General features: G+C 34.8%; 2 protein-coding genes and 1 long non-coding RNA gene across 3 annotated transcripts; 2 read left to right on the top strand and 1 right to left on the bottom strand.

Moving 5' to 3' along the window:
• The first annotated feature begins 23797 nt into the window (after positions 1–23797).
• LOC139855795 (uncharacterized) lies at positions 23798–24826 on the top strand. Its single transcript, XR_011761567.1, has 3 exons — positions 23798–23935; positions 24018–24313; positions 24809–24826. It is a non-coding gene; the product is annotated as an uncharacterized lncRNA (long non-coding RNA).
• A 14452-nt stretch (positions 24827–39278) lies between these two features.
• On the top strand, positions 39279–42568 carry LOC139851588 (vesicle-associated protein 1-3). The gene is made up of 8 exons (XM_071840665.1): positions 39279–39435; positions 40287–40357; positions 40446–40527; positions 40641–40756; positions 41487–41639; positions 41729–41770; positions 42049–42126; positions 42242–42568. Exons 1-8 carry the CDS (start codon positions 39384–39386, stop codon positions 42356–42358), a joined length of 711 nt encoding a protein of 236 aa, XP_071696766.1. The 5' UTR covers positions 39279–39383; the 3' UTR covers positions 42359–42568.
• Positions 42569–43433: 865 nt separating this feature from the next.
• Positions 43434–48713, bottom strand: LOC139851587 (flavin-containing monooxygenase FMO GS-OX5-like). The gene is made up of 7 exons (XM_071840664.1): positions 48188–48713; positions 47886–47956; positions 45262–45411; positions 45076–45158; positions 44792–44927; positions 44521–44691; positions 43434–43585 (listed from the first exon to the last, which is right to left on the bottom strand). Exons 1-7 carry the CDS (start codon positions 48711–48713, stop codon positions 43442–43444), a joined length of 1281 nt encoding a protein of 426 aa, XP_071696765.1. The 3' UTR covers positions 43434–43441.
• Positions 48714–72089: the final 23376 nt, after the last annotated feature.

Raw genomic sequence — 72089 nt, 5'->3', positions numbered from 1 at the left:
AAGTAAGTAAACAACTATAACTAACAAGTAATCAAACAACAAAGATGATGATGATTTAAGGTGTATAAATTCAGTTTTGTAAGAAAAGAAAAGGAAGAAAAGAAGTTCATAATGCTTACAATCTAGAGAGAAAAAGAGAGGAAAAGTTGAGAGGATTTTGTGTGTGTTTGAATGAGAGTAACAAGTGAGCAAGTAGTAAGTAAAAAAAATATTTGAATCCCTTCTATCCCCCTTGAAAGTCACGGCTGCAGCAGAAAGGAAGGGAGGGGAGCATGTAACGACCCTACTTTTTCCGTTATCTTTTGCCGTTAATTATTTAACGACCGTTAATTATTTTTCGTGCCACGTCATTTCTATGACCTATATTATTATTTTTGTAATAATATATTAATTATTATGTGTTATATGAATATTTGTATTCATATCTTTAATTGTACGTTTCTACGTGTCGCGGATTTCTATCCGGCGAATCTTTTCGGTTTTCAAACCAACGGTCGAACTTTTGAAATTTTTAAGTCCTAATTATTTTAAATATGATATTTTGATGTCATATGATTATATATAGTGTTTATATATTCTATTCGTCGCGTATTTATTATCTCTTCGAAAAATCAATCGCGTAGCGGCGTTTTCGCGTTTCGGGTTTCGTTCGGGCGTTCGGGCCACTAGGATTTTGTCATTTATCAAATTGGGCCACTATAGGGCCCACCCCATTCAGTTCTTGGCCGAAATTGTCAAGGAGGGGGGTATACCCCATTCATTTTTGCAATACTCCTCATTTTTACATTTTATTCCTAATTTTATCAAACCTAATTTTAGATATTTGCTCTCTTCCTCCCCTTTTGCTCCCTTGAGCCGTCGCCACTTCCACCACCAACATCATCATCATCAATTAATTTTAAAGCTTGGATCAAGGATTGATTAACACCAACGCGTTCCTCTCAATCTCCTCTACGCGATAACATCCATTGATTATTGATTAGGGTATAAACCCTAACCCTAGAACTTTTTATTTTTCATTTATTTTCTGTATTTTTATGATTATTTAGTAGTATGATGTTTGTGGATTATTGTAATGGTGTTTGTATGCATAGATGTACTCATAATCACATGTTTTCGGTTTGTAAAATTCTGGACAGCAGCTTTTTCGTGTGTTTCTGATATGATGACTGATATAAATGTTAAAATAAAGTATCTAGATGAGTTCCTCTCATCAAGACGTTAATTTTAGACTCCGGATTCATGTCGTTTCGATTCCCGGAACCCTAATTATGATCAAAGTGGTTTTTTGTTAAGATTGAAATGTGATTTTGGTATGAACCAGGTTTGGTCAGACTTTGTGACCATATTTGGTGACTTTAGGGTGTGTTAGTGTGTTAGAACTGATGGTGGGGCGAACTTTCATGTTCGGGTCATCTCAATCCAAGCCACGAATCACCCGTTACGTCTAAAACACGTTTTTGATTGAATTAAAGTTCCAAGTAGTGTATTGGCTGTATATCACGACTTTTGGGCTGTTCTTGGTGTGTTCTTGAGTGTACCAAAGTGTCGGGTGGTTTGCTTAGGCGGAGATATATGTAAGGCTCGCCGAAAACCGACACCCGGGGCTCAAGATACGACCCGATGAACTTTTGATTAAAACTTATGGTTAAATATTAAAACTTATGAGAAAAATAATGATTTTCATTATTGATTAATTACTTATGATATAAGAAGTAATTATTATTATTTAAGACTTATGATATATATTTATTATATCATTTAATTATGACTTATGATTTAATTAACATTTTAATTAAACTTATGATTAATAATACTTTTATTATTAATGAAAAATACTTATGATAAGTATTAAACTTATATTATGAGATTATTATTATTATAGGACTTATAATAAGGATTAAATAATTATTTAATTATTATAAGACTTAGTTATTATTTAATTATTAAATACTTATGATTTAATAAGTATAATTAGAAATTTATGATATGATTAATAATTCATTATTAATTAATAATACTTATGATATGATTTAAAATTTATTATTAATTAATAATACTTATATTATGACTAATATTTAATTAATTAATTAAATACTTATGTTATATTAATTATATCATTTAAACTTATCTAAACTTTAATAATTCATTTTTATTTAATTAAACTTATGTTAAGACATAATTATACACTTTTGACTTTAATAAACATTATAACCTATGTTATTATTATAACTTGCACTTTTCAAATTAATGTTGACTATGTTTGACCAAGGTTGACTTTTGAGTTGACTTTCGGTTGACTTTGACTTTCAGTTGACTTCTGTTGACTTTCTAAATAAAGAAACTTTCCTAACTTCAAAACTTTCTAAAAATAGAACTTTCTAAATTTGGAAACTTTCCAAAAATAGAAACTTTCCAAAAATAGAAACTTTTCAAAAATAGAAACTTTCCAAAAATAGAAACTTTCCTAAAATAGAAAACTTTCCAAAAATGGAAACCTGCTAAAAATAGAAACTTTCTAAAAATAGAAAGTGTGTGTCCGTATGCTGTTCCAGTCAAACCGATGCTTGCCGAGTGTTATTCTATGTCTACTTGCAACATGTACAATAGCTATCATACTAAGACTTGACCTAAGTTAGTTATTTATATCGGCCTGCTTTATTTATAGGTCGGCGTTGTGATCTTTCTTGATCACTTTACTTTATTTGCTGTTCGCTTGTTTGTGAGATTTCTTCAGTTGCTATTAAGGTGAGTTATAGTCCCATTTTTCTATCTTAAATCTTTTGGGATGAGAATACATGCAATTTATTTTATATTTTGGACACAAGTGGAAGTTGGTTTAAATTATTCATTGTGAGTTGAACAAAAATATTCCCTAGTCTGGTAACTGTAATCACTGGTTTCTACTGGTGAACGCGAATCCTACGGATAGATCTATCGGGTTTGACAACCCCATTTCGAGCTAGTCGCGCTAGCAATTTGTTATCGGAATGTTTAGTACTTCGTATTTTGTTGTAGATACACTTGTTCGGTGTATATTATTTATTGTGTTTGGCAAGGGTAAATAAATGGTTAAGTGGTTACCAGGTGGCTCACGGAAAATGGAATAATGTTTTATTATATGTTTTCTAGCATATAATTTGGTGGTTCAAAAAGGAGTTTTTATGTTTTCAAACATAAATTTTTATTGTTTAAATTAAATATTGTTTGCAATATTAAACCTATAATTCACTCAACATTTTTGTTGACAGTTACTCGCATGTTTTATTCTCAGGTTCATGATTGATTGCTTCCGCTGTGCTTAGAGAGTCTGCATATTTATGATGGCAGCTTTTGTTAAACATTAACTTGCATTCTATTTTGTTACATTAAAAAGTGGTTGTTTGTTGACTTTATTTTGGTCAACTCTTGGTTAAAGTATTATTGTATAGTTTTTTTCTAAACTTATACATTTTAGTAGATTTCCTTTATAGGAAATCATTTTTAAATAAAGAATGCAAGGTTGTTTTATTAAATTCATATAGAGTTTCGATCAAGCTGTGGGACCAAGTGACGGAGCCGTTAAGTATTTTTACGGAGTCGTCACAGTTGGTATCAGAGCGTTGGTTGTAGGGATTTAGGCTGCATTGATGTCGTTACCCGAGTCAATAGGGTGCATTAGTGAGTCTAGTCTACAGCCCGGCCTATTATATATTATTATATGGGATTATTTGTATCGTGTTGGTATGTATATTGTTATTATACATACATTTTTATTATGTTCTGAATCCGGTAGGAACTCCCATTCCGATTTAAACGTATTCTCCGACTCATGCGAGTTCATCTTTTAAAGGAACACCTCGGTTAGTGAAACCGAGGGGGTGTCATTCTTGACTTCTGAAATTCTCGACATTTCTATGTCATAATTTGTGCTTATTGATATAACGTTTGAGTTACATTACGTGTTCTAGAATTCTAGGCATTTCTATGTCATCTATTATGGTTATGTATATGACTTTTGAGTTATATTGCGCGAGATGTCATTCTTGACTTCTAAAGGCTCGGCATTTCAATGTCAGCTATTGTGTTTGGGTATATAACATTTTTGTTATATTACGTGCCTTTGTGCCGTTGTGCCTATGTACTTTGGTTTTTGAAACGGAAAACGTCATTCTTGACTTTTAGAGATTCTTGGTACTTCGAAGACATTTTTATGACATCGTTACTCCTATTCATTACTTACGATGTCTTTGTCTCTTGTGCTATCCTTAGCACATTGTTAAGAAATTGTTTTAGGGAAATTGTGTTGAAATTCGAGGTTGACCACGTGTCCTGACCTTATGTAGTGATATTGGAATGGAACTATGAGTTAGTGAAATATAATGGCATCAGGCCAACGTGATTATATTACGTTAATTCATAAGAAGTCCCAATATTGTGACATGAGGAATAGAAAGCGAGTCAAAGAAAATTTGTACACCACTCATTCGGAAATTCTAACGTTATTACATGAGTAAGGAAGATACTCATTATCTTATTTGTTGATATGCGAGAGACTCGTCTTAACCGAACTACCTACCCCATGTTTTATCATTTATAACTCGCTTGTTAGTGACAGTTTCGCACGTGAATAGTTTTGACCCAAGGACTTGTGTTCTGATAAAAGTCAAGACAATATTTAACTCATTGGTTTTCATGACCTCGTAGCATTTATTGATTAGATGTCGCAAGACGATTCAAGTCCATCACCCGAGCTTTAACGATCTTACTTCAACTCATAACCTCTGTAATACGGATACCCTGCTTTTCATTAAAATTTTTACACATTTGTGTAATTGGGCGGTTCTCACGAGATTTATGGGCGAATAGAAGTAATGAAATATTTTGTCATGTATACTATTTATAAAATCATATATGTACGTATGAATTCAAATGGACTAATTTACCCTTACCTATTTTGGCTAGTATACACTAAATTATACCTTCAAAATTATTTTAAAAACCACTCTTGTTGAGTTGTCTAGTTAACTCAAATTGATTTACGTAAAATGGTACACGTTGTACATACTTCTAAATTTACTAAGAGCTTCGTTCCATTTATGGGGTTACATCAGACGTTTAAAGTTTTTTTTTTCAAAACTTCTTTGATTGATTACATTAGAATTTTCGCATTACTCTACAGAGTGTTTGGATCACATTTCTTCTCATCCTCCGTTTAAGGATGAAAATTTACCATTAAGTCCATTGATAGAAATTCTTACACCAGTTTGGATGCCGGTTTTATAAAATTTGTTGGAAAGTCTTTGCGCTCATAGAATTTTCCCTCTTATGGTTGGACATGGCCGAAACGCAGACCGATAAATCAAGTTTCTGGGGTACACTCGATGGTCACCTTATTGTAGAAAAGGCGCTAGGTGGGTTTCTACCCCAACTGTTGTTATAATGGGTATCATGGATATATATTACTCTAGACCGTTTGAGGAGTTTCTACTCTCAATTTTCGCTGTCAACCGCAACACCCTCGTAAACATCAATCCTAGGATTCAATACTTTGAGGTACACGAAATTATTTTTGGAGATTCATCTCACTTGGAGTCGACCATTCTTTATAACCCATGATTCGCGTTCTTTTCATCCGCACATAAATTTAAGAATATGGATGAATCCTAGACTTCCTCGCTCATTGTACAAGGAAGTTCACTCTCGTTGAATTATCACACCTTTCATACGTCTTCCTTTCGGAAATATAATGAAAATTTACTTTGGAGTCCATGATCCTCGTTAACTCCTTTGAGAGAATTGCCTTAAATATCTATGCCACCGATGTGACTACTCCATATTTATTTCTTCCTTCATTATTGCAACTTTATTTCATCCGTCCCAGTTCGTCCCCTTGGGGAGCTCCCGTTTTGTTCGTTGAGAAGAAAGATGGTTCATTTCGTTTGTGTATTGATTATCGTGAATTGAACGAGCTTACTGTTAAAAACCGTTACCCTCTTCCGAGAGTTGATGATCTGTTCGATCAACTTCAAGGTTCGTCCGTTTATTATAAGATTGATCTTCGTTCCGGTTATCACCAATTACGCGCTAAAGAAACTGATATTCTAAAAACCGCTTTCTGTACCCGTTATAGTCACTTTGAATTTCTTGTTATGCCGTTCAGATTGACAAATGCACCTGTTGTGTTCATGGACCTCATGAACCGTGGGTGTAGACCCTATCTGGACAAATTCGTTACTGTTTTCATCGACCACATCCTTATTTATTCTAAGAGTGATGAAGGGCGAAGAACATTTGAAGTTAGTGCTTGATCTGTTGAGGAAAGGAGAGTTGTACGCTAAGTTCTCTAAGCGTGCTTTCTGGTTAAGAGAAGTTCAATTTCCTCGGACATATTGTTAGTAAATAGGGAATACAAGTTGATTCTGCTAAGATTGAGGCGATTGAAAAGTGGGAAGTTCCGAAAACTCCTACTCAGATTTGCCAGTTTCTAGGATTAGCAGGCTATTATAGAAGGTTCATTCAAGATTTTTCACGAGTAGCGAAACCTCTGACTGCTTTAACGCATAAGGGGAAGAAGTACGAGTGGAAGAGTGAACAAGAGTCTGCTTTCCAAACTCTGAAGAAGAAGTTAACTTCTGCACCGATATTATCACTACCTGAGGGTAATGATGATTTTGTTATCTATTGTGATGCTTCGTGTCAAGACTTTGGTTGTGTTTTGATGCAACGAACGAAAGTTATTGCGTACGCGTCACGTCAGTTGAAGATTCACGAGCAGAATTACGTAACCCATGATTTAGAGTTGAGAGCTGTTGTGTTTGCGCTTAAGATTTGCAGACATTATCTATATGGGGTCAAAGGTACATTGTACACTGATCACAAAAGTCTTCAACATATTCTTGATCAGAAACAGTTAAACATGAGACAACGCAGATGGATTGAGACATTGAATGATTATGATTGTGAACTTTTATATCATCCAGGAAAGGCCAATGTTGTGGCCGATGCGTTAAGTTGCAAAGAGAGGGCTGAACCTCGCAGGTTTAGAGCCTTGAGCATGACCATTCGAACAAACCTCGCAAGGCAGATTCTTGCAGCTCAACAAGAAGCCTTGAAGGATGGGAATTTTGTAACGGGAAGGTCCGAGGCTTGAGTAAACAGTTAGATGTACGAACCGATGGTACTCGGTATTTTGCGGGACATCTTTGGGTTCCGGAGTTTGGTGACCTACGACAACTTGTTTTAGATAAGGCTCATAAGTCTAGGTACTCTATTCATCCTGGTTCAGGAAAGATGCATCATGATCTTAAGGAGCTGTATTGGTGGACTCATTTGAAGGCTGATGTGGCTACGTATGTGGCTAAGTGTTTGACCAGTGCTAAGATTATAGCTGAACATCAGAAACCGTTTGGACTTTTGGTGCAACCTGAAATTCCCGAGTGGAAGTGGGAAGGTATTACGATGGACTTCATTACGAAATTACCAAGAGTTGTGGGTGGTTATGATACTATTTAGGTGATTGTTGACCGACTCGCTAAGTCAACTCATTTCTTGCCAATTAAGGAAACAGATTCGATAGAGAAGCTTACCCGTTTGTATTTGAAGGAGATTGTTTCTAGACATGGTGTTCCCGTATCTATTATTTCGGACCGAGACAGTCGATTTACATCGAGGTTTTGGCGATCCTTACAGGAAGCTTTGGGAACTAAGTTGGATGTGAGCACCGCTTATCATCCTCAGATGAAAGGTCATAGTGAAAGGACCATTCAAATGTTGGAAGACATGTTACGAGCATGCATCATTGATTTTGGTAATGGTTGGGATAAGTACTTGCCACTGGCTGAATTTTCTTATAATAATAGTTATCATGGAAGTATTAAAGCCGCACCGTTTGAAGCTCTGTATGGTAGAAAGTGTAGGTCTCCTATCTTTTGGAATGAGGTTGGGGATGCTCATCTCACAGGTCCAGAAATTATTCATGAGACTACCGAGAAGATTGCACAGATTAAGGAAAGATTGAGAACTGCCAGGAGTAGGCAAAAGAGTTATGCTGATAAGAGAAGGAACGATATCGACTTTCAGGTCGGTGATCGTGTTATGTTGAAAGTTTCACCTTGGAAGGGTGTGGTACGTTTTGGTAAAAGGGGAAAGTTGAATCCTCGATTTGTTGGACCTTTTGGGATTATTGAGAGAGTTGGACCAGTGGCTTATCGTTTGAAATTGCCACAAGAACTCAGTGCTATTCGTGACGTTTTTCATGTATCGAATTTAAAGAAGTGTTTGGCCGAGGCCAATGAAACTATTCTTTTTGATGAACTTCATGTTGATAAGCAACTTTATTTTATTGAAGAACCTGTTGAAATTATGGACCGAGAGGTAAAGACTCTTAAGCAGAGTAAAATTCCTATTGTTCGAGTTAGATGGAACACCGGACGCGGTCCCGAGTTCACTTGGGAGCGTGAAGGTCAGATGAAGCAGAAGTAACCGCATTTGTTCCCAGATGCCGAGGAAACCCCTGCACCTGCTTAAATTTCGGGACGAAATTTCCGTAACGGGAAGGTACTGTAACGACCCTACTTTTTCCGTTATCTTTTGCCGTTAATTATTTAACGACCGTTAATTATTTTTCGTGCCACGTCATTTCTATGACCTATATTATTATTTTTGTAATAATATATTAATTATTATGTGTTATATGAATATTTGTATTCATATCTTTAATTGTACGTTTCTACGTGTCGCGGATTTCTATCCGGCGAATCTTTTCGGTTTTCAAACCAACGGTCGAACTTTTGAAATTTTTAAGTCCTAATTATTTTAAATATGATATTTTGATGTCATATGATTATATATAGTGTTTATATATTCTATTCGTCGCGTATTTATTATCTCTTCGAAAAATCAATCGCGTAGCGGCGTTTTCGCGTTTCGGGTTTCGTTCGGGCGTTCGGGCCACTAGGATTTTGTCATTTATCAAATTGGGCCACTATGGGGCCCACCCCATTCAGTTCTTGGCCGAAATTGTCAAGGAGGGGGGTATACCCCATTCATTTTTGCAATACTCCTCATTTTTACATTTTATTCCTAATTTTATCAAACCTAATTTTAGATATTTGCTCTCTTCCTCCCCTTTTGCTCCCTTGAGCCGTCGCCACTTCCACCACCAACATCATCATCATCAATTAATTTTAAAGCTTGGATCAAGGATTGATTAACACCAACGCGTTCCTCTCAATCTCCTCTACGCGATAACATCCATTGATTATTGATTAGGGTATAAACCCTAACCCTAGAACTTTTGATTTTTCATTTATTTTCTGTATTTTTATGATTATTTAGTAGTATGATGTTTGTGGATTATTGTAATGGTGTTTGTATGCATAGATGTACTCATAATCACATGTTTTCGGTTTGTAAAATTCTGGACAGCAGCTTTTTCGTGTGTTTCTGATATGATGACTGATATAAATGTTAAAATAAAGTATCTAGATGAGTTCCTCTCATCAAGACGTTAATTTTAGACTCCGAATTCATGTCGTTTCGATTCCCGGAACCCTAATTATGATCAAAGTGGTTTTTTGTTAAGATTGAAATGTGATTTTGGTATGAACCAGGTTTGGTCCGACTTTGTGCCCATATTTGGTGACTTTAGGGTGTGTTAGTGTGTTAGAACTGATGGTGGGGCGAACTTTCATGTTCGGGTCATCTCAATCCAAGCCACGAATCACCCGTTACGTCTAAAACACGTTTTTGATTGAATTAAAGTTCCAAGTAGTGTATTGGCTGTATATCACGACTTGTGGGCTGTTCTTGGTGTGTTCTTGAGTGTACCAAAGTGTCGGGTGGTTTGCTTAGGCGGAGATATATGTAAGGCTCGTCGAAAACCGACACCCGGGGCTCAAGATACGACCCGATGAACTTTTGATTAAAACTTATGGTTAAATATTAAAACTTATGAGAAAAATAATGATTTTCATTATTGATTAATTACTTATGATATAAGAAGTAATTATTATTATTTAAGACTTATGATATATATTTATTATATCATTTAATTATGACTTATGATTTAATTAACATTTTAATTAAACTTATGATTAATAATACTTTTATTATTAATGAAAAATACTTATGATAAGTATTAAACTTATATTATGAGATTATTATTATTATAGGACTTATAATAAGGATTAAATAATTATTTAATTATTATAAGACTTAGTTATTATTTAATTATTAAATACTTATGATTTAATAAGTATAATTAGAAATTTATGATATGATTAATAATTCATTATTAATTAATAATACTTATGATATGATTTAAAATTTATTATTAATTAATAATACTTATATTATGACTAATATTTAATTAATTAATTAAATACTTATGTTATATTAATTATATCATTTAAACTTATCTAAACTTTAATAATTCATTTTTATTTAATTAAACTTATGTTAAGACATAATTATACACTTTTGACTTTAATAAACATTATAACCTATGTTATTATTATAACTTGCACTTTTCAAATTAATGTTGACTATGTTTGACCAAGGTTGACTTTTGAGTTGACTTTCGGTTGACTTTGAGTTTCAGTTGACTTCTGTTGACTTTCTAAATAAAGAAACTTTCCTAACTTCAAAACTTTCTAAAAATAGAACTTTCTAAATTTGGAAACTTTCCAAAAATAGAAACTTTCCAAAAATAGAAACTTTCCTAAAATAGAAAACTTTCCAAAAATGGAAACCTGCTAAAAATAGAAACTTTCTAAAAATAGAAAGTGTGTGTCCGTATGCTGTTCCAGTCAAACCGATGCTTGCCGAGTGTTATTCTATGTCTACTTGCAACATGTACAATAGCTATCATACTAAGACTTGACCTAAGTTAGTTATTTATATCGGCCTGCTTTATTTATAGGTCGGCGTTGTGATCTTTCTTGATCACTTTACTTTATTTGCTGTTCGCTTGTTTGTGAGATTTCTTCAGTTGCTATTAAGGTGAGTTATAGTCCCATTTTTCTATCTTAAATCTTTTGGGATGAGAATACATGCAATTTATTTTATATTTTGGACACAAGTGGAAGTTGGTTTAAATTATTCATTGTGAGTTGAACAAAAATATTCCCTAGTCTGGTAACTGTAATCACTGGTTTCTACTGGTGAACGCGAATCCTACGGATAGATCTATCTGGTTTGACAACCCCATTTCGAGCTAGTCGCGCTAGCAATTTGTTATCGGAATGTTTAGTACTTCGTATTTTGTTGTAGATACACTTGTTCGGTGTATATTATTTATTGTGTTTGGCAAGGGTAAATAAATGGTTAAGTGGTTACCAGGTGGCTCACGGAAAATGGAATAATGTTTTATTATATGTTTTCTAGCATATAATTTGGTGGTTCAAAAAGGAGTTTTTATGTTTTCAAACATAAATTTTTATTGTTTAAATTAAATATTGTTTGCAATATTAAACCTATAATTCACTCAACATTTTTGTTGACAGTTACTCGCATGTTTTATTCTCAGGTTCATGATTGATTGCTTCCGCTGTGCTTAGAGAGTCTGCATATTTATGATGGCAGCTTTTGTTAAACATTAACTTGCATTCTATTTTGTTACATTAAAAAGTGGTTGTTTGTTGACTTTATTTTGGTCAACTCTTGGTTAAAGTATTATTGTATAGTTTTTTTCTAAACTTATACATTTTAGTAGATTTCCTTTATAGGAAATCATTTTTAAATAAAGAATGCAAGGTTGTTTTATTAAATTCATATAGAGTTTCGATCAAGCTGTGGGACCAAGTGACGGAGCCGTTAAGTGTTTTGACGGAGTCGTCACAGATCAAGTGTTTGATGGTTACAAGCATGTAGTTGTCCTTAAAGGTGGTTAAAATGGGTGCATGCATGGGAAGAACAACTAACTAGATTCTAATTGTTAAAACTAACTAGTTAATGTTTCAAGTAATACTTACAAGTGGAAGAGTGGGCTAACTAAGTCCACTAATAATGTAGGGTGGGCTTGGAAGCCCAAAGTCATAAGTCCATTTCACTACTAAAGCCCAAGTTCACTTAATTAACAAATTAATCCATTTAAAGCCCAAGTAATTAACCAACAACTTTAGTTAATTAAAATGATTAATAAAACTAATCATGAATGTAAATAATACTTGAAAATATTATTCGTGCAAGTTTCGTGTGTCACAAAGACGTTTCGGGCACTTAAAAGTCAAGTTCGGGAAATCATGGCAACATGTAAATGTAATGACATACATTCGTTTTATCACACGTATTAATAATAATAATTATTAATAAATAAACGTTGGAAATTCCAGGGTCGTTACATTACCCGCCTGTTAAAGAAAATTTCGTCCCGAAATTTAAGCTGAGGTAGATGGAGGAGTCGGGAAAAGGTGAGGATACTTTCGCATCATTTGATCCTCTCGCTCCCAAGTAAACTCAGGTCCTCGTTTGGCATTCCATCGCACTCGGACGATCGGAATCTTATTGCATTTCAAAGTTTTGATCTCACGATCCATAATTTCAACAGGTTCCTCCACAAAGTGGAGTTTGTCATCAATTGTAAGTTCTTCCAATGGTATGATAAGTTCTGGTGCAGCAAGACACTTCTTCAAGTTAGACACATGGAAGGTAGGATGAACTGAGCTCAATTGTGCTGGTAGATCCAAACGGTAAGCAACGGGTCCAACACGTTCCAAGATTTCAAAAGGACCAATGTATCGTGGGTTCAACTTTCCACGTTTTCCAAAACGGATCACACCTTTCCAAGGTGCAACCTTTAACATTACACGATCACCAACGTTGAATTCAAAGTCTTTACGTTTAAGATCGGCATAACTCTTTTGGCGATCACGGGCAGTCTTAAGTCTAGCTTGAACCCACGATTTGCTTTTCGCCTACTTCGGCCCAACAAATAGGAGATCGGCACTTACGGCCATACAATGCTTCAAAAGGTGCAGCATTAATGCTCGAGTGATAACTGTTGTTGTACGAGAATTCGGCGAGTGGCAAATGCCTTTCCCAGGCCTTTCTAAAATCAATGACACATGCACGCAGCATGTCCTCCAAGGTCTGAATCGTTCGTTCACTTTGCCCGTCAGTCTGAGGATGATAAGCAGTACTCATGTCGAGACGAGTTCCCATGGCTTCTTGCAAAGAACGCCAAAATCTAGAAGCAAAACGGAGATCGCGATCGGAGATGATCGATAAAGGTACACCATGACGAGATACTACCTCCTTAATGTATAATTGAGCAAGTCTTTCCATCGTATCTGTTTCCTTCATCGCTAGAAAGTGTGCAGATTTGGTAAGTCAGTCAACGATAACCCAAATAGTATCGTATCCGCCCACCGTCTTCGGCAGCTTGGTAATGAAATCCATTGTGATCCTTTCCCACTTCCATTGTGGGATCTCCGGCTGTTGGAGTAAACCAGAAGGTCTCTGATGCTCGGCTTTAACCTTTGAGCAAGTCAAACACTTACCAACATAAGTCGCAACGTCCTTCTTAAGATTCGGCCACCAATACTGTTCTTTAAGGTCGTGGTACATCTTGCCCGCACCGGGGTGAATCGAATATCTCGATTTGTGTGCTTCATCAAGTATCAGGTTTCGTAGATCTCCATAATAAGGTACCCAAATTCTTCCGGCATAACATCGGAGTCCAGACTCCCTAACCTCGAATCGAGAGACAAGTATGTTCAAATGTTCGTGAGATATGTTCTTCTCTTTGAGAGCCTCATCTTGGGCTACTCTGATCTGGCTGTTGAGGTTCGAATGGATGGTGATGTTCAGAGCCCTAACACGAAGAGGTGCCGTCCTCTCCTTTCGGCTTAAAGCGTCAGCTACAACATTGGCCTTGCTAGGGTGATAACGGAGTTCACAATCATAGTCGTTGAGCGTCTCGATCCATCGACGTTGTCTCATATTCAGTTTCTTCTGATCAAAGATGTGCTGGAGACTCTTGTGATCGGTGAAGATAGTGCTCTTAGTTCCATACAAATAGTGTCTCCACAATTTAAGCGCAAAGACAACGGCTCCAAGTTCAAGATCATGTGTAGTGTAGTTCCGCTCGTGAATCTTCAATTGGCGGGAGGCATAGGCAATAACCTTTGATCGTTGCATCAGTACACAACCAAAACCACTCTTCGATGCATCACAATAAACAACAAAGTCGTCACTGCCTTCAGGAAGTGATAGTATAGGTGCGGTGGTTTACTTCTTCTTTAAAGTTTGAAATGCTGATTCGTGTGCGGGTTCCCAAATGAACTTCTTGCCCTTGTGAGTCAGTACGGTCAAAGGACGCGCAATCATAGAAAATCCTTCGATGAATCTTCGGTAATAACTGGCGAGACCTAGGAATTGGCGAATATGCGTCAGAGTAGTGGGGGTCTCCCACTTGTTGATGGCTTCAATCTTGGCGGGATCAACTTTGATACCCTGGTCGCTTACAACATGACCCAAAAATTGTACTTCCTTCAACCAAAATTCACACTTGGAGAATTTGGCGTAAAGTTGCTCTTGTCTTAAGAGTTCAAGCACTAATCGGAGGTGTTGCTCATGTTCTTCTTCGCTCTTAGAGTAGATGAGGATATCATCTATGAAGACGATAACAAACTTGTCCAAGTAAGGCTTGCAGACACGATTCATGAGGTCCATGAACACGACAGGTGCATTTGTCAAACCGAATGGCATCACGAGAAACTCATAATGACCATAACGGGTCCTGAATGCAGTTTTCATCACGTCACTTTCCTTCACCCTCAGCTGGTGATATCTGGATCGCAAATCGATCTTTGAATAAACGCTCGATCCTTGTAGTTGATCAAAAAGATTGTCAATTCGTGGAAGAGGATACCGATTCTTGATAGTCAATTTGTTGAGTTCACGGTAGTCGATACACATACGGAAGGATCCATCCTTCTTCTTCACAAACAACACAGGTGCGCCCCAAGGCGAGAAACTTGGTTGGATAAATCCACGGTCTAACAGCTCTTGTAGTTGACTCTGTAATTCTTGCATCTCGGAAGGTGCGAGTCTATAAGGTGCGCGAGCTACAGGTGCAGCTCCTGGCACTAAGTCAATCTGAAACTCTACTGCTCTCTGCGGCGGTAATACAGGCAATTCCTCTGGGAAGACATCATAAAATTCGTTCACAATTCGAACGTCATTCACGCTCTTCACCTCAGTTTCTACCGCTTTCACATGTGCTAGGACAGCAAAACGTCCCTTCTTCATAATCTTTTGCGCTTTCACGCAACTAATGAGGTTCAACTTCGAGGTACATCTTTCTCCATAGATAACCAGTGGTTCGCCATCTCCTTGTGGTATGCGAAGTGCTTTATCTTCGCAGACTATATCGGCCTTTATCTTGCTCAACCAATCCATACCGACGATCACGTCAAAACTTCCCAGTTTGATAGGTATCAAATCAATTTCGAAATCTGCACCAGCTATGTTGATAATAGCTCCACGACTAATATGGTCAACCTTTTCAAGTTTTCCATTTGCGACCTCGACAAGCATACTTTCTTTTAATGGGACTAATGACCAATTAATCTTATCGCAAAAATGTCTACATACATAACTTCTATCCGCACCAGTATCAAACAAGACAGAAGCTAAAAGATTGTTGATTGTGAATATACCTGTCACCAAGTCGGGGTTATCGCGTGCATCCCTTGCATTAACATTAAAATCTCGTCCACGGGGTGGTCCGCCATCTTTTCGCTTGTTGGGGCATGCGTTTCTGAAATGGCCCGTCTGCCCGCATTCGTAGCACTTCTTCGGCCCATTGGTGTTTGGCTTCCCATTCAAAGTAGTGACCTTGCAGTCCTTCCCGATGTGCCCAGCCCGTTGGCACTTCTCACAGACAACATTGCAATACCCAGTGTGGTGTTTGTAACATCGCTTGCATTGAGGTAAGGTTCCTTTGTAGTTCGGGTTGGTGTTGGTGTTGTTGTTGGGATTAGGGTTTCCACCGTTGTTGTGCCTCTTGGCGGGGGTTTGATTCTAGTTTCTCCCACTGTTGTTGTTGTTGTTGTTGTTGTGGTTGTTGTGGTTGTTGTCCCATTTCCTCTTTTCGCTACTACCAGCCTCAAACTTAGCCTTCTCCGGCTCATCAATAAGAATCTGATTCATGAGAGTATGCGCCATGCGCATTGCTTCGGGAACAGTCGGTGGTTTAGACGAGGTGACATTTCCCTTGATGGACTTAGGAAGTCCCCAAAAGTATCGCTCCATTCGTTTGAATTCGGGGGTGACCATAGTTGGACACATCAGCGCTAACTCCAAAAACCTACGGTTGTAGCTGTCAAGATCGTTTCCTACGGCCTTATGTTGCATGAATTCAATCTCCATCTTTTAAACCTCGGTTCTCGGACAGTATTCCTCAATCATAGCACATTTAAACTCTTCCCAAGGCGTAGCATACGCCTCATCGATTCCTTGCGCTTGGGCCATGGTATTCCACCATGTAAGCACGCCATCAGAAAGCGTGCAAGAAGCAAACTTGGTTTTATTATCCTCCGAATAGTTGCTAACTCGGAATACTGATTCAAGTTTCTCGAACCATCTGGTGAGACCAACCGGTCCCTCGGTGCCGCTGAAGTTATGCGGTTTGCAGCTCTGGAATTCCTTGTAAGTACACCCATTTCGAACGGGTGGGATAACTGGTGGTGGTGGCGGTGGAACTTGAAGATTTCTTTCTGCTAGGGCTGCAGCGACCCGTTCGTTGATCATGTCCTCAATCTGGGCGGCGGTAGGTGTGGATCTTCCGTTAGCCATGGTATTCTAAACAAAAATTTTGACTCAAGTCAAAATCCAGTATGCAAGTAGTAATAATACAGTATATAGTGACCAACATGGAATCAAAACATCACATGTTATTAAATAATGCATCTAGGTACAAATACCACAGAATCATCGTACAGCAATGTAAATAGAACATCGTGCAAGAATTAAATAACGCAAAGTTCCATTCATTAATAATAATAAGTTTCATACATCTGAATAAGTTCGTACAATACATATGAAATACATGAAACTATATCTAGATTACATCATGAAATCTAAATACAAGGTCCTACGGTGAAGGCGGGTGAACTGCCCCTCGAGCCAACTGCTCCTCGAGCTCAGTGACTCGAGCTCGGAGAGTCTCAATCTCCCTCATCAGTTCCTCGTTAGAGGGAGCTGGTGGGGCAGGCGGTGCAGGTGGGGCGGGTGGTGCCGGTGGTGCCGGTGGTGCTGATGTAGATGGTCCGGCTCTGGATGTAGACGGTACGTCCCTAGATGTAAGTGGTCCGTATCTAAATCTAGGTGGTACGGTTCCAGGAATAGTCAATACGTAACGGGGAACCTTACGTATCTGTGGGTCGGCAGGGTATGGCACAACTCGTTTGCGAGCAGTAACCCTACGACGATGGCCAAATGCGTCAGTAAAAGCACGACCTCCATTCACCCCTGGAATGACGGTGCCGTCGAAACGGTACCGCTTCTTCGGCGGGGTGGAGGGTGCCTGAATAGGTCTATCAGCAGGATCCTCATCATCGCTGGAGTCGTCTGATGATGAAGAATCAGCGGATGATGAGTCATCCGAATCGTGTAGTGGTGACACTGGTGGCTGAGCTGGTAATCCGAAGCGTCCGAAGGCGGCCAACATCTGTCTGTGTCTGCCTGGCAGAATCACGACTAAACGTCCGTCGGGAGTGCGTCGGCAAGGCGTGTGCATGTGGTTACGAAACGGACCTTCCCCGAACTCCGCGGGGATCTCAATACCACCAATGCGGGGCTGTGACCTCGAGGGTCCGGGAGCAGACACTGGGGCAGGTGCACTAGTACCAGCTCCGGAAGTAGAAGCGCCGGGATCACTAGTGGGTGTCGGGGCCGGTGTATCGGCAGTAGCAGCAGCAGGTGTAGCAGTAGGTAGGGCGACGGGGTCTGAGTCTGTACTTCCCGAAATGCCAGTAGGTGGAACATCCGACATCTGAACAAGGAAAAATAAATTTTCCATGTCAGTATGTCATAAAGCAAGCAATTAATAGGCCAACAGTTTAAATCATGTATAACAGTAACTAACATGGCAATAACAGCAATTCGTATGAAAGTAGCATGCAATCAAAAGCAAGTAGCATCATGCAGTAGTGATATCATGTAGTAGCATACGGCATATAGCAGAAAAAGTAAGCATTAGCATGTAGTAAGCTCAGCGGAAACAAGTAAACTAGCAAGTTGTAGATTAGTCCTATTAGTGAATCCTACTCGGGTCGGTCTTAGACTCACTAATGCAACCTAATTCCCTACAACCAATGCTCTGATACCAAATGTGATGCCCCGTACAAAACCATCGTGTACGAGTCATCAACAACAGGATCATTACAAGGTTAAGTACTATATGCTGTAACAAAAGAAGTTGCATTCACGATAAAAAGGTGATGTCATAACCGACATCAAATGTTTTACATTTAAAAAACATGCTCCACTAAGTAGAAGCAATTAATAAGTGTATGTGACCACAATGGTCGTTACAAGTCATAGTTCAAAAGTACGAATGTTTGAATGCAAAATAAAGTAGTTCATGCGATAGCAACTCTAAGCAGCGGGTGTCTACAGCACGACTAGTACACAGCAGAAGCTAACCTCAAGCACCTGAGAAAAACATGCTTAAAAACGTCAACACAAAGGTTGGTGAGCTATAGTTTAAGTATAACAGTAAGTAAGGTAGGCCACGAGATTTCAGTGCTACAAAAAGCGTTTCAAAACAGTATGATAAAGTATATGTTAACCGTGGGCACTTGGTAACTAACTTAACGTTTATACCCCCTGAAAGTACACTTGGCAAGTGCGTATGTTTAAGAAGTATTAAACACTCGTTAAATGCTAGCGCGACTAGCCCGAGTGGGGATGTCAAACCCTATGGATCCATATCTAATATTCGCGTTCACCGGTTCAAAAACCAATGACTAAACGTTACCGAGCTAAAGGGAATGTTTCTGCCGTTATATAACTCACACATATATAAAGTTTAAGTACTCGTGCCTAGTATGTAAAACATAAAATCCGCATGTATTCTCAGTTCCCAAAATAAGTTAAAGCAAAAAGGGAATGCTATAACTCACAATGATATGTAGCGGTAAAGTAGTAGTCGGGAAAGGTGTGCAAGTAAACGGTCCGAAGTCCTCAACCTAAGTCAAATAGTACTAAGTCAGTAAATCGTCTTAATAGATTCAAAATTATGTAATTAAGGTCTTAAGGGTCATCATCATTCATCATTAAACAAAAGGCGTAAAGTAGGTTTCGTTTATGAAAGTAGTTTAAAACAAAGGCTGACTTCGATCAGTCACCACGGCCTCTACCCTTACTGAATTAAGGTGAGACCAGTGGCCATGGCTCCGTATATGAGTCCCTTAAGTGTGGTAAAATTTACAGAAGCAAACTCGTCTTTGTTTAACCGTGGTGACGGTTTAAGTGCGAGTAGGTCTGAAATTTCTGCACAACGTTAAAAGACATAGTGACGCTCTGAGGGCCATAAATCCTAAACCGTAACTCGGATTAAGACAAGTCCTATATGAAAAGTTATCTACTAGAAAAGATCTATCTAAAAATCATGGTTAGAACAGCCCAGGTCTGCTGGTCTGTTACAGAAACAGCAGGTCAGTAGGTTTTGGACAGAAACAGTAAGTTTAAGTGAGTTCCGGTGGTCTTGGTGCTTGATGTTCATCATGGTTCTCGTCCTTGATGCATATAGCTTCAAGTGTACAACTCATTGATGTGTCTACATAATCTTAACCAAGTCTTGACCATCATAACCCTAGTGCAAGTCTAAGACATGAAGCACAACTCACTTAAGAGTTGTATGAAGTTTGATGAACCAAAGTTACATCAATGTCTTAGATCTAACACCTACATGAACTTTAAAGCTAATAACAAGTTACAAACTTGAAAGTAAACTAACTAATCAAGATCTTAAGATGTAGAACATAGTTCCTTAGTTAGATCTTGAAGATCCAAGACCCAAAAGTCTAGATCAAGCATAAGTATACAAAGTTATTTTTAAAGAAAACTTATTTGTGTGTTCTTGAACTTTCAAAGTTAACTTTTAGTTCAAGATTAATGAGATCAAGGTTAACTAGTAACACTTGACCAATAATAACCAACAAACATCAAATTAAAGTGCAAGTAACTAAATAAACAAGTAAATTATTCATGGTTGTTCATACTTTAAAGATTCAAACCAAAGTTTGATCTTTAGAAAGTAAACTTTAAAGTTTACTTCATGAACTTCAAGTATGAGTTTAATCAACACATGAACTTGCAATCTTTTAAGAAAGTATATGTAGAATCATAACTAGTATGCTATGTTCTTGTGTGTTCTTGTAATTACAAGATAAAAGAAGAATCTAACTAGAAAGTTGATTCTTGTAACAAGTATGTAACAACAACAAGTAAGTAAACAACTATAACTAACAAGTAATCAAACAACAAAGATGATGATGATTTAAGGTGTATAAATTCAGTTTTGTAAGAAAATAAAAGGAAGAAAAGAAGTTCATAATGCTTACAATCTAGAGAGAAAAAGAGAGGAAAAGTTGAGAGGATTTTGTGTGTGTTTGAATGAGAGTAACAAGTGAGCAAGTAGTAAGTAAAAAAAGAGATTTGAATCCCTTCTATCCCCCTTGGAAGTCACGGCTGCAGTAGAAAGGAAGGGAGGGGAGCAAGTGTTTGATGGTTACAAGCATGTAGTTGTCCTTAAAGGTGGTTAAAATGGGTGCATGCATGGAAAGAACAACTAACTAGATTCTAATTGTTAAAACTAAGTAGTTAATGTTTCAAGTAATACTTACAAGTGGAAGAGTGGGCTAACTAAGTCCACTAATAATGTAGGGTGGGCTTGGAAGCCCAAAGTCATAAGTCCATTTCACTACTAAAGCCCAAGTTCACTTAATTAACAAATTAATCCATTTAAAGCCCAAGTAATTAACCAACAACTTTAGTTAATTAAAATGATTAATAAAACTAATCATGAATGTAAATAATACTTGAAAATATTATTCGTGCAAGTTTCGTGTGTCACAAAGACGTTTCGGGCACTTAAAAGTCAAGTTCGGGCAATCATGGCAACATGTAAATGTAATGACATACATTCGTTTTATCACACGTATTAATAATAATAATTATTAATAAATAAACGTTGGAAATTCCAGGGTCGTTACACATACACAAAAGTAAACAAGTACATATGGATTTAAGAAAAGATTCGAAATCACATAACTCTCAGTTCTTCAATTTGAACTAAATCCCACATAGACATCAAACCCCAACTCTCAATTTTCTCAAGTTTTCTCCACCACTGCCGTCACCATAACCGCCACCGCCACAGCCGCTGCCATAACACTACCAATAAGAATGACGCCGGAGAGAGAACCGTTGAAAGGATGGCGAAAGGTTCAGATCCGATTTAAGCACCTACCTGCAATTTCGAATTCAAACAGTACATATCTGATAAACATATAGATCTAAACATCAAAACCCCATTTCTTCAACACATCAGATGTAAGATGATGACAAATTGATACTTCGCACTCCAAACGATATAATTTCCCTGCAACTCCGGCTCCGGCGAAACACCTCCGCTTGTCAAAGTCCTCGTCGGTGTCGGCTGTTTTTTTGTCTGAAGTTAGATTTATGTTCTTCACTTCTGGGTAATTTCACATTCATCATCATCATCATCATCCTCTATTTTGTTATCAGCAACAGTTTTTTAATTAAAAGTATTGAAGTGTTTTGTGATCATAGATCTACTGATGATGTATATTGAATGGATATGTAGCCCGTTAATTGCCCCATATTGTTGTATTTTTGCCCCATGTGTTGTTGATATTGTAAGTATCCATGTAAGTTTGTGGGTTTTGTTGAAAATGAATCTAAAATGGTTGAAGCTTCACTAGAGCTTCATGGGTTTATTAAATGTGTTTGTTTATGATTTTGAAATTAAATTTAATGGCAATGTATAATGTCCAAAGATCCAAGGATATTGGGTGATTCAAATGCCATAACTTAGAATTTTTAGATGAGTTTTGTTATAAGATGTTGTTTTGATATATTTCTTTTTTTCAAATTGAAATTTATAGCACAATGAATAAAATACGGAGTAGTAGTTGTAAGGAGGTTTGTTATGAACAAAATTAGGGTTTATGATTTTCATGACAGAGGAAGAAAAAGGAGGTGCAGGTAACACCTAAAAGGGATTAATGAAGAATGGATGCAGGTAACACCTAAAAAGGGGTAAAAGGACCGATGTACCCTCATGTGCAACTCATGTGCAACACTCTACCGTTAAAATATCACAGACGTTAGGCAAATGGACTCCCCATGAAACAAATGCATACCACAATGACCCCCCAAGTCAAAAAAATTCTTTTGGACTCCGCTTGTTATTTCGAACATACCACAGGGACCCCCGGTGCAATTTTGTCGTTGTTTTACAAACTGATTATGGTAAAAAGCTATATTGATTATTATTTGCTACTTCGTATTTATATAGTGTTGATTAGTGTGACTTGCTAGTTATATGTTACGTTTTATATATGTATTATAAATTATAAATATAAACTACTATTATGATTTATCTTATAGCACATGTACTAATCTACATAGAATATGTTGTCGTAAACTATGTAGTTGTAAATTGACTGGTCTTCATAGAGAAAATATGAAAATTGTAGTTGTTTGATTCATATAATTTGTTATATAATAGTTGATGTTATTTAAAACTAAGATTTTACCATTTTTGCGGTTACTTTCATATAGAATTTATTTATTATTTACATATCCGACTAATTATGGATAAATTGTGATATTATCAAAAATTTTGTATCTATGTTTATAGAAACCTCAATGTATACATATGTATGCAATTTTGAATCTCATATCATGTTCTATGTTTATGTTTATGTTTATAAATCATATGGCAAAAACAATTTGTGTTTCAGTGTATGAGCATCTTCATGGAAAATATATGATATATTTAATTAATTGATTTGTGTTATGTATATACTATACTTACCTTTATATATTAATAGCCACGTTTTGGTCGTTCTCTTCCCAAAATCCCTCAAAACGACATCTCCTTGCTCTATTTATATACAGCTTTTCTAATTCATTTGTCTCCCACTCTTCTTCTCTCGATGCTTCCAGCGATTTCCACCTTCTTCATCACCTGCTTCCTTCTTATTCTCCATACATGACGGTCAAACATTAGGCTTTATTTACAGATCGTCGTTTGCAATTGATGGGTTTGGTGGTTTCAATCGCACATTCGTCAGTGATTGATGGTGGTTGAGTTACGATTTTTCCCTGCTGAAGCAATCGATGATGGTGAAATTAGATTAGGGTTTATTTACAGATTCTTATCTGAAGGGTAACAGGCATGACACTTTATTTCGATTTTAAGGTAAATTTATGTTTTTCGTTCTTCTAATTGCGAATGATGCTGCTGCTATATTGACTTTTGCTATTGCTATTTTTTCGTTTTTTATTGTGTTGTTACGAATTGGATTTTTGTTGTGAATCTTCATTGATGAGTGTATAATAGCTGTTAATTTCAATTTTATTTGTACAAAGATAATGAGTATTAGCAATTGGCAAAAGAAAATTGCAATAATATGTTGTTTACACGTAGCTATTTCCACTGTATGTTGTTAGCCAGTTATTTGCTAATATAAAATTAATCTCTCGGTTATTTTTTACTATGGGAAAATATTGGTAGTGTTGATGGATACATTGATGGAGTGCGTCAACGATGTATATGAAGGGAAGTTTCATTCTTTTAAGATACAATTGATTAACCACTGCTCTTTGGGTTTAATCTATTGGGATGTCCTTCTAATTTGCTTATGATGATGTTTATACTTCTTCAAGTATATCCGATTCCCTGATTCCAGTAAGATACTAAGCTATAGCTGTGTTGGTGGTTATTGTGTTTGGATTATGTTTTTTGTTTTAGTTAATTATGTTTTTTGTAGTTTAATTTGGGGAAGAATGGAAAATAGGTCTCATGTAAGCTTATGAAAGGACTCTAGAGGATGATTATCACGGCTTTGTAGGGAAGAGAGTTTAAATTGGAAGTCAGTCCTATGTAACTCAAGTTGTTCTTGCTTCTTCACGAATTTTTTCACTCCTCTTTGTTAGGTTCGGTCTTCTACAAAATACTTCTGCGACTTAACAGCTCACGTACTAATCGCTGAAGGTATTTAATCACTGAACTCGAAGTGACCACTGAAGAATATGAAGATATTGTTAGCCTATGAACCCGGATCAAGTATGGGAATTATCGTTTTGTTTTTGAATGTGAATTTAGGGTTCGTATTTTCAATTCTCATTTTTTATGTTGTGTCACGAGATAAGATGCGGATAGGTTTATAGTTTCTCCATAAGGGAACACATCTGATGAGTTGAGACAAAATGCACCAATTTAAACAACAACACAACAAAAGTTATAAATCTAATACTTAAAATATACAAGATCACTAGATTTTTTTGTTTTGTTTGTTTGTTTAAATTTATGTTGTTATTGTTTGTGGGTAGGTTTATTTATATAATTTTGTTTGGGGAAAAATTATACTGCAATGTGTTATTAGGTGATATGATGATAGCAACATGATAGTGAAAAATAGGCGTTTGTTTAGTGAGTCTTCTACTATTGCTAATGAAAGGTATAGGTTGTGACCATTGAACACTAAAGTCTTAGTAGTGCTTCTACTTAGTCTATGCTGATATTCGCATGATAACTAATTTTGCTTATTTCTGCTTACAGCTGATAAGGAAACATGTGAATCTCTGTAAAAGCCAGTCGTAATCGCTGTAAGTTCATGTTGGGTCAGTGATTACAAAGGTACACTCCAAACACAAACTTTCACATATGCATTGCACTGCATCCGTCAAATATGCATGTGTTTAATAATAAAAGGACTTCCTATGCTATCTCGTAAACTGCATTTTTGTCAATACCTAAGAGGTACAAGTACCTTTGTGCTACTGAACAACATTCTTTATCAAATTTTACTTTCTTTCAAGTGATAAACATACATTATTTTTCCATTAGAGAAAAGGTTATGTCTTAAATACAAGGTAACATCTTACATGCCAATTATAATATAAAACACACTACATAATAACATAAGCAACAACTTTTGGTTAATCATTACTGTTATTTCACATCAACACCTGTAGGAGTGTTTTGAATAACATACTGAAGGAATTAAATAGTTTTTTGAATTTCTAAAAAATTATCTAACTCTCTACGTGTCTGGATGATGCCCTTATCTTTTGATCCTTTTAAAAACTTAGTATTCTCCATCACTTAAGTCAATTGACTTATGTCAAACGTACCAGTTTCCATTGTTTGTATCTAGATTACTAGGGTTAGTGATTTACAATTAATTTTAATAGGTCTTCAAGTTTAAAAAGTCTGAATCTTACACTTTCTATTCCCCATTCGTGTGGGTAAGCAGAGACCAAATATTTAACGTATACTGAATGAAAATGGTCACTACATTGCACAGTATAAGTAAAGATCGGTTGTGATATGTCCCACCATGTTTCGGATGATATGTAGTTTCCCACCTGGTAATCGTCAGGTAATTTTACTTTACATTGGTTTCATGTGAAGCTAATGTATGTGTTTCACTTGATATTATAGGAAGTTCAAACAAAAGTTAGTTTCCTTATTGATCAAACGGTATGTACGTCTTGACACACTAATAATGGTGCATGCTTCAAGATACAAGTGGAAGTCTTCGAGTAGTTTATGGATTAAGTTTAGTTTGTCTTGATGTCGTAGTAATTACTTTAAAAACATCTTTATTCGTACTATATTATGCACAAATAGTTGTCTGTTTTGAATCAAATTAATTGGTTTTGATGTTAGTTGCTTTTAAGTATTAATCATTGTTTGAACATTTGATATATGTTTGATTTGGCACATATCTTTTGTCCCTTTTGACTTGGTCTCCATTGACCCATAAGAAACACAGTTTTAATCATAGGTTTCGTTTCATTATTGATTGACTTAATCAAAGGTTTAACGTTGTTAGTATGGAATCTACCGGAGAAATATATATAGGTTGATGTTATCCTTTTTGTTGTGTCATATGTTGCTTCTCATTTGAGGTGAAGGCAGCTCAGACGCCCCGAAAAAAAAAAAAAAAGGTGGTTGTATCCACCTTTTGTTGTGTATATAATCTATGCAACTAATTTAACAACCTAACTAAATTAGCAAATATTTGTATGTAATATCTGTAAATTTAGCCATACACTAATTGTATGTAATGTATGTAATTTGTACAGCTAAAGGAATCCTCCGAATTCTCATACCCCGATGGTTCGGAACAACATATTGTATGAAAAAAGCTTCCGTAATATTGCAGCAACGCGCAATCCAGACCTCTATCTAGTTATCTTCTATATGAATACTGATAGTAAAGGTTAATGCATTATTGATGATGTTCATAACATTCTAAGATTTAAAATTTAATCGGAGAATGTATCAAGTAGTTGTATACGTTTATATGCATATTTTGATGGACATATTGTTGCTCTAATTTAATAATAGAATAACATAAGTGCTCTAATATTATAAACTGTTAAAATTAATATGTTTCATGTTTATGGATCATATTTATGTTATTTATTTGCTTTATATGGATCAAAATATTGGTCTTTGAAATACTATATCCATTACGATTATATAGATCATATAAGTGGATGTTTGAATTTGCAAATATCGTTTGTCATTATATAGATATGAATATGTTTGGATTACTATATTATTTTAAACTATTAATCTAGGAATGCGTTTTCAATGATATGAGTTTAATAAAACCAATCGTATGAATTCCTAATATATATTTTATAAATGTATATAAACTGGTTGCGTTTATTACTTAAGTTCGGCAAACAGATTTTGTATAATGTTTAATTCAGAATTATTAAATCATTGTTTCTCAATGTTTTGAATGGCATCTCAGCTTTGAGTAATCCATCAATCGTGACCTCTGCTACTAGTGTACAGTTGGGACACTACCACCACTTCCTAATGAGGTTCTTACTCAGGCTGAATGACTTGAGAAGTTCACATGTGTGAACTTTAAGCGTTGGAAGCAAAAGATGTTCTTGTATCTGACCACACTGAACCTTGTGAGGTCCTTGACTGAAACTGCTTCCCAAATTGCTAAAGGGGAACATGATGCTCAAATTGTGAGCACGAGATCAGGATTGGAATCGTTCGGATTCCTTGTGCCGCAACTATGTCTTGAATGACATGGTTGATTCGTTTTCTATAATGGGTACTGCGGAACAAAAAATGCCAAAGAATTATGGGAGTCTTTGGAACGCAAGTATAAAACTGAAGATACGGGCACTAAGAAAATAATGGTGACTAAATTTTTGGAGTTTATGATGATTGACTCAATGATTGGTATTAGTCAAGACCAAGAACTGCAAGTTATCATTCAGGATATGCATGCTGAGGGAATTATAATTAGTGAAGGATTCAAAGTTGCAACAATAATCAAATAATTGCTAGGCTATTTGAACAGCTTGTAAGATAAGTTGATTTTGATAAAATTGTTCATGTTATAACCTGAAGTTATAACTTGTTGTTACCCAGTGTGGTGGTTAGATTTTGATGCGCTTTATGATTAGATTCTGACATGTGTGGATTGAAACAAGTTGGTTTACCTGTTTGGTTTACTCGTTTGAGTTGTAACTTGTTTGGTTTACTCGTTTGAGTAGGTTTACATGTTTGTGTTTAAACTGGTTAAGTATACCCATTTGGATCAAAACCTGTTCGGTTTGCCCATTTGGGTTGAAACGTGTCCGGTTTACCTATTTTGGTTGCAACCTGTTTGGCCCTATTTGGTTGAAACCGGATTGTTTTAACCTGGTTGTGTTGAAACCTGATTGATTTATCTCAGTTTGTACATGATGAACTGGAACTTTTGTTTTGGTTTGAAAACTCAAATTAGTTCAGTTCACATGGTACTTACTGTTTTGTTAAAACAATTTAGCAACTTGAAACCTTCTATTTTGCTACGATAGTTTAGTTCAATTCAAATTTCAGAGTAATGATCTCTGAAATTAACTTGGTTGGTCCTAACACCCATAAATGTTAGATTTATTCCAGGGGTATCCGTCATGTGTGTGCTCACATGAGCATTTTCAACATCTTAAATGAGAAGAAAAGCTCTTCAAGGGTAACCCTGCCACTGCAGATATCAATGGAAAGTGGATTGTATAATTGAAAATGAACTCTGGAAAAGAAATCACATTGACCAATGTATTGTATGTTCATGAGATTTGTAACAGTCTAGTGTCGGATGGTTATTGAAAAATTTGACTTCAGAATAGAGTTTGAATATGATAATGTCATGTTGACTAAAGGTGGAATATATGTTGGAGAGGGTTATCCCCTAAGGATATGCTCAAACTAAGTGCAATGGTTGTTAACAATGAAATGAATAAGATTGATTCTAATTTTGCTTACGCACTTGGAGTCTTCAAATATGTAGGCATGGTAGACTTCATCATGTTAACTTTAATTGCATTCGTCATTTGATAAAAGTAAATTGACTACCAACATTCCATATTTATTCAAAATATAAAGTCAAATTAGCGAGATAATATTTCAAATCAGTTAAAGAAAACGAACCACTAGATATGATCCACACATATGTGTGTGATTTGAAATCCGTTCAAACAAGAAATAGCAACAAGTATTTCATTACTGAATGAAAGAATGAAAACTCATATGAATTATGGTGGAAAAGAAACCATCATAGGAATACCTCAATGTGTGGGGTGCCTAGCAAAGGTAGTTGTTCCATTACCTAAGGCATAAAAAGATATGATCCAAGGTTCTTGATTGCATATTTATTGGATAAGTTGAGCACGGTATGGCTTATCGCTTCCTTGTGCATGAATCCAAGATTCTGGTTATACACAAAGGTTCAATAATTGAATCAAGAAATGTTTCATTCTTTGAGAATGTATTTTCGTACATTACATATGAACATGGAAGTTCTTATATGATAGACGATGAAGGTATTCTAGATGAGACATCGAATGAGTTAGTTCAAGAAGACTAGAACAACCCGAAGAAGAAAATCTTGGGCTGAGACGAAGCAAAAGAACAAGGACAGAAAAGTCTTTCGATCCTGGTTTCCAAACTTTCATTATTGAATATGAATCTAAAACTTACAGTGAAGAGGTGTCTTCCTTGAAAGGACCTCAATGGAAGGAGGCCATTAAAAGTGAAATAGATTATATTTTACAAACCACACTTGGGAGTTAGTGGATCTTCCTCGTGGATGCAATCCATTAGGTTATCAATGAATCTTCAAGAAAGAGGTTGAAGCCGTATGGCATCATTGGTAAGTATAAGGCAAGGTTGGTGATCAAAGGGTTTAGACAACGAGATGGTCTAATTTACTTTGATACGTATTCACTTGTAACGCGAATAACCTCCCTCAGGTTAGTACTTGCCAGTGCCAATGTTCGAAATTTGGAAGTACATCAAATGGATGTGAAAACCTCTTTCCTGAACGAAATCTCGAAGAAGAAATTTACATGGAATAATTCGAGAGGTTTATAGCGCCTGGACATGAAAGAAAAGTGAGTAAACTTGTTAAATCCTAATATGGATTAAACAATTTCCCAAACAATGGCATCAAAAGTTTGATCGTTTCATGTTTGATTCTTGATATATGATCAATGAATGTGACAAGTGTGTGTATGTGAAAGACACACCTAGTGGATTTGTGATCTTATGTCATGTAGATGATATGCTCGTTGCCGGTAGTAATGAGAAAATGATAAAATCTACAAAAGACATGTTGAACTTGAATTTTGACATGAAAGATATAGGTTCAGCGCATGTGATATTGGGAATCAAAATCACATGAACCCAAAGTGAACTTGTTCAAAATCAAACCCATTATGTGGAAAAGATTCTTGAGATGTCCAATTTGAATGACTCTAAGATAGCAAGAACTCCCATTGACACGAGTCAACATCTAGCTAAGAACAGAGGTGAGCATTTTAATCAGTTAGAATAATCAAGAATTGGCAACTTAATGTATTTGATGAGATGTACTTGACCCGACTTAGCATATGTTGTAAGAAAGTTAAGTAGATACACTAGAATCCAAGTACATATCTTTGGAGTTGTATGATTAGGTTACTTTGGTACTTACGATACACTCGAGATTACGTGTTGCATTATAGCAGATAGCCTGCAGTGCTCGAATAACACTGTGATGCAAAGTGGATATCTAATACGAAGAATTCCATAAAAGTTTTAAAAGTCCTAAGTTTCGAAGAACTCCAAATCTACCTCTAATTTAAGCCTTAAAAATAAACATAATATAAGTTTTATTATGTAACATAGGAAATAATTCATAAGTGCTTATTGGAGAATGTTAAATGTAGCTTTTAGGCTACGTTTAAGCTTATCATATTTAAATTCATATATTTATTTGAATTAATGATTATGTATAAATATTTCTTTTTAATACTAACTTTCCGTATTTAAATTTGGTATAAATATATATATTCGTGACAACTGTAAATTTTCAATAAGAAGTTAAGATATTTAGAGAGCCATAAGTCGTTCCATTTTTTGGCCTTTTTTCAATTCGAATGCAGGATCTGACTGTCGTGTAACATCCCGTTTTTCCCGTACATATTTAAAGGTACAAACTTAATTTTTGGTACGCTTATAGCTTGTGCATTTATATGATTAAAAGACCTAAGTGTTAGTAATTGGGTAATTATATGTATATATACGAATATGTATGTATATATATATATATATGTCTAGAGTATATGCATGTATAGTTATATGCATGAGTCTTTGTTGATGTTAAGGCTTGTGAGACTAAAGATGAGGTTTAGACGTGCATAGGAAGCGTGAACGAAGTGTACAAGTTGGATAAATCGTTAAGTTGTGTAAAGTCGTCGAATGGCTCAGTTGAAGGCCATTGCCGCGCCGCGGAAGCCTTTGTCGCGCCGCGACATTGAACTCAAACCAGAGTCAGGAGGCATGTTAAGAAGGGTCGAGTTTCCCTTTATATGTCGCGCCACGGAGAAGAGGGTCGCGCCGCGACAAATAACTAGAATCTGAGCCATGAATGATTTAAGAAAGCTCGTAAAATACGTTAAAAGCCGCGCTGCGAAAATTGGGGCCGCGCCGCGACCCACTGGGTGAACTGGTCCCGAATTTTGTTTTTAAAATAAGTGGTTCAAGGGCAAAATCGTCATTTTACGTCTAGATCTGATTGGAGCACTAATTATCCACCACTCATCCATTTTATTCATTTTCATTTCCCTTTTCTTTCTCCATTTACTCTCAAAACTTAAAAACCCATTTGATTTCAAGTGAGATTTGAGAGTGGAGATTGGTGAATCAAACCTTGGAGCAAGAATTAAAGTCGTTCTCCTTGTTCTTAGCTACAAGAGGATAGTGTTGGTAAGTCCTAACTCCATGTTTTGAGTTTTAATTGGTTTATGCTAGGGTTTGGTTCATTTGGAACTTGTAAGACCCATTTGGGGGTAATATGGGTGAATTTGGGTTATGTTGATGAATGGAAACCCTAAATAGCTATAATCTAGGGTTTGGTCTTATGATTTGAGATTGAAAGTGTTAAATGGTGTTTTTAGTCACTAATACACTTGTAATTGAAGGAAGAATAGTAAATGGGTCATTTTTGACTAAAATTGTAAGTTTAAGTATTAAAATGGGTCAAAAGAGTAATGTTGACCTAGTTTGGGCGAAATGAGTATGAATTACCCTAAGTTTGCGTTAGTTAAAGTTAATAGACTTTAATTCACTAGCTTTAGTGATTAAAGTTGAGTCTTGGCCATTTATGGGCGGTTTTGATGTAGTTGAGCCATTTAATGCAAATTAGGTCATTAAATGCTCAAGAGTGAGTAAGGTGGTTAATTCCACTTGTTGTGTATTAAATATGTACTTATGTACTAGGTACTTTGCTCGAAGCATACGGAAGCATTAAATCATCACCGAATCGTTAAGGTGAGTGGAATAATTATATGTGTAGGTATATAATGTATCTATTTGTTGTAGCGTGAGATGTGAAGTGTCGAGGTGCTAAGACACCACGTTTCACGTGACGAGTGAAGCATCGAGGGGTTAAGATGCCACTCAAGGTGAAGCATCGAGGTGTTAAGATGCCACCAAGGAGTGAAGTGTCGAGGTGTTAAGACGCCACTCCATAATAAAGGGTGAATTGTCGAGGTGTTAAGACGCCACCCGAGGGTGAAGTATCGAGGTGTTAAGATGCCACCCGGGGGTTAGTGATACGAGGTGATAAGTACACTAATGGATGTTGTGAACTCCGATGGCCTTTCGCGAGCGCCATTCCCTTGTACGATTGGTTAACCATGGTTATTGTGTAGTAAGCGAAAGCATGTTATATTGTTCGAGTTATATATATTTATGCGATTGTTATGCTAGCTTGTGGTATTGGAGGTTAGTAGCCTCGTATTGATGATAAGCGAATTGTGTTGCTAGCATGTATGCGGTATGTATATGAGTGTTTGCAAGTAGGTATATTATATATGTATGTGTATAATTATTGCATTCACTAAGCTTTAGCTTACTCTCTCGTTGTTTATCTTTTTATAGGCTCCGGCGTGGACAAGGGTAAGGGCATTCGGTTGGATTAGAGATCCCGCTTTATTTGTAAGGGGACGCTTTTGGATTTGTTAGCGTTTGGAAGTTGGCCTAACGTTTTGAATAGTTTAGTCCCAAACCATGCTCGAAGTGTCGTTTGGATTATAAACTATCATTTGTAGTGGGTCGAACTTGTATTAAACTTGTTTTAAATGGAACTTGTGAAATGGTTTACATATTTTTTTGTCGCGTAAATGTGAATTATTTTAAAAAAAAAATTATCGTATGGAATACGGGTTGGGTTGTTTCATGTCGACTCTGTGTCAGCGATGCTCTGGCGTCGGAGTTCATTGTCGAACCAAAGACTTTGGATTAACAGCATTGAAGCTCCAGAATTTCAAATATATATCCGTTGGAACGTGTATATATATATATATATATATATATATATATATATATATATATATATATATATATATATATTATTTAAATTCATAATTTTTTTATTGCAAGGTTTTTTTTTTTTTTTTTTTAAGATGAGAAGAAGAAGATAATGATAATGATGAGCGCGAATAAGATGATGATTTAGCTAAGTTAAAAAGGGCCAAATATTTATAAAAATGGCTGGGCCAAAGAGTTCGAACAAATTTTTTTTAAATATTTAGACTAAAAATGGGCTACAATTCTTTAAATAGTTGGGCAAAAAATTTACAAAAAATTTGAACGTAATTTATTTGTTTAATCTATTAATTTTTAAAATTAAAATGAATTGATAATAATTAATCTTTTATTTATTTATTATAATTAATATAAATTTAATTTAATAAAAGTATTAATAATAAGTTAAAATTAATTAAATAATAAATTAAACATTGAACCATTTTCTCATTTTATCTTGAAAATCCAATTCAGAATTTAAATTAAGTGTCTACCTAGACACTAAATTAGACACTAAAATTTAATGTCACTACTCCTTATGCTCTCTTATAGTATGCTTAAACTTAATCATAAACTTAGTCATAGGTTTATCAATCTCCTTTTATTTTATACCTTGGAAATTAAGTGTTCTACCCCTAACTTATAATCCATCCGTTCCAATTTAATAAGCTTATTTTTCTTTTTGTTATGTTTCAATTTAATAGTTAACTTTTAAAAATATATAAGAATAATAAAATAAAGTTCTTTTATACTTTAGCTGATGTAGTTGTGGCTTGATTCTATTATCAAAAGGTTGTCCATTTACTCTTTAATTTCACTCAAGGGTGCCTTCCGCACATTATGTTACGAGGGCAGTGGGGTTCTACCAACCATGCTGTTGGATTGAGTCGAGTTTTCTCTGGTCAGCAGTTGATGGTGTTATACAATTGCGGGAGATGAACACGTGAGTGGTTAAATTTATGAGTGATTCAGTGTTGGGAAATTACGGTCTCACTAATTCCCACCACCCAGCCCAACAATAATAGTAAAGAAATAAGAACAATACACAACACAAGATTTAACGTGGAAACTCCAAAACAGGAGAAAAACCACCGGCCCCCAAAGAGAGAAATACACTATATCACAAATTGTTACAATGATATAGACGACTCTCTTAAGCCAACTACACTCTTCAAAATATTTAACTAATACAACTCTCAAACAAGAGTAAGAAAGAAAGAAATAATCAAATACTTAAAGTGTATTGATTGGTGCAATTTGGAAGTGAGGCTTAACACTCCTTTTATAACCAAGTCACCCCTTCCAAGTTCTTCCTCCCACCTATGTGGGATAACATCCATTTTACCAATATAGCTAGCAACCATATTCATCTTCTAACCAAAACTATAACCAACAAATCTCCACCTTTTGGATAGAGGAGATAACCATGCTTCCACATTGCAAGGATAACCGACGTAGATGCTTCCTTGACGACAACTTCAAGATCCTCATCTTCATGCCGCTGACATTATCTCTAACCCAAGAAATAAAATTTGCATCTTCATCGAATATTGTCAAGACCCGACAATCATTGTCATAACAGACAATCATAACTCTTAACAAGAATTATCATACTCCACCATTAAGAGTATAGCACTTAGAATATCACATTCCAAGCATTTCACCTCGGCACATGTTGTTGAACAACCAGCTGAAACTTTATGGTGCAACTTCCTTGTTTGGCTTTCCCGAAAGTCCCATCAGCTACAACATCAGTTTCCACCACACAGCCTGCATCAACGCCAAACCAATGCCCATGTGTAATTGTGGAACCGCTAACGAACATCCCTTTCCACGGTGGCGCGGACACACCATGAGGATGACGTGACTTCAGAGGAATTCGTCACTCTCCGTAACAACGGAGACAATGTTAGCGTCTTTGGAGCCATTTGCCGGATTAGCTCCACCGGGACAATTAACCATTACATGCCCAGTCTTCCCGCACCTCCAGCATACCAGATTCTTCCCAGAGTTTCTCTTTCGCCTATCCGAACACAACACTATCGTATCTCCTGATGACGAGACCCCGTTACCTTCCAGTCTTTTCTCCTCAGATAGGAGCTTGCTAGTAACGTCTTCAAACTTCAGAGTTTCTTTCCCATACATCAAAATAGGTTTCATGTGTTCATAAGACGATGACAAAGATAATATCAACCTCAAAGCTTTATCTTCATCATCCACTTTAACTCCAATAGCTTCAAGTTCTGAAACAATACCATTAAGAATACTTAGATGATCTGAAATCTTTGAACCCCCATCCATACGCAGAGTATGAAATTGTTCTTTAAGACACAACCGATTTGAGATGCCCTTGCCCTGGTACAACTGCTCTAGTTTAACCCAAAGCTCATTTGCCGTTGATAACCCGTGCACATTTGCAAGCACGTTCTTTGCAAGACACAAACGAATCGCACTTGCCGCCCTCAAATCCATATCATCCCATTCTTCTTCATCGAACTTCTTGCTAGAATCACTGCCGGGAACAAGGGTGGGTTTACCCTTCAAAGCCTTGTGTAAACCAGACTGAATCAACATGTGACGATTGCTCCAAATCCATATGGACGAACACGTCATTCATTGATTTCATTGCGAGGTATTTGACCTCTATGTGATACGTTTTGTAACATTGCATTCGTTTGAAAAGGTATTTCATAAATGAATATATAGATTCCAGGTTTTTTTACATCTGATGATTCCTACGTATAGACAATCACCATTTAAATGGTTTACAATAATACATCTGTTGACAATACAGTCAAAATAAGATACATGGTAATGGTTTGATGAATGCAAGTTTCTTGTATATAGCATGTATGACTCCAAGCACATAACTTGTATCACGTATGAGCAAACAGCGGAAGACTTCTAGAAACCTGAGAATAAACATGCTTCAAGTGTCAACACAAAGGTTGGTGAGTTCATAGTTTTAATATTACACATAATCCGTATATCAATGTGGATTACAAAAGTTCAGTTGTTTCATTCAAAACGTTTATCATTATGTTTTAAATAAAAGGTGGACCACAAGATTTCAGTTGTTTCATCCGAAACGTTTATCAATCGGTTCTACAAAATTGAGCACCCTGGTAACTAAACTTTAACGTTTATATAATTTGTACCCTCTGTATAATCATCTTAATAATACACGCAAACCAACGTGTACGCTTCTCAAATAGCATACGTCCGTTAAAAGGCTAGCGCTCTAGCTCGAACGGGGATGTCAAGCCCTATGGATCCATATACTACTACTCGCGCCCACCAGTTCTTATAACTGGCAGTTACTAGTTACCAAAGCTAAGGGATTTTTGGTTCAAACTCAGTGTAGAATTTAGTATGTACTTGTATCCATTGCGTTTAAAATAAAGTGCATGTATTCTCAGCCCAAAAATATATATTGCAAAAACAATTAAAAAGGGATCAATGAAACTCACACAAAATCAGTTTTAGTATTTGTATCCATTTAGTAAAACAGTTTATAAAACTGCGCATGTATTCTCAGCCCAAAAATATATGTAAAAAGGGATCAAATGAACTCACGCATATAAATATTGTATATCGGTTAATAAAGCATTTGCATGTATTCGCAGTTAAAAATATATTTCAAAAGCATTTAATAAAGCAGTTGTAAAAATAGCGCATGTATTCTCAGTCCCAAAAATATAAAGAGTAAAAGGGAATCAAATGAACTCACTGTTTAATATTGATATACAATATTGTAGGAAAGCACGTAGACGCATCGGAGATGATAAACACGAGGTTTGATTCAGAAAAAAAAATACCCCCGAACATTACCCATAACCTCCTTGGCAATAACCCATAATTTCCTTAGCTCTAGCTTGCTCGAAAACTCATTTTGAAAATTACTTGGACAGCACTCCGTCGTAATATTTGATGTACATTATTATTTTTGTATCGCAAAAATAATAACACTAATAATAAAAAAAATAATAAGATTAATAATAATCTTATTAATAATAATAATAATAATAATAATAATAATAATATAAATAATAAATAAAATAAATACGGAGTAATATGTATGTGTGTGTTTTTTTTTCTTTCTTTTCTCGGCAGAAAATGTTGCAATTTATAGAACCTGGCCTGAAATCTGGAGTCATGCGACTCGCATGGAAATGGCCTTCTGGCCATGCGACTCGCATGAGGACCAGGGACAGCTCACATTGTTTTGGCTCCTAGCTTGTCGACATAATATAAAATAAATATAAATATATAAATAATTAATATAATTATTTATATATTATATTTTATTCTTGTGCATAGTAGACTTGTAATTTTTGTTCCGATAAGTCGTACGTCATCACTCGACTTATGTCCCGGTTCCGGTTTCTCGAACGCATTTTCGTACGCTTAGAAAACTTGCATTTTACATTTCGTGACACGTACCTTTGTCAAAATATAGCCTTAAATTATCCCTTAATTATATCACTCAAAGTGTATCTTAAACTTTCGAGTGTTTTGGTCATTTACTTCTATAAATCATCGTCTCGCTATTTGTTAAAACACATTTTTATAATAGTGTTTTACTGTAGCAAAGTTACTGTAGCAAAGGCAAATTTTACTGTAGCAATTCACTGTAGCAAAGTCAATTTCACTGTAGCAAATAGTGATTTTCGAAAACACTGTAACATTTTGAGTAATGTGGCAATTTGAAAACACTGTAACAAATTAGTGTTTAACTGGTTCATCTTAAACGCTTTAGTTAATTTAACTAAATATCAATTGAATCAATAAACGAATGTTACTATCGTTTATTATATATATGTATATATCTTTTTAATATACATAAATCAGTTTTTAAATACACATTGGAAGTTATTTATAAATAAATTTTAATAATAAATATTTCAACTTATCATATACATTCGAATAGATATTTAAACCAATAAGTTTAATGTACGGTATCAAACAATTAATACATTGTTACCTTTTCATGTTATAGTATATATGTATCTATTTACATATAATTGTTCGCGAATCGTCGAAAACAACCGAAGGGTATTTAAATATATAAAAGTAATTCAAAAATTTTGAGATTCAGTTTTACAGACTTTGCTTATCGTGTCGGAAATGTTAATCATACAAAGATTAAGTTTAAATTTAGTCGAAATTTCTGGGTCATCACACAACACATCCTTGACTTGAACCTGCCATAAGCCAAAATTGATCCTCCCATCAAATTTCTCAACATCAAACCTCATTGGACTGAACTTCGACATCGTATCCGTATCCTATAAACAACACTTTCTCTGATTTTGCTCACGTTTTGAATAGCCAAAAGATGTAGCAGGTAGCCAGGACCCTTTAAATCGGAAATCCACAACTAGGCCACTAACAAATCCAACTATTACTACGAATCAGAAAAAATATTGTCTAACCAGATACCCTATACGATCAATAGAACTCGTTTCTGATGTGGACGATCCACTCACGTGGCAACCACAGAGCATACTCCGACTCCTATAACCGAGACCCCCGTCAAACCTGACGCTCTGATACCAGTTGTTGGGAAATTACGGTCTCACTAATTCCCACCACCCACCCCAACAATAATAGTAAAGAAATAAGAACAATACACAACACAAGATTTAACGTGAAAACTCCAAAACAGGAGAAAAACCACCGGCCCCCAAAGAGAGAAATACACTATATCACAAATTGTTACAATGATATAGACGACTCTCTTAAGCCAACTACACTCTTCAAAATATTTAACTAATACAACTCTCAAACAAGAGTAAGAAAGAAAGAAATAATCAAATACTTAAAGTGTATTGATTGGTGCAATTTGGAAGTGAGGCTTAATACTCCTTTTATAACCAAGTCACCCCTTCCAAGTTCTTCCTCCCACCTATGTGGGATAACATCCATTTTACCAATATAGCTAGCAACCATATTCATCTTCTAACCAAAACTATAACCAACATTCAGTACTTTGTTAAAAAAAAAAAAAAAAAAGAAAAAAAAAAAATCGGGAGTAGGGAAAAATTGGGACTTGGGAGTATTTCTTTAATTTTGTACCGTGGGAATTAAGTGCTCTGTCATTAGTCAATAATAAATAACATAACAACTGTCAAAATTAAATAAGAACCCTAAAACCTAACCCCTCATTTACATGTACAAAAAATATATACTGTATTTATTTATTTATTTATTTATATTTATTAGGTGTTTCTGAATCCCAGTTTTTGGTCAATTTTCAGTCATGAGCACCGGCGATTTCCTTAATCTTCATCCTTCTGAACTCAAATTTTCATGTAAGTTATATTTTTTTTTTGAACCTTAAACTTTGTTATTACTATTTTCCCCCTCCGTAAGTTCTTATTTTCAACTTACGATTCGTTTGACCTACTTATAAATTATGTTAATTTGATCAATTAATATGTTAGTTTTTCTGTTAATTGAATGAAAGCGTGTTTCAAGATTTGTTTTCTTGATTTATTTTATGGTTTTTGGTTAAGTCTTTCAGTAATCAACTAGATGAAACTATGATCTGGTTTAGGTGGTGGGTATGATAAAATTATAGCTTCTTGTATGATTGAAATTGAATTTTATATAAAAAATTGTTTTATATGAGTCATGAAGATACTTCTACCAACACTCTTGGGTTCTTATTATAATTTGAATTGAATAAGCAGTTAGTGCCTTTTAGGTTATTGGTTTTATTAGATTTATTAGCTTACCTTTGTGTTTATTCCCCAATTTTGAAATAATAATGTATTAGATTTAGTTGTTTTTTTTGTATATGAATTTATTTATTTTTGTGTACCAATTAGTTTTTATTCTAAATATTAGCCTTGCTCAACAAAGGTAAAATTTGGAGTAATGCTGACAAGCAAAGTGCAGTGCATATTTTTCACTAAAATAGGTTGAGATTCAAACGTATTTTGGTTTATATATTCAAGACAAAGTAGCAATTGACGTATTCGTATATAGCACTATCTTAGTATAAAAAAATGCCACAAATTTCCTTTTTGGAAAATAAATCATCACTTTGTGACGAACTTTCATTTAAGAATTAATCTGCGTATTTATCGTTATTACAAGTATTGTAGCACATATTATAATCCGGTTATATATAAGAGAATTTATTTGTTCTTTGTGATAGTTGAGTTGAGGAAGCAGAGTTCATGTTCCATGCAATTGACTAACAAGACCGATCAATATATTGCGTTTAAGGTACCTTATTGTTTTTTATGCTTCTGTAGTGGTTATTATTATTTATTATTTAATGATTTTGCATAAAAAATTAATTATGTGGTTGAAGGTTAAAACTACCAACCCAAAGAAATATTGTGTTCGTCCAAACACTGGAATCGTTTTACCAAGATCCGTTTGCAATGTCACTGGTAAGAACGTTTAATTTGCTGATAGATTATTTAATAAAGAGGTTATTTTTTTTATTTACATTAAAAAAAAAATACTCGACTTTTGAATGATTTTGAATTTGTGAATTTTCTAGTTACGATGCAAGCGCAAAAAGAGGCACCGCTTGACATGCAGAGCAAAGACAAGTTTCTCCTGCAGGCTGTTGCTGCACCTAACGGGGCAACTAACAAGGACATAACTGCCGACATGGTTAGTTAAATTTTCAAGAATATTTTGTTTTAGGGAGCGTTTGGAACTGGTTATTTGATTAGTGCTATTTGAAATATCAATAATCAGGATTCTGATTATCGTATTATTCACGGATTAAATAATCAAGTTTACATAACGATTTTTGTACCACTTGCTACCGAACAAACAATGCAAGAGTTAATAAACACATAAATGTAGAGACTTTTTATTTCGTTTCACAAAACTTCTCATTTTTTACATAAGAATGTCATCTGTAAATAATCACCAAGGTTGCAGAACTCGGAATTACTCGCCGAGTACTCGGTTTCTGGAGAGCTCCTTGCTCGGTCAAACTTGATCACACTCAGTCAAACTTGGTCAAAAATCTGTCAAAACTCGGCCAAAGCACGGGACTACTTGGAAAATTGGCCGAAATTTAGTCAAAACCTGGTTAAACTCGAGATTACTTGGAAAACCGGTCAATACATGGTCAAAGTTAAGCTTGGTCAACATTCGAGTCCCCCCGAGTTACGGAGTACTTTCTAAAAAATTTTGTCTGAGTACTCCTAGCGAGATTTGCAACGTTGATAGTCAGAAGTTGCCATTAACTCATCAATGATTAGGTGATTATTACCACTTCAAACTGTAAAAGTGCATCCAAAAACAATCTTCTTACAATCATTACGACTTATTGTCTGATTATATAATATCACACAATCACATTCAAAATGTATATCAATGCATTTTGTAGTTCAACAAAGCGGAGAATAAGATTGTTGAAGAGTTCAAATTGAGGGTTGTATACATCCCAGCTAATCCTCCCTCCCCTGTTCCAGAAGAATCCGAAGAAGGTTCTTCTCCAAGGGCTGAAGATGGTAGTCAGAATTCTTCATGGCCCGATATTGTAAGCACTTTTTGTGGGCCCTCTTTTTCTTTTATCTTATTTCCATTTTAATTTACATAATATTGAATTTATCCAACTGTGAATGCTAGGCGACAAGATCTGTGGAGTCCAAGGAGAAGCTATCTTCAGAGGTGAATATATTTTCTTCGTTCATGTTTTTCCGTTTACTATCGAACGTTATTGAACAAAGTTTTGGATTTCGTGGATGCAATTATGTGCGCTTTTTGATCTTTTGTATTTTTTTCAAGTGTTACCAAGTCTTTATATGTAAATGGGAGATCCTTATAAGCCACTAGAGGTGGTGATTCTGATCCATTTACTATAAAATTAGTCGATTTGGGTCTCCTCTTATCTCAAAAATTAGTTATTAAATATATATTTTAAAATGATATCTGTTATTGAATTGCAGTCGAGGTCTATGATATCGAAGTTGACCGATGAAAAAGTAGCAGCTGTTAAACAAAGCCAGAAACTTCAACAGGAACTGGTATTTCTATAACATGTTACAATAGTACTTTTTTTTTTTTTTTAACTAAGTTTAGTTATTTTTTTTTCAATAATTTTGCTGCATATAAACTGTTGATTACATTTAAATGGAACAGGAATTACTGAGAAAAGAAGCTGGGATGAAGCGTTCAGGTGGTGGTTACTCGATATTATTTCTGGTGTTGATTGGGATAATAAGTTTTGTGGTTGGGTACCTTATCAAGCAGACGTAGAACAACAAACAACCAACAAATGGGGCGATATGGATTTGCAGTTCAGTTTAGATGAAAGATATTTCTGAGTTTTCTATCAAACACTTGTTTATTTAGTCTTGTTGTATGTGTAAAAACTGATTGCTAAAAGCGGATTGATTGCTAAAGGCTTGAATTACAAAATGATTTTAACTTTATGATACATGAGGCTTGAATGTCAACTTTAATGTCTTTCTCTCGTGTTAATTAATATCTATAAATAAATGTAAAACCAGTAAGTTTTTTTTTTTCTTTTTCTTTTTTTGGCAAATTAACGATAACAAATAACTAAATCTTTTAATTAACTGATAAAAAAGATGAACAAAAATACAATAGAACCAATCACAAACCAAGGCTGGGAAGCAGGTACCCTAATACTAAACAAATAGTCTTCTAAGCTAACTAAGACCGAGCCTTGAGCAACTATAGCACAACAACGATCACGACATACAAACAAAACACAAGAACCAATACAAAATTCAAATCTAACAAAAAAACTACAAACAAAAAAGCAATTCAAACCCGCTCAAAAAATTGCCGATAATCGTTTTACCTTTACGTTTACCTTTCCGGGTCTTTATGATCGGCTTAACAACTTCTTCAAACGATTAAATTTCTTGTCTCCCCGATTTTCAATCGCATATGATGAGACCTTGGTCGAAGCGTTATCAATCCTAATGCCTGGCACGGGAGTAGGAAACGGGCCTTCCATCTACCGACTTTTAAAAAAGCCGAGGTTCCCGAAGAGCGAACTCGTTGACAACTTCCTTTCTTTTCATCTTCTTCGACACAAAGTTAGTCTTTTCAAGGACAGCGTACTAGTGGAAATATTGTTTCTATTTAAATCTTCCATTTCATTGTTCATAGCCTCTATCTTATTATAGACCAGTGTGGCAGCTGGCTATTTATGTTGTACGTTTCATGTAGTATATATATATTTATGCACAATGATTAAAACACTACTTAACGAAAAATTGATTGTAGAACAGTCAACAATATAAAAAAGTAACGATCTAGCTGTTTCTATTACATGTTTCTGTTAGCATTAATGTTGAAACGCGATAATCATGTTCTGTATTTCTGTGTAAGTTCGTGCTTATAGTCATACGAACCAGACAAGATAAGATTGATGAAGTCGTCGTAAATGTCTTTTGTTCGTTTCTCCACGACCATTCCAGATTGAGCATATATCCACTCTAGGTAATCAATCTGTTATTAGAAGACACACTATTCATATGTCATATATGTTAATAATAACTAGTTTATGGTAAGTAGTGGCGAATCTAAGTGGTGACATGTGGGATCACAGGACATCGCTTCTTTAAAATTTTTTAGTAAAAAATACCCCGTAAATCGTATAGGACATCACTAAATTTAAATGTATGACCCCATATATTTTACAAATCAATAGTTATTCTTTTAAATTGTATAGGACACCACTAAATTACACTACTTGAACCCCATATCTTTTTCGAATTTATAATTTCTTTGAAAGTAAACTATCACTAAAATAACATTTTAATATAATTAGACATGGAAAAAATTTCGGGACCTCATTGAGATATAATCCTGGAATCGCCACTGATGGTAAGCCCGCATCGTTGGGCTAAAATATTGGGACAAAGCTCATTTAATTGGTCCAAATGCATGTTTAGTATGTGGTGGCCAAAAGGTAAAAAAGAAAAAACTAATTGTTCCCGAGAATCGAACCAGGGCGCTAGGCTAACAACGACTTGTTTTACAAACCGTCATGATATTATGTTTTTATTCATTCATAAAAAACCATTTTAAAGTTGCTGAAAAGTCAAAATTGGCTAGCAGATGAACAGTGTTAATTATATTATCTATCTATACTAATAGATAAAAATGTGAAAAGTTTGTGGTAAGTTTATAAAAACTATAAAATTAACTGTTATAAAGAGTGTGTTTAAATTGTAAAAAAATAAAAAGTTTAGGGTAGGTTTGTGAATGTTTTAAAATGTGCTATTCATTTGCCCAATATCATTTAGATATATAGATTAATATAGACAGTATTAGACTTAGTATCCTCGTTATGATTTATAAGGAATAAACCATTTTTCATGATATCAGAGCATAAACTAAATTATCAAAATTGTAATAAAACATAGATATTAATGAAGAACCTTGAAATCAAGAGAATGAGTGCGGCGTTCTGAAATTCCTTTTTCTTTCATTTCTCGATAGTGTTCTTTAACTTCACTTAACATTTCGTCTTCTGAGAGCAATGATACCTTCCTTGACAACAAGTTTGCTATCCATTTTGATTGACCTTCGACTAACGGAATTATGATACTCTAAAATTGGGAAATCATTCAAGTTAAGGTTCAAACGAGATAAGAAATAGCATAAGATGTACAACAACAGCAGCAACAACAACAATTAAAATTAACTTACTCTTTCAGGTATACCAACAAAAGAGAGCCTCGGAGCAAGTTGCGGGGGAAAAACATGTTTGTATAGAGGTCCGACACGTTTACCATGACTACTTACAATGCCATTTGCTTCAAGAAACGGAACATGGTATTTGTACCTAAATTTAATCGAGTATATTGTTTTCTTAAGAGTTTAGTCACTATATTCATGCCAAATTTCTACGTTGCGTTTCTAAATAGATAGATAGATACATAATTATAGTACATAGTGGAATGTTTTAAGGGAATTAAGCATCTTGCTCATACCCAGTGCAGTACAATATGACATCTGCTTCAACAGTGAATCCATCTTCAAATGTAACTGTACCATCATTATTGATACATTGTATCTGTCAAATATACATTAATAAAACATGTTCTTTAACCAAAAACTTCATATCATAATATAAGATGAAATTTACATCCCATTCACACAAGAATAATTTGTTTTACCTTAGCATGCATCCACAAATTGTTGAGTTTCTCCAATTCTGAGGGGTTAAAGTAGTTAGACCTTGATGACATGTGAACTTGTTTGGCAACCGTTGCTATTTCTTTTGACATATCCAGTCCACTTGGTCCACTCCCAATAACAAGTACAATCTATTAAGTTTCGTATACATACATACCTTTAAAAACATTTACCACAAAAATAGAAAGAGTACTTTATTTGATTTTGTTAAATTATATAATTTTTTTCTTGACTCAAAAATTGGAGTAACATAGTTTTAATTGGAACATATGGCTTCTAAAGCCTTTGTAATTAGCTTGCAGCTCTTTGCTGGAGGGCTTATTGCTTATTAAAATTTCCACAGTTCAAAAACAATTACCACAAAAGGAGGATCATTTTTAGCTTATTAAATAATATGGCAAATTTCATAAAAAGGTAATCAATTTACCTCTTTTTCCTATAATCTATTTTACTTTACAAGATTTAAAGGATTATTTTATCAAAAGTTAATCAAAAAGAGAGGTATCGTTAATTTTCTCCGTTAAGTGCTAACATGTCATTTCACGTCATCATTTTTATCGCTTGCATGTACAAGTTCACTTTTGTTCTTCTCTTTTTAACTCTCTCCTTGATCAATTGGAAACGTAATCAAGGGTGCATTTATAATCCTAAATCATCATAATCGGTAGTTACTTTGATTTCATCGTAATGTTCAAGTTCAAATCTAATCATCGTAAATATCGTCGGAAGATAGTCGTGTTAATCATCCATCAATCGGTTAGGCTTCAATCGTCTGGTGTAAACTTTCATATGTTCTACTGCCCTCTGTTTCTCTTTATGATCAAATCCCAACACTAAATCACGAACACTAGCAGCAAAATTGGGATTATTTGAAAGCTCAAACAGATTATTTGATTCTGACGGAGATAGCAGCAAAACGGAGGTTAGATTTAGGTTCGGTTTAGGGTTTACCGGCGGAGATAGCATCAAAACGAAGCTTCAATTCTAGCCTATTAACATTTTTTCGGCCGGAAAACGATGGTTCAAGATCTAGGGTTCGATTTCTGAAAAGATGGCTCGATTTCTGCAACTCTAGCACTAAAACGATGGCTCGATCTAGGGTTTGATTTCTGAAATGGAATCAACTCTGCACTGTTGTATCTGCCGGAATCCAACCATCACCAGATCTATAATTATCTGGTTTGTTGTTTCTGAAAGGATGGCTCCATAAAAAGACGTGTTTCCAGAACGAACAAGATACGGGTTGAGAAGGGGGAGTTAGCAAAGTTAGACAAGATTGGAATGGGCATAGGAACATCTATTGATGTACCATATCGGCTAATGCTCCCAGGTTGATGCGATGTATTCCACCAGTTACTGAAGACTTGATTATTGGTATATCGATCGGTCCAGCACGGATTGAAATAGGAGTCGGTTCGATAGAAAGCTTTTGAAAACACAATGCACCAATGTAAATAAGGAACGAGATTAATACAGAGGTTAAACGAGCATCCCACACCCAAAAGGTGCCCCACATAGGTCTTCCCCGAAACCCCCAGTAACTAAGGTAAATAACGTAGAAAAAGCACCCATTACTATACCGGTTCCGAAAGAGCGAAGAAAAAGGGGATGTTTTGTTAATAGGAACAAGAACGTGATGTTTTGTTAATAGGAACAAGAACGTGTTTATAGCCGTAGCGATATAAACAAGAATACTCATCCGAGCCGCAGGAACGTTTACATAAGGAATCCGAGAATTTCCACTTTGTTGAAGGTCTAGTGGTGCTACCCGAAGACTTAAATGAATAGCTAAGAATAACCGAGAACCAATGAAAAAATTCGTGTAGCTTCTGGTCTTTGACATCAAAAAAGAAGGTTGTGATAATGAAAGGGACATCTGATAATTTTATCCTAGTTAGTAGAACAATAAAGACGAAGTGTCTAATTATACTTATGGTCCTTTGTTTCCAAATAGAAAGACACCAAATTCTCCGGGAAGCCCTATCTTTCGAAGGACTTCTTGATTTGCTCCCCCTAGCCCCCTCTAGCCTACCCGCCCTCCCACTCTCTCTAATATATTCAGCGAAAAAAACTCCAAAACGTGGGCCTTTCCGTTCAGATGTAGCGAATTGACTTTTTTATGTTTTCTGGGGTTTGCATGACCAAGTCCAAAGTAAAACATACTTTTGATAAAATAATCCTTTAAACCTTGCAAAGTAAAATAAGTTACCATAACAAAAAAAAAAGAGGGTAAATTGGTTACCTTTTTACTCCCTCCATCCCAAATCTATTCTTCCAGACAAAAAACACACACTTTAAGAAGAAGTATCTGACACATGTACATTTCCGTTAACTTTTTATTTTTAATCTTTAATTTTTACTTATATTTTTGTCTTACATGCATAAAGTAGTGCAAAAAAAAAACTTCATCACATTATTCTTATCCTATGGAATTGGAAAATTAATTTGGGATTTCAAAAAAAAAAGGAATAACGGACCATAGATATGTGAGTGAGGGAGTATAAAAGTTGCCCTAAATAATACGGAGTAATATATTACTCAGTATATATTATGCTGATCTCTTGATAATTAATACGGAGTATAAAGTTATAGATCGATCACTAACTTGATCTTTAAATGGGTCGGGAACACGATAATTATGGCTATGCAATTGCTTCTTGGACCATGTCTCAATACCTACATTAATGTTTATAAAATTTTCATATTATACTATAAAATCGGTGAATAATCAAAATTTATATGTAATTATTATCTCTAATTTTGAAATGGGCTGGGAACACGATAATTATGGCTATATATGCAATTAGAGTGATCAATAGACCACCAGTTTTTTTTTTTTTTTAAGTACACCACCAAATATGCATTACACTGATCATCACCCATTATTTATATGAAAGAATTACATACCAGGGATGTCAGTTGGCAAGTTCGGTTCCGAATTGTGACCGCTACACACGACCACCGCGTCAAACACCTCCTCCGAACTCACTCCACTCGTACACGACTCAACCACAAACTCAGTACTCTCCGAGTCAATAATCTTTACTCGAGTCACCAAAGTATTGAACCGAATCAATTCAACGAGTTCAAAATGACTTGCAAAATCTTCCACATACTTTAAAACTTCTTCATGCCCAGGAAACATTCTCGGATCGCCATACACTTTCTCACCAAATTTGAAATCAGTGAAACTCATTAGCTCACGAGGAAGATTTGTTTGTAACGATTTGTAGCACGATCCATAAACGATGTCTCTATTTGGGTCAAGTCCTAATAGATCCGACTCAGTTTGTGGATCGTAGGCCCAAGTTCCACCCAGTCGGTGTGACTGTTCGAATATTTCAACGTGGTGAGATTCTCGTTGAAGCTCACGGGCTGCAATTAGTCCTGAGACACCGGCACCAATGACAGCTACTTTTAAGGAAATTGACATGGTGGTTGGTTTTGTAATGTTTTCAGTTGGAAGCAGTTAAGAAACAAAATACGCCGTATGTAGTAGTTGATGTTGATATGGTCAATTCCAAAGTAGTTTTATAAAGGTAGACTAGATAGTGAAGTAAGATTAGATAAGAAGCTTGATTGAAGCTTTATTTTATTATTGTTGATTATTATTTTATGAACGGGCGGGGTAGGTAGGATTTAGTTACTCCGTATATGCTATGCATATTTGAATGAAGTTGACTATTTATATTCCCAACAATATACTCTATATTGAAGGGGAGCTGATTCGTACACCACTAAAATTATCCATACACCACTAAATATGCAATACAGTGTTGTACTGTACAACTCTCTAAAACATATTTAGTGGTGTATTGATAATTTCAAGTGGTGTACGAATCGGTCCCCATATTGAAGTGGTCAAAGAAAATTAAATGATTACGGTAATTTGGTTAGTGGTGCTTTTGATAAAACTGAATGATTTAGTTTTGAATGGTTCAGAATCTGAATGGTTCAGAGCCTCTGAATAAAATTTGCTCTGAATGAAAATTAGCTGTTTGATAATCATTTAGAATGAACAATATGAACTGAGTAAAACTACCTTATTAACGTGTTACATTAATAAAAAATTTAATATACTTGTTAGTTAAGTGATCAGGCTATAATTTCAGGACAATATTACAGAAAATTTAGGCTCTTAATGGTTAAGAGAGTGTTTCTGCTCTGAATGGTTCAGAGCTTAATTCCGAACCATTCAGCACCATATGTCATTCAGAGGTCAGAAACAAACGCACTGAATGGTTCAGCATTCAGTGCTGAACCATTCCATTAAGAGGTAAACAAACGCACCCTTAGACCATTTCTAGAAGTCACAATCTGTTTTGCACTTTTTAGAGTTCATCTATTTTTATTTTTACATTTTATTTATATAATTAACACATTATTTAATAAAAATAATAAATAATATTCATTCAAACGGCTATATTTTTAAACCTAACGGCTACAGTTTTTTCTCTTTAAATAAGCCAGTTTTCTCATCATAATTTCACACTTCAAAAGTTCTCAACTTCTTAAACACTCTCAATTAAAATGAGTCTGTTGAATGTTGCCTTACAAGTTAATTACGGAAGTGAATTTGATCGGAAAGTGATGAATTATCAACCTTGCTGGCAACAAGAGTATGTCATTGATGTGCACGAGTAGACTTATCGAAGTTGATTGAGTTTCTTAAGGAAGATCTACCTTTGTTTTTCAAACAGGTATGGTTTTTCAAAAAACCCAACGTTCCCGCCTCGCTACTTGAAGATGACCACGATTGATTTGGTTTGGTAGGTCGAGCCTTGGTACGTTATGAAACAATTACGCTTTACATCGAATTTAGGGATGAAAGCTACGCCATTGAGGAAAGTGAAGATGAAGATGTACCTGAATCTTCGTCGTTTCAGCAATACGATATTCGCGATTACGAAGATTGATGAAGGTGTTTGTTATAGATAGCTGTTACGAATTAATGTAATCGTTATAACGAGCAAGTTGTTTTTCTGTTTAGGAAATAATGTAATCGTTTTAGGATTTAATGAAATAAAAGGTTATATTTGACGAGATTTAATACTTAAAATAAAAAACTACATTGAAAATTTGATATTTAAAAGTACATAGAAAGTAATAAATAAAAAAGTATATAGAAACTAAAAAACTAAAATTACTTGAAATTAAAAAAACATAATCAAACTACTAGTTGTCGTCTTCAGATGAATCGTCGGGTGTGTCAACCAAATGCGAGAGCTGATCAAGGTACAATTTTTGAAGATTTTCAATATAATCTTTGTGACCCGGGTTTTAACACCCCAGATTTTTTTTAATGGATACAGCGGAAGACCTGTTTATCATATATATATATATATAATATAAAATTCACTTGAATATAATATCCACGTTAATATTTAAAAGTCCGAGTGTTATATTAAACATTAAAACAACTTTTAATATAAAGGACACGACATCAGAGTTTCCGGCTTTGTCAAACATATCTTTCAGTATCCCATCTTCACCCTGAGAACTATCATACAATAAATCCATAACCTGCAGGGAAGATGTGAGGGATTAGCACGAAGCTAAGTGAGTGCAACTAACTATAGGTAATAGTATACAGGAACCATCATACTAATCATGTCACAAAGTCTAACACACAAACATCACCCAAGTGCCATCTACAGAGACTTTGGCGGCTCGGCCAAACCATTAACCACCAGCTGATCGGACTAGGGTTTACCAGAAGTTCCTCCACCACCATCCACATGCGACTAACGCGTCATTCACATATATATACACCTCGATTGTCTAGGCTACCACATGAGGAACCCAACCCGCAGGTTGATCTCTCCTACCGAGGCTACCACACAATAGGAACGCACTGGGCTCCAGCAGACAAGCATCAACTAACATGCAGTCATCACAACGTACTAACTAACCACAATAATAAGTATATCTAACAAGCATGGCAATCATAATATAACATGATTCTCTATATTATATTCTCCAATTAGTCCCACTCACCAATACCGGCAACACTCGGTAGTCTAATGTCACCGAGTCTTCTCCTCGTCAATATCACCTGAGAACAAATATTGAATAAGTTAGTAATCGTATTCCAATACTAACTATATCACAATCACATTAAATATAAACTAACACTTACATATATACCTAGACAATATGTATACATACCCACATATATGCATATTCGCACACACACATATATATATACACTTATATACATATATACATATATACACAATCATAACTTTAAACTGAGTCATAACATCATATATTCATCAGTATACAAATGAGCAGTATAACGACTAGAAATCATCTCTTAGTAAAATATTTCACTACCAAAGACATCACTTAAAAGAAACACTTACAAATGCAATATTAAACCAACATTAATCATTTAAACATGGATTTCAAATCAACGATATCCACTAACATAAGTAATAAACATCCATCTAACATTTAAGTCCGTCAAATGACATCAATACACGCGTTTGACACCACTAAAACTATCTCTGCATCGTCTTTATTTTGCTTAGAACTTCATCAGAACTTAAAACTAAAGCTTATTAGATCATCAATAGCCTAGGTCCAGATATTGTTCAACTAGCATTACTATATCGGAAAGGTCAACTCTTGTTCAACGGTCATCGAAAATCGCATCAATCATCAAATAACATCCGATCTAACACTTGTTACATCTCTTCCGACTCTCGAAACTACTGTATGATTTACTACAATGTATTTTCGCTGGCCAGACATAATACATCATTCTAAATCACACTTTCATTTCGAGTATTTCGGAACAAGATCCTAATCTAGTTCATCAATACAACACGGTCTATCTTCTCAAGTCACTGGTAGTTATAAATCTCCACTATATCCCAAAATATTAGATTTTACAATCTAAGACTATCAAAACCGCAAAAGTCTTTAAAGAAAACACCTAACTCGGATTCTATTTCGATCTTAATTCTACTAAATTCTCTTTAGTAACCACATTTGTAACTCTGATCCAAAATCTAATAAACTATAACTACTTACTTCGTCTTATTTGCAAATACTATAATCGTCCGTCCTCAACTTTACATTCAAATCTTCAAAGACAAAATATTCACAACAGTCACTATCAAACTACCAGATCAATGATTCTATCTTAACAGTAATATGATCACTGTTCTAACCACGTCTCCCGACCTAGTCAAGATTCATCATAATTCAGCTTGAACTGAAATCCCAATCCCATTCCCGTTAAGGTCTTTTCTACTTCCGAGAAAGTCACTAAACGAACGTCTCCTATACTGACATCTAATGAGTCACATCAATTTACAAAAGTTAACAACTTCTCAGAACAACTCTACGAGTCCTACATAGCTAGTCAAATCCTGTAACGGTACAGCCAGGCTAGTAATACTCCTCACATAACTACAAAATATAGTTTTCCTATCTTCAATCAAGACTATACGAAAAGCTCCATTCAAACTTACTTCCTAAAGGTCACCACCAACTCACATGAGTCTATGGTAGGAAAAGCGATTCCTCAAGTTCTTATTACGATCGAAATCATCTGAACCAAAAGTCAACATCATACGTGACACACAAACCACCAATATACGACAACAACAAACAGGGTTTGGGTGCTCTTATTAGAAGACAAGGAAACTACTACTCTATTCCAATCCTCAGGGGCCACTACGTGTGTCCCGTCGATCCATGAAAAGGAATTACATTTCACCTAAATCCAACACAACAAGTCCCGTCATACTACAATATCATAGGATCCGTCATCTACTGATTCAGTCACGGTCGCCAAACATGAAGACTACACTTCACATAGTTACACAATAGGGTTTGGGACTTTCACCAATCATCAAAGGGTCACTACCCTAATCAGTTTCTATGGGTCACCACACGTGTCCCATCAGTTAACGGTAAAGAAAAGACTTCATATTCGTCTTGGTTAATTCCACAAATCATTCACCCCAATTCTTCATGTCTAAGCCAAAAGTCGTCTCACATATAGTAAAACAGGCCATATAACAACAATTAACAACAGCATGACACAATATCACAAGGTCATATCTATAAAGTCTCACAGAACATGGCAGTCAGTTGATAATGCTAAAAACGAACATATATTTCATAGCATTATTCCTCAAGAAAGACAAGGTTTTAGTTGCAATTGTTCTATTTACAAGTGATATTCGTTTAAATAATAAAAGGTGAAGACAAAAGACAGATTCGACGAATTGAAGACGCAAACGACCAAAAAGCTCAAAAGAACAAAAGACAATCAAAGAGGTTCCAATTATTGATAAGAAACGTCTCGAAATTACAAGAGTACAAGATTCAAAACGCAAAGTACAAAATATAAAATTGTACGCAAGGACGTTCGAAAATCCGGAACCGGGACCAGAGTCAACTCTTAACGCTCGACGCAACGGACTAAAAATTACAAGTTAACTATGTATATAAATATAATATAATATATAATTAATTATATTAATTATATATATATTATATATTTATTAAAAACCGTCAGCAGAGAAAGACTCCAAGGGTGTGAGCTGTAAATTCATTCTCCGCGACTCGCGGAGTTTGAAGAGGATTTCACCGCGAGTCGCGGAGCCCCAAAAATCAACTTTTCCTATAAAAGCAACCGAATTCTGATCGCAATTCATAATCTTTTTCTTCTCTTATCATACGTAAACGATATATATATATATATATAATTTATATTTTAATTTTAATTTTAATTCTAATAATAAGGGTATGTTAGCGATTGTTGTAAGGGTGTAAGTCGAAATTCTGTCCGTGTAACGCTACGCTATTTTTAATCATTGTAAGTTATGTTCAACCTTTTTACATTAATGTCTCGTAGCTAAGTTATTATTATGCTTATTTAAAACGAAGTAATCATGATGTTGGGCTAATTACTAAAATTGGGTAATTGGGCTTTGTACCATAATTGGGGTTTGGACAAAAGAACGACACTTGTGGAAATTAGACTATGGGCTATTAATGGGCTTTATATTTGTTTAACTAAATGATAGTTTGTTAATGTTAATATAAAGATTTACAATTGGGCGTCCCTATAAATTACCATATACACTCAATCGGACACGATGGGCGGGGTATTTATATGTACGAATAATCGTTCATTTAACCGGACACGGGAATGGATTAATAGCCACTAGAATAATTAAAACAGGGGTGAAATTACATTCAAGGGTAATTGGTGTAATTGTTAACAAAGTAGTAAAACCTTGGTTTACACGCAGTCGATAACCTGGTGTATTCATTAAACAAAGTATTAAAACCTTGTTACAATTCGAATCCCCAATTAGTTGGAATATTTAACTTCGGGTATAAGAATAATTTGACGAGGGCACTCGCACTTTATATTTATGACTGATGGACTGTTATGGACAAAAACCAGACGGACATATTAAATAATCCAGGACAAAGGACAATTAACCCATGGGCATAAAACTAAAATCAACACGTCAAACATCATGATTACGGAAGTTTAAATAAGCATAATTCTTTTATTTCATATTTAATTTCCTTTATTTTATATTTAATTGCACTTCTAATTATCGCATTTTTATTGTTATTTAATCGCACTTTTAATTATCGTACTTTTTAATTATCGCAAGTTTATTTTATCGCACTTTTATTATTCGCAATTTCATTATCGTTATTTACTTTAAGTTTTAATTTAAGTCTTGTATTTATTTTTAATATTTTACATTTGGTTTTAACTGCGACTAAAGTTTTAAAATCGACAAACCGGTCATTAAACGGTAAAAACCCCCCTTTATAATAATAATATTACTTATATATATATTTGTATTTTTATAAAAGTAAACTAATATAGCGTTGAACTTTGTTTAAAAAAAAAAAGATTCCCTGTAGAACGAACCGGACTTACTAAAAACTACACTACTGTACGATTAGGTACACTGCCTATAAGTATTGCAGCAAGGTTTAAGTATATCCATTCTATAAATAAATAAATATCTTGTGTAAAATTGTATCGTATTTAATAGTTTTTCATAGTAAAATATAAGCTATTTTATATACACCTCGCATAACACCAAGTATTTTTGGCGCCACTGCCGGGGAACACTCTTAAACGCCGGAAGCGCAACGCTAATAATATAAAAAAAAAATATTTTTAGCTTACTTCTATTAAAAATTCGTTTTTGTAAAAATACGTTTTAATTATTCAAAAATATAAAAAGAAAAACAAAAATATAAGTATTTTTTTTTAAGATTTTGTTAAATATTTAAGTTTTATAAGTTTCTTTATTTTTATTTTAATTTATAAAAATATAAGTTTTATTAAATATCTTTTATTTATAGAAAAAACAGAAAACAGAAAATAAAAAAAAAAATAAATAAATAAAAAAAACGCGTAAAATTTCAAACTGCTCCAGATCTGAAATTCTGAACCCCGCGACTCGCGGGGTTTTCTTATTAAATTACCGCGACTCGCGGAGACTTTCTGACACGCCGACAGAAGCCCTAATTCAGCATTTATTACGAATTATTATTAATTATTATTAATATAAACCCTAATTATGTATTATTATTATAATTAAGTTTTATTTTAAAATTTCTTTTTATTTAATTTGTTTTATTTAGTTTAGTTAAATTGTAAAATTAATAGTTTAATAAAATAAATAATATAAAAATAATATTTTTATAAAAATTGTACTTTTTACAACTTTTTGTATATTTTTATATTTTGTCCCTTTTTAATCGTTGTAGCGTAATATTTGTATTTTTAGCTCATATTTAATTTTAAACTTAGTTTTTGCTATAGTTATTTTTACTCCTAGATTTTTAGGCTTTGCCGTAGAATTCCTTAAGTGCTTTTTCTTTAGACTAAGATTTAGGTGCTTTAGAATTTTGCGACGCCTTTTTAAGTTTTAGTTTCTTTTTAAGTTATCTCCATTTGGGATTTAGTTTTTCCTGTAAGCTTTAATATTTTTAGACACCTTTTACTATGTATCAATTATCATTCCAATTAGTAATTTCAATTTGCGATTATAATTTTAAGTTAGTTGTAGTAATAAGGTTAGGTTAGTCAAGTATTTTTAAGTTTCTATAAGTTTCTTTTATTTTTCCGTCACCTTTTATTTTTCAACCATTTTTTCTTTTTCGACCTTTTTCGACGAACTCTTTTTCTCTCTTATTTCTCGCCATTCTAGTTTTTAGGACTTAGATTTTTTTTTATTCTACTTCTTATCTAAATTTCTTAAAATTACGAAAATCTATTTTAAGTGGTTAAATTAATAGACATCAAAATTTTCTGGTTCGTAGTAATAGTTGGATTTGTACGTGGACCGGGTTATTGGAGCCAAACAGTCCTCAATTATATTGAGACCAAACGAATCCTGCCCCTCTGCTGCATCTTTTGGCTATTCGAAACGTGGGCAAAATCAGAAAAGTCTATTGGTTGGATAACTTATTATAATTTTTCTTTCCTTTTTAAAACTAATAGGATATTCAGTGAATGCACCGAGCAAGACGTTCACCACCTTTTGTACGTTCACCACCTGTAACTAGATCAAGACATTTAGCAAATATAACCGCCGTTGATTTTTCTTTAGAATCGTCATCCAGTCGACCAAGTACTTCAGTTCAAATTTCCGATAATCCATTTTTTGAACCCGACCTCACAATTGAGAATCCGGAGAATATTCAGGAACGGTTCGTAGATCCTGAACCATTAAACTTTCCTCCGGAGCCACCAATCATTCAAACAGAGATTGTTGAGGAACGAACCATTAAATCAGAATCATGTAGTGATACCGATTCAACAAATTCAATTATGGAGAATCTGGAACCTTTAAGTATGGAAGACCGAATGAGAGCTAAACGCACTGGCCAAGGTCACGCAATTACTCATCCAGACATTAATGCGCCAGATTATGAAATCAAAGGACAAATTCTACACATGGTGACTAATCAATGCCAATTTAGTGGTGCGCCGAAGGAAGATCCAAATGAACATCTACGTACCTTTAATAGGATCTGCACACTATTTAAAATCCGAGAAGTAGAGGATGAACAGATATATCTCATGTTATTTCCCTGGACTTTAAAGGGAGAAGCCAAAGATTGGTTGGAATCGTTACCTGAAGGGGCGATCGATACATGGGATGTTTTAGTTGACAAATTTCTTAAACAATTCTTTCCTGCATCTAAAGCCGTAAGACTTCAAGCAGAAATTGTTACGTTCACACAGAAACCAAATGAAACTCTATATGAGGCATGGACAAGATATGGAAAGTTGTTAAGAGGATGTCCGCAACATGGTTTAGACACCTGTCAAATAGTACAAATATTCTACCAAGGATGCGACATCACTACAAGAAAAGACATAGATATAGCAGCTGGTGGTTCTATTATGAAGAAAATCGAAACTGATGCTTACAAAATTATTGATAACACTGCTTCCCACTCACATGAGTGGCACCAAGAAAAAGATATCATTAGATCATCTAAAGCAGCTAGAGCCGATTCTAGCCATAACTTAGATTCCATTTCCGCAAAGATAGATGCTGTAGAGAGACGAATGGAAAAGATGACTAAAGATATTCACTCAATACGAATTAGTTGTGAGCAGTGTGGAGGACCACATTTGACAAAAGATTGTCTCAGTATTGAATTAACAATGGAACAAAGAGAGAATATTTCATACATAAACCAAAGGCCTGGAAATAATTATCAGAATAATTATCAACCGCCAAGACCGATTTACAATCAAAACCAGAATTATAACCGAAATATTCCATACAACAACCAACAAGGTCCTAGCAATCAACAAGTATCCAATAATACTTACAATCAGCAAAGACCTAATTTTCAAAACAAACCACCACAACAAACCGATGATAAAAAGCCGAATTTAGAAGATATGATGACGAAGCTAGTTGAAACTCAAACGCAGTTTTTCACATCTCAGAAACAAACTAATGAACAAAATGCTCAAGCATTTAGAAATCAACAAGCTTCTATTCAAAATCTGGAACAAGAAGTAAGTAACCTAGCAAGGTTAATAGGTGAAAGAAAACCGGGAAGTTTACCTAGTGATACAAATGCTAACCCCCGGAATGAAACAGCTAAAGCTATTACCACAAGAAGTGGTACAACACTTAAACCACCTGAAATACCTATAACTTCTGATGAAACTATTCCTACTCCACAAGAACCACAACCTGATCAAGATAAGAAAAAAGAACCGGTAGTTGAGAAGGTTAATGAAGATAACAAAGATAAGGATAAACCTTATGTTAAACCATACCAACCACCACTTCCTTACCCGAGTAAAATGAAGAAAGAAAAACTTGAAGCCGAGCAATCCAAATTTTTGGATATGTTTAAACAGATAAATGTAAATCTTCCTTTTATTGATGTGATTTCAGGAATGCCAAGATATGCTAAATTCTTGAAAGATCTAATCTCAAATAGAAAGAAAATGGAAGAACTCTCGGCTGTTACTATGAATGCTAATTGTTCAGCAGTACTGTTGAATAAGATACCAGAAAAACTATCTGATCCAGGAAGTTTCACAATTCCATGTTTTCTGGGTAGTCTTAGTTCAATAGAAGCATTGGCAGACTTAGGTGCTAGTATAAATCTAATGCCGTATTCACTATACGCTAAACTAGACCTTGGAGAATTGAAACCAACAAGAATAAGCATACAACTAGCCGATAGATCAATAAAATATCCTAGAGGGATAATGGAGAACATGCTAGTTAAAGTTGGTACTTTAGTATTTCCAGTAGATTTTGTTGTTTTGGACATGGAAGAAGATTCTCAAGTTCCTCTCATATTAGGAAGACCATTCTTAAACACGGCTAAAGCAATGATAGACGTGTTCGGTAAGAAACTGACCCTAAGTATAGAGGATGAGAGTGTTACCTTTTCAGTTGATAGAGCAATGCAACAACCACAATCTGCAGATGATACATGTTATTATATTCAAACTATAGATGCACATGCAGAATTATTAGAAGAATTTCCAGAATTACAAGGAACAGGAGAATGTTCTTTAGGAGAAGGTAATGAACCAATTGATGAAGCTGAAATGTTAGCTACACTTATAGCTAATGGATATGAACCAACAACAGAAGAAATTCAAATGCTAAAAGAAGAAGACAGATATCGATATAAATCATCGATAGAAGAACCTCCGAAATTAGAGTTAAAGCCACTTCCAAACCATTTGGAATACGCTTATTTACATGGTGAATCTGAATTACCTGTAATAATATCGTCTTCTCTTACTGAAAATGAGAAATCACAACTCATTTCTGTGTTGAAAGCTCATAAACCAGCCATTGCATGGAAGATTCATGATATTAAAGGAATAAGTCCTTCGTATTGCACACATAAAATCCTTATGGAAGAAGGTCATAAAACGTATGTGCAACGCCAACGAAGACTAAATCCTAATATGCAAGATGTAGTTAAGAAAGAGATTATTAAACTGCTAGATGCAGGTTTGATATATCCAATTTCTGATAGTCCATGGGTAAGCCCAGTTCAATGCGTACCTAAGAAGGGTGGCATGACTGTCATTACAAATGAGAAAAATGAGCTTATTCCTACTAGGACTGTAACAGGATGGCGTGTATGTATTGATTATAGAAAATTAAATGACGCCACCAGAAAAGATCACTTTCCCTTACCTTTCATTGATCAAATGTTGGAAAGATTAGCCGGAAATAGTTACTATTATTTTCTAGATGGATTTTCCGGATATTTTCAAATTCCAATAGCACCCGAGGATCAAGAGAAAACCACATTCACTTGCCCTTATGGTACTTTTGCTTACAAACGCATGCCATTTGGACTTTGCAACGCTCCTGCAACCTTTCAAAGGTGTATGATGGCGATTTTTCACGACATGATAGAAGAATGCATGGAAGTATTCATGGATGACTTTTCAGTCTTCGGTGATACATTTAAATCATGTCTAGTTAATCTGGAACGAATGCTAATTAGATGCGAAAAATCAAATCTAGTACTTAATTGGGAGAAATGCCATTTCATGGTTAAAGAAGGCATCGTTCTTGGACATAAAATTTCAAAAGAAGGAATTGAAGTGGATAGAGCTAAAGTAGATGTAATTGCTAAACTTCCACATCCCACCAATGTTAGAGGAGTTAGGAGTTTTCTAGGGCATGCCGGTTTTTACCGACGTTTCATAAAAGATTTTTCTAAAATTGCCACTCCTATGAATAAACTCCTAGAAAAGGATGCGCCATTCATCTTTTCAGATGAGTGTATCAAATCTTTTAATATTCTTAAAGAGAAACTCACTAATGCACCAATCATGATAACACCAAATTGGAATCTACCATTTGAACTAATGTGCGATGCAAGTGATTTTGCAATGAGAGCCGTTTTAGGACAAAGGATTGAAAAACGATTTCAACCTATATATTATGCTAGTAAGACGTTACAAGGAGCACAAACAAACTATACAACTACTGAAAAAGAACTCCTTGCTATTGTCTTTGCTTTTGACAAATTTCGATCATATCTCGTTCTAGCAAAAACGGTGGTCTATACCGACCATTCTGCTCTTAGATACCTATTTTCAAAACAAGATGCTAAACCAAGATTAATACGTTGGATCTTACTCTTACAAGAGTTTGATATTGAAATCCGAGATAAAAGAGGAGCAGAAAATCTCGCCGTTGATCATCTTTCTCGTCTTGAAAATCCCGAATTAGAAGTTCTAAATGAATCAGCCATACAAGACAACTTTCCTGATGAATATCTATTGAAGATAGATTATAAAGAAATCCCATGGTTTGCAGACTATGCAAACTACTTAGTTTGTGGATTCCTTGAAAAAGGATTATCGTACTAAAGACGAAAGAAATTCTTCAGTGATATAAAACACTATTTTTGGGAAGATCCACATCTGTTTAAAAGTTGTCCCGATGGAATATTACGCCGATGTGTATTTGGAGATGAAGCTAGTAAAATATTAAATCATTGTCACACAGGACCAACAGGAGGGCATTATGGGCCTCAACTAACAGCAAGAAAAGTTTATGAAGCTGGATTCTATTGGCCTACAATTTACAAAGACGCACACCTTCTTTGCAAATCCTGTGATGCATGTCAAAGGGCCGGAAAAATAAGTCAACGTGATGAAATGCCACAAAATGTCATCCAAGTATGTGAAGTATTTGACATTTGGGGTATTGACTTTATGGGTCCATTTCCAAAATCTAATAATAATCTATATATACTCGTAGCCATTGATTATGTATCTAAATGGGCGGAAGCACAAGCTCTCCCAACTAACGATGCACGAGTTGTAGTCAACTTTTTAAAACGTCTTTTTGCAAGGTTTGGAACACCGAAAGCTTTAATAAGTGATCGGGGTACTCATTTCTGTAATAATCAACTTGAGAAAGTTCTTAAAAGATATGGAGTAACTCATAAAATCTCCACCGCATATCATCCACAAACAAGTGGACAAGTTGAAAATACCAACCGAGCTTTAAAACGTATTCTAGAGAAAACCGTAGGATCAAATCCGAAGGAATGGTCCATTAAATTGGAGGATGCACTCTGGGCTTTTAGAACAGCCTACAAAACTCCAATTGGAACCACACCTTTTAGACTTGTTTATGGAAAAGCATGTCATCTTCCAGTAGAAATTGAACACAAAGCATTTTGGGCTTTGAAGACATGTAATCTTGATTTACATGAAGCCGGACGTCTACGATTAAGTCAACTAAATGAATTAGAAGAATTAAGACATGAAGCATACGAAAATTCGTTAATCTATAAAGAAAGAACGAAGAAATGGCATGATAAAAGAATCAGAAGTTCAAAAGAATTTAAAGAAGGAGACAGAGTTCTTCTTTTCAATTCACGATTCAAGCTATTTCCTGGAAAATTGAAATCAAGATGGTCTGGACCATTCATAGTCAAAAGAGTTTTCCCATACGGAACGATAGAATTAATAAATTCAAATGGGATTGAATTTAAAGTTAATGGTCACAGAGTTAAACATTACATACATGGTCCGATGGAAGTCGACAACGAAGTTAATCACAATTTCGACACCACAGCTAACTAAGTGTGGGGAGAATCAAGTCTTTAAAGGATAATATGTATTTCTGTTAGAGTTAGATTGTCTGTTTTCGTGTAGTTCTCGAAAATGGAACCCGAATGGTCTTTCCCTAGCAGACCCTAAAGAACTAGTCTTCTCCCCCCATTCTGAATTTTTATTTTTTTTTAGGTTTTTACAAAATGAAGACTGCCTGTGAACTAAACCATGGTCTAATGCTACACGCTTTGATCACTAAACGTAATAATGACATACTACCAAGTGAAATAGTATCAGTAATCAGAGAAAGAATGGACGGAGTTAGAAAAGAATCCAGATGCGAAGGTAATAAGTTACAATTTGGTAAAGGAAAATCAAAATCCGCAGCGAAAAGAAGAGCACGACACCTAGAACGATGTCACAAATGCGGAAAATGGTCACATGGAGGTAAATGTTCAAATAATCAAACCTATTCAAATACCGAATTTGTTACTTTATGCAGAGACGGACCGTTCATATGTTTAGAAGAAAAGATACTGAATGCTCGAGGTTACGCCTATGTAGCCATGGAAAATCAATTAAACCGACTATCTTATGAATGGGATAGATCATATAACTAAGAAATCTCTTTCACAGGTATGTCTGTACAGTTTTTATTTTTATTTTTATTTTTAACCTTTTGATAATAAACGCTAATTTGTTCGCTAAAAAGTATTAAATTGGTATTGAATAAAATTAGGTTTGGCGACCGAAATTATTGATATCATTCAAAAATTTATTACATCACTGCGAAATTTAACGTTTATTCTTAAGGTATAAATATCTTTAATCAATCAAACCAAAATATTTCAAAAATTCGTCATGAGTTAAATTAGGTCTTGGAACCGAAATAACTTTACCGAAAAGAGGGGCGCATATTTTTGATAATATTTGATTGATTAAAGTGGGATAAAAAGAAAAAAAAAAAATTTTTTTTTACCATGTTTTTAAAATTAATATTTAAATCTTAAATTAATATTGTAAACTTTATAAAAACAATATATTTAAAATTGTAAATATTTGAACCATAATATAAGTTTGATATGAATTTATAAATTTTTAAATTAAGTTTGGTGTGAATTTTTAATTTTTAAAATATAAATTTTTAATTTTATGCATTTCAAATTTTAAGTTTGGTGTGAAATTTTAATATTAATTTTGAATTTAAGTTGTGTGAATTTAAAAACAAAAATTTACTTTATCTCATTAAGTTAAAAATATGATTTTTAAAATTCGTCGTAAGTTGAAGACTAGGTCTTTGAACCGAAATTGCTTTACCCGAGGGAGGGACGAGAACTTTTATTATCATTATTTTTAATCTTATTGATTTAAAGTATACCCAAAAACATTGAAAAAAGCCAAAAATCTTAGCTTTTAAAACAATCGCTACAAAAAGACAAATTTTAAAATTTTGTCGAAGGACGGACTAGGACATCGATCCGAAATGACCTCGTCCTAAATAATAAGGGAAACAAAATTTTAAAATTAATTTCTTAATTGTTTTCAAAAGTTAATGATTAAAAAAAAAAAAAAAAAAAAAAACTCCGCGACTCGCGGAGTTTGAAGTGAATTTCGCCGCGACTCGCGGAGATATCGGATTACAGAAAAAAAATAAGAGCTGCAACAGCTCAGTTTCACACTCCACAAACTCAAAAACAGCTGCGAAAAAACCCCGAAAAACCACCCAAAAACACCCCAAAAATCCCAATTTTTAACCGTTAATCACCAAATTTTTTGCTAAAATCATGTTGAGAAGGATGCTATCTAAGAATTACTCAAGAAAAACGGTAAATTTCTACACCTAAACACCATTTAATCCGAAATTTGGTGTTCTTGAGCAAATTTTTCCCCAATTTGATTTTGATGCTTTTTAGTGTAATTAAGCTTAAATTGTTTATATATTATGCTTGTATAACCTAGATTGATGCTGTTTAACATGATTAGAAGCCTTGAACTTCAAATTTTGAGTAATCTAGGGTTTGTGTTCTTGAGCAAATTTGGGGCTTTTTGATATAAACAGGTTATGGCCGATTTTTGTCATGAATTGTTGCTAAATTGAGTAGTGTAACATGTCTAGGTAGTTAAATGATCCAAACTTTGAGCCTAAACATAATTTTGAGAATTAAAGTGGACTTTTTCAAGTCTAAAATTCATGAACTTGATTTTTGAAAGATAATGCCATTTGAGACTTGTTTAATTGCTAGTAATGATTATTTTGACATGTTATTTGAGTTGAATGTTTATGAACTTGGCGAACATTTTCGTATATGCTTATTTGAAAAAGTGTAGATTTGATAAAAATGTGAAAATGAGCTTAAGTTTGATATAAATTGATAATGTCATTGTAATTATTTTGATTGATGATTTTGCTGACACTAATGCATATTTGGATGCACAAAAATTGTGTTTGATGTGTTTTGCAGAATGAAAGGGGTGAATCTTCATCCCAAGCCCGCAATGCTCCTGCTGAGAATTTGGAACAACAGGAGGTGGATAACTACTACAAGCAGGATATACCTCATCCAGTCATGACCTTTTCCGATATGCACTTGGAAGAGTTGCACCCGAACCTGAGATTTGACAGACTTTGGATAGATTATCCAAAATATCAACGGGGTTTGCATACTCTTCATTCTAAGGTTGTTGAGGTACCGAGGGTCATAGAATGGGGACCCTTAGAAGCTGTAGAATTGGCCGGGCCAATTAGGGAATTACTTGTACAGAGGTATGGTAATTCTTCTTTTAATGACTGGGTACATTTATTCACCATACGTAGACCTGTATATAAAGTATGGTGTGAAGAATTGTTATGTAGTATAGAGTTGAATGATCGGGTAGCTAGTTTAACCGATCGTTCTTTTATTAGATTTTTGTTAGGCGGTTCGATGCGCCACATGTATTTACCGGACATGGCTCAGGCTTTACGTATATATACGCCTGAGGAGTTAGCGTCTGCCGATTGTAGAGGATTGATACTAAACGGTAGAAAGATAGATGAAAATTTTGATACACACGGTGTGTGGAGTCAAATGACAAACCATCACCGTTTCAAAGGGGGAAATTACTCTTATTTGGATATAGATAGAGCCGAATTAAGAGTGATACATAGGTTTTTAGCTAATTCGATTACACAAAGGGGTAAAAACAAGGAAAAGGTAAATGAACAAGATTTGTTTTACCATATGTGTATTCGAGACCCACAAAGCGCTGTAAGTATACCATATTGTGTGGGTTATTATTTATCAGCTATGGTTCGGGGGATGCGACCACATAGCATAATAGGAGGTGGTATTTTTATTACTTTGATTGGTGAATATCTCGGTGTGGATATAAGTCGGGGGGGATTATTACTAGAAGAGCCGGAACCCCGCGATACTATAGGTTTAAATGTATACCATGGTGCGAAAGTTTTGAAGAGGCGAAATAACGCCGCAGTAGGATACCATGGTAGACATCCACAGGTGGAGAGAAACCAGCAGCAAGGTAATGTAGGAGGGGGGAATGAGATGCAAGAAATGCATAGGTTTATAGCTTCTCAGGAATACGAAAATGCTAGACAGAGAGCATTTGAAGATTGGCAAGTTCATCAGAACCAGATCATAGCTCATTGCCAACATATAGGTAGAAACTATATTCCTACACCAAAACCCATCTTCCCTCCTTGGTCTATAGAGATGCAGCCACCATATCCTACGTATGACCCTGCCGAAGCATTCTATAGCACCTATGGTTATGCCTGGAACCCCTATTGGTACCAATATCATCCTTAGTTTACTTATTATTATTATTTTTTTTTATTTTGTAATTTGTAATTATTGATACATTTAATACTTTTGTTAATATTGTAATCATTTTTATAATTATCTAACTTTTATTCTTAGATTTTAATAATTTTTGAATGTGGGGTAATATACCAAACTTCAAAAATATGTATATATGTTTGCAGTTTATCTTATGTACACAACAGGGTAAAACAACGCATTTTCAAAGACTGGCATTAAGTTCAGCAAAAGCAACTAATTTTGACGACAAGATGCAAAATATATGTGAAATAACAACAAGACGGAATGAACAAATGATGTGCACCATTTATCATTCAGCAAACAAACGCCAATATATTTGGAAACTTTGGTAAAAATTTAATCATTTTCACACAAATCACCCTCAATAATTTAAATTGTTACTGATTTCTTGCAAATGAGGGCATTGCAAGATCTTAAGTGTGGGAAGGGGTTAAATTCTTTCGGCTTTTAAAATTTTTATCTTAAACACTTGGTTACCATTAAAAATACTAGTAAAGCAGTAGTTGTATTAGAATCTAGTGCTCTCTGATAAAAAAAGAACAGCCCTAGTTTTATATACTGACTACCCAATTCTAGTAAAATTTTTCAAAATTTTCAATTAAATGAATTCAAAATCATGTTTATACATATTTATGAACGATAAAACTAGGTTTTAACACCGAAATTATTGTTACCTCGGAAAGGACATAAATTGAGAAACAAACTAAAATGTTAAAATTCATTTAAAATGGAATAGAGGACGATAAAAAGGAAAATAAAAGCCAAGTGTGGGAAAATTTACCAAGTTATCTTAAACATATGTCACATATATCTGTAACAAATAACTGAAAATACTTTTGCTTTGAACTAAACTAAACTGTTTTACCCGATGAAAGAAAAGAAGAGATGGATCTACACGATGAATCAATTCCATCATTAAAAGGAAGTAAAGTCTTCCGAAAAAGACACGCGCTTCTTGATTTAGGTCATGAAGTTGTCGTCCAGACCAGCTGTAGGTTGACGAAAAATCTAGAAAACTCATCACTAAAATCAGCAGGAAATCCACGGACCTCAGCATTAAACAGGGTCGCCAAGTGGTCAGATTTATCCTAACCATGAGAAGAATTTATCTCGTACATGGGGGGGCACCATGCAAATTAGCTGGATAAGACTAATGAATCAGATCCCCAGAAAGGATAATCTCCTTAAAGATTAAAAATCAGCTTTTAAGACTGATATTACTCAATCCTAGAGATTGACCTTAAAGATTGAGAATTCAAACTCATGGAATTCAATGATATCTAAACTCGAGCTTGAACGAGAAAATATTTTGATCAAAATTATAAACCGATTTGTTTTCTGAAAACCCATTTTCAATGCGTTCATTACCATTGAACGTAAAATCCTAAGAATTCGCCTGGAATTCATTAGGTCACCTGAACTAAATCGGGTGTCAACCGTAAGAACGGTGGTTGCATAGTGGTCAAAGACAGGACCTTGTGCCATACCGAAAAATTATAAGGGTGAGCTTTACTATTGCTCCTACCAAGGATAGTAATTGCGTCCGACACGTTATAGACCATAATTAAAAGCATGTCAGGGGACATTGCCTTAACAGTTGCTTGTTCAACGCTTTCCTTTCAACCGGACGGTAGTTTACCGAAAGGTAATATACGGGACAAGTAAACTGGACGTGTTGCTTTCCAAATACAAGGTTAGCAAGTGGGTGATACAAAACCGCAAGTTTTGAGCTAAAATTTTCAAATCTGAAACCCACCAAACCCACAAAAATATTTTGCAAACACCGGTAAAGGGTTATCCTGAAAAACTTATCTAGGGTAAAAACTAGATTTAATTTTCAAAAGATCAAATGTTTTCATAAAGATCCAATTTCCTTAATGGATCTAAATTTTTATAGTCATGTGGGACTGTAAACCATATCGTTACTACCATTGTTTATACCGCCGTATAGAAAATCACTGATGTACAAAGTGTGAAGAATAAAGAAGTGATTCTAGTATTTCAAGACAATATTGCTTGAGGACAAGCAACGCTCAAGTGTGAGAATATTTGATAATGCTAAAAACGAACATATATTTCATAGCATTATTCCTCAAGAAAGACAAGCTTTTAGTTGCAATTGTTCTATTTACAAGTGATATTCGTTTAAATAATAAAAGGTGAAGACAAAAGACAGATTCGACGAATTGAAGACGCAAACGACCAAAAAGCTCAAAAGAACAAAAGACAATTAAAGAGGTTCCAATTATTGATAAGAAACGTCTCGAAATTACAAGAGTACAAGATTCAAAACGCAAAGTACAAAATATAAAATTGTACGCAAGGACGTTCGAAAATCCGGAACCGGGACCAGAGTCAACTCTTAACGCTCGACGCAACGGACTAAAAATTACATGTTAACTATGTATATAAATATAATATAATATATAATTAATTATATTAATTATATATATATTATATATTTATTAAAAACCGTCGGCAGAGAAAGACTCCAAGGGTGTGAGCTGTAAATTCATTCTCCGCGACTCGCGGAGTTTGAAGAGGATTTCACCGCGAGTCGCGGAGCCCCAAAAATCAACTTTTCCTATAAAAGCAACCGAATTCTGATCGCAATTCATAATCTTTTTCTTCTCTTATCATACGTAAACGATATATATATATATATATATATATATATATATATATATATATATAATTTATATTTTAATTTTAATTTTAATTCTAATAATAAGGGTATGTTAGCGATTGTTGTAAGGGTGTAAGTCGAAATTCTGTCCGTGTAACGCTACGCTATTTTTAATCATTGTAAGTTATGTTCAACCTTTCTACATTAATGTCTCGTAGCTAAGTTATTATTATGCTTATTTAAAACGAAGTAATCATGATGTTGGGCTAATTACTAAAATTGGGTAATTGGGCTTTGTACCATAATTGGGGTTTGGACAAAAGAACGACACTTGTGGAAATTAGACTATGGGCTATTAATGGGCTTTATATTTGTTTAACTAAATGATAGTTTGTTAATGTTAATATAAAGATTTACAATTGGGCGTCCCTATAAATTACCATATACACTCAATCGGACACGATGGGCGGGGTATTTATATGTACGAATAATCGTTCATTTAACCGGACACGGGAATGGATTAATAGCCACTAGAATAATTAAAACAGGGGTGAAATTACATTCAAGGGTAATTGGTGTAATTGTTAACAAAGTAGTAAAACCTTGGTTTACACGCAGTCGATAACCTGGTGTATTCATTAAACAAAGTATTAAAACCTTGTTACAATTCGAATCCCCAATTAGTTGGAATATTTAACTTCGGGTATAAGAATAATTTGACGAGGGCACTCGCACTTTATATTTATGACTGATGGACTGTTATGGACAAAAACCAGACGGACATATTAAATAATCCAGGACAAAGGACAATTAACCCATGGGCATAAAACTAAAATCAACACGTCAAACATCATGATTACGGAAGTTTAAATAAGCATAATTCTTTTATTTCATATTTAATTTCCTTTATTTTATATTTAATTGCACTTCTAATTATCGCATTTTTATTGTTATTTAATCGCACTTTTAATTATCGTACTTTTTAATTATCGCAAGTTTATTTTATCGCACTTTTATTATTCGCAATTTCATTATCGTTATTTACTTTAAGTTTTAATTTAAGTCTTGTATTTATTTTTAATATTTTACATTTGGTTTTAACTGCGACTAAAGTTTTAAAATCGACAAACCGGTCATTAAACGGTAAAAACCCCCCTTTATAATAATAATATTACTTATATATATATTTGTATTTTTATAAAAGTAAACTAATATAGCGTTGAGCTTTGTTTAAAAAAAAAAGATTCCCTGTGGAACGAACCGGACTTACTAAAAACTACACTACTGTACGATTAGGTACACTGCCTATAAGTGTTGTAGCAAGGTTTAAGTATATCCATTCTATAAATAAATAAATATCTTGTGTAAAATTGTATCGTATTTAAATATTTTCCTAGTAAAATATAAGCTATTTTATATACACCTCGCATAACACCATCAGTCTAAGGGAATAAAATCCCGATAGTGGCAAGGGTAGCTCCAGAGACAATCGTCGTAATTGGATTCGTCAACTGTCATCTATTTCTATCTTACGGGAATAATCAATCAATTGCAACTAGAAACACTAATTGTCACAAATTATCTTTACAATAAACACAAAATTTGACAAAGATAGGAATACAATCTACACGTAGAATAATAATAATTACATCAATGTAACAAGAATGTACCTTTACGAATAAGAAGACATCTTTTGTATCTATCAACACATTGATCGCACCCACGCCCTTGACCCTCATCAATTCTGCAACTGAATCTTCATCCTTGGAGCCACGTCAACTAATACTCGTCAAGTCCTTCATCCAAATCGGCATCAAACACGTCCACCGAAGTTCTGTTAGCACTGAGGGTCAACGGGGCACCAGCAGGGTGGAATCAATCTTCATACCTGTCTTATCACAACATCTCACACACCAACGCTTAGTAGATAATCTATTAGTTTCTGCCAACTAACTCGTCAATACCTACTTCACTCACTTAACCCATCCCCAAGATATGTTTGACTCGACACACGGTTTGGGAACATGTCACTTCCTTGCACATGCTGCCAAACCTATGCTCTGATACCAAGTTTTAACACCCTAAATTTTTTTTTAATGGATACAACGGAAGACCTGTTTATCATATATATATAATATAAAATTCACTTGAATATAATATCCACGTTAATATTTAAAAGTCCGAGTGTTATATTAAACATTAAAACAACTTTTAATATAAAGGAAACGACATCAGAGTTTCCGGCTTTGTCAAACATATCTTCCAGCATCCCATCTTCACCCTGAGAACTATCATACAATAAATCCATAACCTGCAGGGAAGATGTGAGGGATTAGCACGAAGCTAAGTGAGTGCAACTAACTACAGGTAATAGTATACAGGAACCGTCATACTAATCATGTCACAAAGTCTAACACACAAACATCACTCAAGTGCCATCTACAGAGACTCTGGCGGCTCGGCCAAACCATTAACCACCAGCTGATCGGACTGGGGCTTACCAGAAGTTCCTCCACCACCGTGTGTATATATATAATCCACATGCGACGAACGCGTCATTCACATATATATACACCTCGATTGTCTAGGCTACCACATGAGGAACCTAACCCGCAGGTGGATCTCTCCTACTGAGGCTACCACACAATAGGGACGCACTGGGCTCCAGCAAACAAGAATCAACTAACATGCAGTCATCACAACGTACTAACTAACCACAATAATAAGTATATCTAACAAGCATGGCAATCATAATATAACATGATTCTCTATACTATATTCTCCAGTTAGTCCCACTCACCAATACCGGCAACACTCGGTAGTCTAATGTCACCGAGTCTTCTCCTCGTCAATATCACCTGAGAACAAATACTGAATAAGTTAGTAATCGTATTCCAATACTAACTATATCACAATCACATTAAATATAAACTAACACTTACATATATACCTAGACAATATGTATACATACCCACATATATGCACACTCGCGCGCGCGCACACACACACACACACACACACACACACACACACACACACATATATATATATATATATATATATATATATATATATATATATATATATACACTTATATACATATATACATATATACACAATCATAACTTTAAACTGAGTCATAACATCATATATTCATCAGTATACAAACGAGCAGTATAACGGCTAGAAATCATCTCTTAGTAAAATATTTCACTGCCAAAGACACTCGGTCGACTGTCAAAAACAGTC

This window comes from Rutidosis leptorrhynchoides, chromosome 6 (genome assembly GCF_046630445.1).
Source record: "Rutidosis leptorrhynchoides isolate AG116_Rl617_1_P2 chromosome 6, CSIRO_AGI_Rlap_v1, whole genome shotgun sequence".
Taxonomy (NCBI): domain Eukaryota; kingdom Viridiplantae; phylum Streptophyta; class Magnoliopsida; order Asterales; family Asteraceae; genus Rutidosis; species Rutidosis leptorrhynchoides.
The sequence above is the reverse complement of the archived record's forward strand: the minus strand, read 5'-3'. Positions and strand labels throughout refer to the sequence as shown.

Excerpts from the sequence above, each read along its gene's own strand:
- LOC139851588 (XM_071840665.1), top strand. The coding sequence starts at position 39,384 with ATGAGCACCGGCGATTTCCTTAATCTTCATCCTTCTGAACTCAAATTT. Across the intron at positions 40,358-40,445 it reads ATCAATATATTGCGTTTAAG|GTTAAAACTACCAACCCAAA; the intron begins GTACCTTATTGT and ends ATGTGGTTGAAG. Across the intron at positions 40,528-40,640 it reads ATCCGTTTGCAATGTCACTG|TTACGATGCAAGCGCAAAAA; the intron begins GTAAGAACGTTT and ends TGAATTTTCTAG.
- LOC139851587 (XM_071840664.1), bottom strand. The coding sequence starts at position 48,713 with ATGTCAATTTCCTTAAAAGTAGCTGTCATTGGTGCCGGTGTCTCAGGA. Across the intron at positions 45,412-47,885 it reads CCGACCCATTTAAAGATCAA|ATTGTACTTGTTATTGGGAG; the intron begins GTTAGTGATCGA and ends GAAACTTAATAG. Across the intron at positions 45,159-45,261 it reads ATTTGTGGATGCATGCTAAG|ATACAATGTATCAATAATGA; the intron begins GTAAAACAAATT and ends TATATTTGACAG.